The sequence below is a fragment of the Chenopodium quinoa genome, unplaced genomic scaffold (genome assembly GCF_001683475.1).
Source record: "Chenopodium quinoa cultivar QQ74 unplaced genomic scaffold, ASM168347v1, whole genome shotgun sequence".
NCBI lineage: Eukaryota > Viridiplantae > Streptophyta > Magnoliopsida > Caryophyllales > Amaranthaceae > Chenopodium > Chenopodium quinoa.
The window spans coordinates 1,167,649-1,228,596 of NW_018745395.1; the positions used below are offsets into that span (position 1 = coordinate 1,167,649).

Sequence of the window (60,948 nt, forward strand, 5' to 3'; positions counted from 1 at the left end):
TCTTAAATATAAAATGGCTATACATCGTACCATGTCGTCGTCTGGAGTCCTCTAGAGAGTTCCTGATGCCGTTCTTCTGAGTTTCAATTGACTTGTTAAGTCTATCGAACAGTGTATCCAAAGCAGCGGTCGATGAATCAATCCATTCCTTGGTAGCTCTATGAGCGCTCTCAACTCTACATGTTGTAGTGTTCCCGAAATGAAGTACCTGGTTTGTCCAATATTTGACAAACTTTTCCCTGTGAGGGACCCATTGCTGCATCACATAGTCCACCAGTGTCGGACACCACTGGTACGAATCCCTGAAGTTAGCCAATGCTCGCTCATACGCTTCCTCTGTGGTAGCCTGTAGGATCTTCCGCCACTTACCATTCACCAATCTCTCTGCCATTTCCAAATTCTTGTTGAAAAGGTTGTAGGCTTTCACATTCACGCAGTTGTTGATGTGCCATGTGCACAATAAGTGGTTCGATTCTGGAAACAGCTCTGCTATGGGGGCAAAGAGACCTCCCTCACAGTCGCTGACGATGGCTGCTGGATGAACATTAGGCCCGATGTAGTTTCTCAGCTTCTCCAACACCCAATAATAACTTGGAGCCGTCTCATCCTTGATGATTGCATGACCAATCAGAAAGTTCTGGTTCGTTGGAGTCATCCCCATGATCTCAACCAGTGGGAACTTGTACTTGTTTGTCTTGTACGTTGAGTCGATCAAAATCACAAATGGCCAAGACTTGATCATATCAGCACAATCAGGATGCACAAGGAAAAGATGAGTCACCTCCGATGTATCTTCATCAGAATCAAACCAGAACAGGTAACCACGTGATTGTGCCTGGTGTAGCAGCTGTTGTATAGGGTTCCTTCCCTCTGACCGTTTAAACCTGAGTTGCTGTCTGACGTTGTAGATGTGTCTTCGGTTTGGATGTTCTTCTGGAAATTTCTCTAACACAGATGCTAATATTTTAGCAGGCTTGACTTGAGCATCACTCATTTCTTTCACAACTACTTTCGCAGCAGGACTTAAGCCGCTCAGCTGTCGATGACCCTCTTCATATACTATCATCTCATGGTTGTGATACCCCCATTTAGAGTAACCAATCACTTCCCAACCGTCACGACTCCGTAGTTGTCGAACCTTTACTCTGAACTCACACCCACAACCTTTCCGCTTTGTATCAAACCGAGTGGCTGTACGAAAATCTCTGTCTTCTCTTTTGCGATAACGGTCACATCTCAAAATGCGATCCATTCTACCATCCCGTTGAGATTTATGAGTTACTACTACCAAGCAAAATCCAGCTGCAATTGCAACCTGTTTTGCCCAATCAATCGCCTGTTGAGCTTCTTCGAATGGACCATCATGTCCAAATATCCCACTGTAATCATTTCCGTCTCCACCATAATCCTGCATCAATTATATATTACAATAAATACATTTAACGGATAATACATTTAATTTCTATATTTACACAGAATTAACACAAAAAAAAAGCATAATTATGTATAATCAAACTTAATTTTTATAAAAACCCAATTCGAATTTTCAAACTAAATTTAAAAATATACCATTTCGAATTTTCAAACTTAATTTTAAAAAAACCTATTTCGAATTTTCAAAATTAATTTTAAAAAAAACCATTTTGAATTTTTTTAAAAAATCATTTTCGATTTTTTTTTTTTAAAATAAATAAATAAAAAACAACAACAAAATCAAAAAAGAAAAAAAAAATTAATTTATAAGCGTGGCGTCTGCCAGGGCTGCCACATCCACTGGACTGGCGCCTGGCAGGGCCGCCTCAGCCAGTAGAGTGGCGCCTGGCCAGGACGCCAGTTTGGTGGTCTGGGCGTCTGGGCTGGACGCCACTCTGGTGGTCTGGGCGTCTGGGCTGGACGCCACTCTGGTGGTTCTGGCGTCTGGCTTGGACGTCCAGGCTACGGTTTGGGCGTCCATCCTAGGCGCCAGAGCCACTCCGACGGTAAACCGTGAATTTTAACGGTGACTTACCTCGTTTTCCGTCAACGACGACGTACCTCCGGCGTCCCCCGCATCTCCGGCCTGCCCTCCGGTCTCCCCCGGCGAGCCAGTACGGCTCCATATTTTTTAAACCGAGATTATTTCAATTTTAGAAAATGGGCATAATGGTCACACCAAGTCATATTTGTGGGCTTTATATGGTAATTTGCGGGCGATGTTTAGCGATTCACTAGAATATTACTGTCATGTATTAGAATATTATTGTCAGATATTAAAATATTATTGTATGTATAAAAATATTATTGTCAGGTATTAGAATGTTACTGTCATGTATTAGGTGTTGTGGGCCTCGCGATCGGGTTTAGTTAGCCCGCGCCTTTTTGTTGGACTTTTGTTATTGAGCCCGGTCTCACGTGAGTCCGGTCTCACACAATACCTTTTGTAACCAGAATTACTCCACTTCAATTTACTACGGAGTAATAGACTCAAATTCATATAACTAGACTCAGAAAAAAATAAGGGGTCGTTTGGTTCACCAAAGGGAAAGGGAATGACTAAGAGAAAGGGAAAGAGGGAGAATGGAAAGCAACTCCCTTATTTATTATAGGTTGTTTGTTCACAAAGGGGAAAGGAATGAAGATGGAACATCATATGGAAGTATCAACTCACTGCCAACAACCACTCCAACCCCTAGCGGCGCCGAGCTCCCCCACCCCCTTCGTCGGTCCCTACCCCTCCCTGCCGGCGACCTACTCCTCTTGTCCACCGTGCCACCGCCCTCCATCGTCCACCGCGCCGCCGCCCCTTTTCCTTCTAATTATTTATGTTGTCCCTCTTCTTTCTCTTTTTAAGTGATTTTTTATAGATCTAGTAGGTTGTTTGTTAATAGAGTGTCATATGTTGTTTTTTGGGTGTTAGGGTTTCTGGGTGGTTTTTGTAGTGGTTTTCATGGTGGGTGTAGTGATTTCGTGGGTAATGAGTGGTGAACGTGGGGGGTGAGGATTAATTTGAATGAAGTTGGGTAATTTGGGGAAGATGGGTTTTTTCGGGTGGATTTGGGTGGTTTCGGTGGAGAATGGTGGTTTTAGGTGGCTTCAATGGTGGCCGGATGGTGGAGACAAGGGCGTCGGCGATGTTATGGTGGTTAGGCGGTGGTTTAGGTGGTCAGTTGGTAGTTCTGGCTGCTGGGTAGTGGCTATACGGCGGTTCTGATGGTGTTAAGGTGGCTAGATGGTGGCTAGGCGGTGGTGTCGGTGGTCAGTTGGTGGTTCGGTGAGTGGATGGTGGCTAGGCGGTGGTTCTGGTGGTGCCAGGGTGGCTGGATGGTGGCTAGGTGGTGGTGTCGGTAGTCAGTTGGTGTTTTCAAGAGTGGTCAAGGTAGTTAGAAATTTGGTCAAGGTAGTTGGGTGAAGAGGAATTTGGGGGTTTGAGTGATTCCCTTGAGGGGGGTGGGGAATGAAGATAGAAGAAAATGGGGTAATGAGAGGGGTAAAGGGAATGATTGATTTTATCTATCAAACATTAACAAAGAGATTCGTGGTAGTTGATTCCCATTCCCTTTGTTAAATACCCCCAACTAAACGGCCCCTAAATTTAATTCTAAGTGAACTAATAACTTATCGAAACATAAATCGCCACAAACAAAATTTAAATATATTAATGTTTATTCCTCACTATCCAAAACAAATAAAATTTAAATATATTAAAGTCTATTTCTCACTATCCAAAAACAATACGGATAAGTTGACGACGTGGATTATAGTTAATGACTTTGATTTGGTGGGGATTATGAATTGAAGTTCAACTTGCAACCATTCATGTGTTGGCCTTCTTATCTAAGACAACAGAGAAAAGTGAATATTGTACACATATAGTTTTGCTTGTGTTTGTCCAATTTGATGGCTTGCCTTTGATGATTCCCTTGTTGTAAGATTATCTCTTATATTCTACTTCATACTCGGATCCATATATTATATCTAAATGTAGTAACATTTTATACATGTTAGCTTTATATATCGGTGTATTTATTATACACATGTCCCCTCAAATGTATACATTTGTAGGCAAATGTAACTTTCAAACATTCTATCATCTCGTTTTCAAGAAAATTTGTTCATTATTTGAAACACGAAAAATAAATAAGTAAAGGGAACATAAATTTGTTGATGTGTGTCTAATTCGAAGTACTCACGTCTTTATTTATGCAAGATTTTTTTTTTTTTTTTTGGACAACAGCATTAATGCAAGAATTAAAGGTTTGTAAAATGGATAAGATTAATCGAATTTGATTGGCTTAAAACTGAACATTCTCATCCATTGGCCAACCAAGAAAAACAACAGATGTCAAGCTCAAATAAATAGTAATGTGGAAAATAAAAAACGTAAAGGGGATATTTGATGAAATTTATACACTACAATAAAATCACTCGTTTTCAAAAAAGATTATATATGAATTCTTAAAATAGAAGTTTTAGCTTTTAATTATCCAAAAATTTGATGGGACAACTTTGTTAGCCTTAACTTGGCCCCTGATAGTTTGCTTGAGCTACTACTGAAAGAATTCATATATAAACTTATGAATAATTGGACAAGCAGTAGGACCACCAACTAATATTAGGAATAGATTCATAACAACTTGTGGATAGATTTTGGATTATATTCCTCCACTATTAAAAACCTTTTTTTTTTTTTGAGGATTATTTAAAACCTTTTTAATTAATTGATGTCATTAATTTTAAGGATTGTCTCTACTTTTAATTACATCTTGTTAGAGAAATTTTGCCGTACTAATTAAGCTAACTTGTAATGGGGATAGAGAATTAGGGACGTGGTTAACATTGTCTTTAAAATATTATTACTTTATTAGCCTTGCTATAAATTAATATGGATTTCTAGCTAAGGTATTTCTAAAATTTCACTTGCAAGTTTCTTAAAATAAATAGGAAAATTTGCAAATTGCAGCCATTTAAAGTTCGTATTTTGCAAATTGCAGCCATTTAATTTTTTTTTTTTGCAAATTGCAGCCCAAAAGTTCGTATAAATTGTAAATTGTAGCCCGATTTAATTTTTTTCATCGGTTTACATGTTGAAAAATCTTCAGTTAAGGTTTTAGGGGTCAATTTAGGTCTTAGGGGATCGAATTGAGCTCGGTATTAGCAAAAAGATAATGCAAGTATCTCGTTTTGCGTAACAAAACCATATCGATGAGTGGGAAACTGTAAATATGAGACACTTACGTTATTTTTTTGCTGATTCCGAGCTCAATTCGGGTCCCTAAGGGCTAAAATGACCCGTAAAACCTTAACCGAAGATTTTTCAACTTGTAAACCGATTAAAAAATTGAATCGGGCTGCAATTTACAATTTATACAAACTTTTGGGCTGCAATTTGCCAAAAAAATTTTAAAAGGTTGCAATTTGCAAAATACGAATTTTAAATGGCTGTAATTTGCAAATTTTCCAAATAAATAAATAAATAATTTCCTTACGTACTATGATTAAATATGTCTGTATGAATTGTATTGGCTCCTTCCCGCAAAATGTTACAAGGATTGATATACATTCATAAAATGCATGAGGTACATATAAATTAAACATAAAAAAAATGAAATTATTGTTCTTTTTCTTAATTTTTTACTTCATATATCGTAATTTTGACAGGACAAAAGTGCTAAGAACTTGCATTGGTGTTTCAAACTTGGCAAACAAATTGTGATCAAATTTAGAATTGAAGATGTTAAATGATTTTGATTTAGTATTTCACTTCAAATGTTGGATTAGGGTCAATTGAGTTCTTTGGAAGCATATGAAATTGGATTTGGCCCAATTCTGTACACAATTTAAATATAGCCCAATTCGATATTCTAAATAAAAACTGGTAAACATCTATAGCTTAATCTAATACTCCCAAGTCTCCAAGCATGAAAGCGTCACTTGACATCTTTATTAATTGACACATGAAAGAATTTTGTAAAAACACGATGATATGAAAGAGTGTATAAAAGAATGTTTCATGTGCAACAATGATGACGTACATGCTTTGCTTTAAGTAGGGATGCAATGGGCGGGTCGGATGCGGATGATGGTACCTCCATATCCATACCCGCCTAAAAATCTTATACCCATTCCCACCCCACCACGTGGCGGGCACAATATCCACATCCATATCCGCCCCACCAGGTACAAGATAGGATCCATCCCCGCTCGATCACTTGGATATTCATACCCATCTCATACCCATCCCAAAATTGTCCCAAACCCTTTGCCATGATGTTCTATTGTATCACATTAATGACAATTATATCAAATTAGGTTAAGAAAATTGAGACTTTCACTATTCAAGCTTATTGGGTCTTAGGGGGCATCAAGTTTCATAAATTCTCAACTCTTATAAAAGAAATATGGTACGTGTTTCGGGGTTTTCTGATGTCCTGCGGGAGAGTTACAATTCCGAGACTGGAACCGGACGCCTGTACCTGCAAAATAACGGAGACTCCTGAGAGCTCCGCCTCCAACGGTCAAGTTAGTACCTGATTAAGGAGTAATTAATACAGAAATTAAAGTAATAAGGTCTCTCTAGGTGAGAGTATTTAATGTAGGTAATCTGCTTTGCTAGCGAGATCAGCCGGTTATTAGTGTGTCCCGTAATGTATTCGGTCCCTTGATTAATGAGGATTAATCGAGTATTTATAGCCTTGGGAAGCGTGCAACTCTCTAGGTTTAAGGTAAACCTAGGCCGAACGGGCTTCTAGACTGAAATGGGCCTTGATGGCCGGTTGTCCCATTTGGCATGGGTGGACACGTGGCGTGTCTTAAGTGGTCCGTGGAGGACGCGTGGCGGAACCTGGTTGGTCCACTTGTCAAACGGCGCTTGGTGGATAAAAATCCCCTAATCATTTGCCCCTCACAGGTGGCACGCGACTGGTCACGTGTCGCCTGTGACAGGTGTCGCACGGTGACAGGCGACGGCCCGTTACAGGTGTCACCTTGCAGACGGCCGGGAGACTCTCCCGCCCAAATTTGAATTCGGAAGCGACCCTTCGCCTTCTCATTTTGCCTATAAAAGGAAGTGCTGACTTCGGTCATTTTCACATTTGAGAATTTTTGCGAGAACATTCGGACCCCTGAACTTGCTCTGACATTTTCGGACTTTTTCTGCCTACCGCCTGTTCTGACAAGCCGACTGACCCGAACTTTCAGGACTTCATCAACTGTCATCCGTTCAGGTAACTCAGTTCTCTTACTCTTAATTTTCTTTTTATTTTTTGAAATGGCACCATGGAAGCACACGACACGCCCTAAGTTAGTGATCAGCCGGTCACCGGGGACGGCTGAATCTAGGACTAGGAGTGCCGCCTGCCCTTTTCTGGACCCATCTTTGCCCTTTATACAAAGTCCGACTGAATCTGTGTCTATGCAGAACGTGATGGCCAGAACAAAAAAGACTGCTAGAATATCAAACTCAGACGGCTCCTCCCAAAGGGTACTCCTTAGCGAAACATCTGACCAGGCGCCAGATGTGGAACGAGGCGACTGTCAAGCTGACAGTTCTGAGAGAGGGACCAAGGTGTTCCCTTCTCATCTAACCGTGGACATGTCTAATTTACCTTCTGCTCCTTCTAAGGGAGAGGAGGCGGGCCCCTCTAGGAGAGGGGAGGAGTCGTCCTCTTCGGACTCGTCAGGGGACGAGTCCGATTCCAGCTCTTCTGACCATAGTTCTTCTGACCATAGTTCTTCTGACTCAGAAGAAAAACATAACCGCCTACAAGAGGCGAGAAGTTCCCATGCAGTGGAGAAGGGGGATAATTGGGCAGAGCCGTCCGCCTCTTACAGAGAGGAAAACACCCCCTACTACTGCAGGGTGCCCCGGGGCCGGATCGCAACCATGCGAGACAACGTGGCGAGCTTTATTGCTAACCACAAAATGAGCCCGGAGTATTTACTGTTTGTGCCGGATCCAGAAGATACTGTCGTCTGGCCGGCTGGTACCAGCTATGGTGACGGCTGTTTTGGCTGCTATGTGGCGGCCATCAAAGCTGGTCTGCGCTTCCCATTACATCCGGCTGTTCAGCGGATTTTAGATGGGTATGATCTGGGGTTATGGCAGTTAGCCCCCAACTCTTGGGTAAACGTACTCGGCTATGTGGCCGGGTGCGAACTGAACGGGGTGGAGCCAAGTTTTGAGGCTTTCGCCCACATGAACTATCTCAGCCGGACCCCTAAGTCGGGAGGTACCGGCTGGTATCAACTAACAAGCCACAGGGGTTACCTCATGACGAGAGGTAAGGCAAACAAATGGAAGGATTGGCGGAACACCTTCCTTATTATCGAGAGTTCAGACACGGAGCTGAACAAACGATTTAACAAGTGGAACAGGGATCCGCCTCTTCTTGCAGGCGGCCGCAGCATGCCGCCTGTTCCCCCAAAGGCTAAAAGAGAGATCCTAGACAAAGGACTCTTCAAAGTAGAGACTAGGGTGAACTCTACTTCAGGGGTACGAGAGCAAGTACCCCTACACTGCGTCCCGAGCTTCAAGTGGCTCTATGATGAGTACTTCTTGGCCGCCTGTGGCCTCGGCAGTCGGTGCTCTAGAGGTAGCCGGCCTGACGAATACTCTGTTTTTTCACGCCTTGTTTACTTGGGATTTTTACTAACTTTGCTGTTTATTTCTTTCAGCCGACGCCATGAGTAAAATAACAGCATCTAAGACTGCGGCGGCCATGCTGCGGGTCTCGCTAATGAAGCAGTCGTATGCCGACTCCCCCAGCAAGGAGGCACCCTTGGTAAGCTTTGAAAACTCTTCTCCTTTTAGTTGTATTATGCATATACTAACTCTTTTTGTTTTCAGTCTGGCACTCCAAGGGCTTCTTCCTCGCAACAGCCGGACCCCAAGGCCCGGAGAACGACTGTTGCAAGCTCTCCTGGGTCTTCCAGGAAAACAGTGGCGGCTGAGAAGCAGCCGGCCACTTCCTCAAAAACCCAGGCGGGGCCGCCTAGATGTATGGACACTTGCTTGTAAAAACTCACTCTTGCTTCCTTCTTGATTAGGTCTAACTTGTTTTTCCTTTTGCTTAATGCAGCCGGCCCCCAGGGACTTGACTTGGTTGAGGTAGCCAAGTCAATGGTTAAAGTAGTTCCTCCCTCTGACAGGGAGGCGGTCAAGGGTGCCGGCACCCTTGACCTCGATGGAATTTCGGGGATCCTAGCTGAGGTATACCCTTTTGAAGTTCCAGGACGCCTGTTAACCCTTATGATTGGAAACTGACGCCTGTTTTTCTTTGTACTTAGGCCCTGCTCCGAGTCAACAGCCTTCGCAAGCCGATTGATCGGAAAAACAAAGAGGTAAAGGCCGCAAAGGCTATGGCCGCCTCCAGCTGTGATAAAGCAATGTTTCAAATTGCCCAAAATGAAGTACTGACCATTGATCTTCTTTATTATCAGGCGCAGGCGACCGCCGCTGTTCGGGCTCAGCTAGAGGCGGCCCAAAAGAAGGTTGACGAGCTGGAGGGGACCGTCACCAAATTTAAAGCCGAGCTGAAACCCCTTCGCCAGAAAATGCACTCTTACGAAGCCATGGAGAAATCTTTGGCTAACGTAAAAGAACGCCTGGTGAACCAGGAGAAGAGTCTTACCCAAGAGCTCTCGGACAAGGCCGAGCAAGAAAAACAAGAGCTCGTCCGGGAGATGGTGGAAGACTCCGCCCAAATCCAACGCATGACCTGGGAACGACTGTTCCCCAGTGCCGACTTTGTCTCATGGGAAAGAACGTACCGCCAGTGTTCGGAAATATATAATCAACAGATCCTGGCGGCTGCTGAAGAAGAGGCGATGGACGTTGCGTTGGAGGAGGAAGAGCCTGTTGTGGCGCTTGTGCCACTTGGGGGAAAGGCATCAAAAGATGATGCAGCGAAGGCCGAGTCCAGCAAGAAGAGTGCTGACCAGGCGGCTGCTGCTGATACTGAACTGCCCCCTTCTTAAGCTTTAAGTATATTTTTTCTTTTCACGGCCTGCGTGCCGTTTGCTTTGTAATTACCCGGCCAGGGGGCCGGGGTTTTGAATATTCTGCTGGTCTTTTATGGCCGGCTCATTTTAATCAAATTTTTTGTTTTTGTTCAAATTTGTCTAAGTATTTGAAATTTGCTCACTAGACAGACTGTTGTGTATGGCCGAACGTTAAGACAGGTACAAATAGTAAGTATGCCGCCTATGCCCCTGGACGACTGGTTGTCTGTTTCCAGGATAGATGATCAGTCGGCCATTTAATCAATCGGTATTCGAACTCTTTATTCAATTTGACCAAGTAAATAGAATTACCAAGTAGCCAAGGAATTTAAGTAGGAAAACAAGCGGCGGGTACCGGTTGTTTCCCTTTATTGCCAATGTTGGCCTCTAATTTGTTATTTGTTAACCTAGCAAGAGTATTGGTTGAGAGCCTTTGTTTATTAAAAACAAGTGGACGACTCGTACCTTTTAGGCTCAGTACTAAGTTTGAGTGACTATTAAGTTAACATAGGAGTTACTTAGTCTTCGTCACAATCTTGATTGAGTAGTAAAGGTATCAGGCGGCGTAGGCCGGCTAGACCCCTTGATTTACCAATGTTTGTTGGCTATTTACTCAATAGGTTATCCAGTAGGAATAGGGGTTCGAGTGCCCTTGTTTGTATAAAACAGGCGGACGACTCAAACTTTTTAGGTTCCATACCAAATTTGAAGGAGTGACTATGAGTTAACTTTGGAGTTACTCAGTCGCCGTCACTTTTGTTTGAGAAGTAGAGGTACCAGGCGGCGTAGGCCGGCTAGACCCCTTGATTCGCCAATGTTTGTTGGCTATTAACTCAATAGGTACCCCCTGCATTTATCCCAAGTAATACAGGCGGTCATCTGACTCAGATGTCAACTGCTACCACTGGTTTGGTTAGTGATAGAGTTATCCTTGTCTCAAAAACGGCTACGTGGTTGCCCTTTGGGACAGTCGTATAGGTGCCGTGTAATTAGTTTATAGAACAATGTTCCACCCAAAAGGGAGCTGCTCTCTGCGACGAATTTCATCCGAATGGATGCCGCCGGACGCCTGCTATAATGTTGGGACAGGTCGGATTAGTTTTTAAAAGTTAGATCAGTTGACTAGGCGCCTGGTCTGATCATTCGGCCAGTGGCCTTGGTATGTTCTTGGTGAACGTATGTGCTAAGTAAAAGAAGGGTAGCCGCCTGTTAGTTACAGGATCGGCCAGGCCCTAAACTTTTTAGCTAAGTATTGTGAGTAAAATACTCGAGGGAGAGTAGCCGACTGTAATGGAACAGACGGCATGCCCCTGTAAAGATAAAGAGTGAAACTCAATGGAGAGTAGCCGACTGTAAAGGTACAGACGGCATGCCCCTCGTAATACAAAATTGAATAGTAGAGCTTCCGTCCACATATACCTTCCAGACTTGGTCTGGAACTTGAGAGTCAGGAGGACGAGTCATCTCTACAATAAAGTCAGCAAAGGCTTGCCCCTTCACTGCTTTTCTAGGCTCGAAAGTAACTTCGAGACTCTGCATTTCTATGGCCCATTTGATCATTCGTCCGGAGGACTCCATGGTGGTAAGGGGCCGTTTGATCGGTTGGTCGGTATACACGACGACTGCATGTGCCAGAAAGTAGGGCTTCAATTTTTTAACAGCCATGAAGAGTGCAAGACCAAATTTCTCCACTAGGGGATACCTCAACTCGGCATTTTTCAGTACGTGACTGACAAAGTAGACCGGAAGTTGACAGCCGTCCCTTTCAGCAAGGAGCACCGCGCTTAACGCATGATCAGAGACGGCCAGGTACATGTAGAGATTTTCTTTGGGCAAAGGGCTGACCAGCCTTGGCAAGGAATGCAAGTGAACCTTTAATTTCTGGAAGGCGGCCTCAGCATCCGGCCCCCATTCAAACCTTGCCTTTTTCTTAATTGCCTGGAAAAAGTATAGGCATTTGTCGCCTGATCGGCTTAGAAATCTTCCCAAGGCCGCCAGACAACCTGTTAACTTCTGAACCTCTCGGACGGTACGAGGCGACTGCATGTCAACGACCGCCTGTACCTTCTCAGGGTTCGCCTCTATTCCTCTCTGGTTGATAAGGAATCCGAGAAATTTCCCAGACTCAACTCCAAATACACATTTCTTGGGATTGAGCATGACATGGTGCCGCCTGAGTGTGGCGAAAGTTTCTCGGAGGTCCGTCAGATGATCTTTCTGAAGTTTAGTCTTAACAATCATATCATCAATGTATGCCTCGACGTTTCTCCCAATCTGATCAAAGAACACTGTGTTTATCATTCGTTGGAATGTAGCCGGGGCATTCTTAAGACCAAACGGCATGACCGTATAACAGTATAATCCCTGATCAGTGACGAAGGCCGTCTTCTCCTGATCTTTCTTCCACAAAGGAATTTGATGAAAACCAGAATAGGCGTCCATAAAACTCATCAAGGCATGGCCGGCTGTTGAGTCGACCAGGTTATCAATTTTTGGCAGAGGGTAACTGTCTTTGGGGCACGCCTTGTTCAAGTCTGTGTAGTCTACACACATTCGCCAGGTGCCATTCGGCTTTTTAACAAGTACCACATTTGCAACCCAATCTGGGAAGTAACATTGCCGAATGAACCCTGCATCAAGTAATTTTTTGACTTCGGCGGCGGCCGCCTGACCTCTTTCTTCACCATGGTTCCGCTTCTTTTGCCGTACCGGCTTATTTTTCGGATCCACAGCGAGTTTGTGTACTGCCAGATCAGGACTAATGCCTGGCATTTCATGGACTTCAAATGCAAAGATGTCCTTGTATTCTTTCAACAGGTTGTGAAAGTCATCACCAAGGTTTCTCAGAGCAGTCGTCCCAACTTTGACTGTTCGGTCAGGGCGGGAGTCGTCTAATATCAGGTCCGTATGCTCACCAGCCGGCTGAGGGCGGAACTCATCCGGCCGGTCCTCTGCCAATGATTGCTATTTTCTTGCCTTTCTGGCGGACTCTGTCTGGGACGCCTTTCTTTTTCTGTCGCCTGTTTCTTGAACAGGCGCACTTTCCTTGACATTGTCAAGGTCTGTTTTTTCTCCACTTGACCCAGTGGCCTTAGCAGTGGGTTTGACATCCGAGAGATAGCACTCTCGGGCCATCCTCTGATCTCCCCTTAGGGAGCCGACTGTTCCATTGTCCCTTTCAAACTTAAGCAGCATAAGTGACGGGATTATAACAGCCTTGGCACTATTCAGGGTTGGGCGACCCAGAATCATGTTGTAGGCAGAGAGTTCCTCTACAACTAGGAATCGGACTACCATGTGTCGTCCTTCCCCTTTTTCGCCCAGGCGGACGGGTAGATCAACTCGTCCCAGTGGGTGGACGACTCCTCCTCCAAACCCTATTAAAGGGTGGGAGGCCGGATGTATGCAGTCCGTCTGATATTTCAGTTTTGACAGACATTTGCTGCTGATGAGATCTGAAGAGCTCCCAGTATCTATGAGGATTCGACCAACTCTCTGGTTGGCCACTTTACATTCAATAACGAGAGGGTCGTCATGCGGCCCCCTTATTCCTCCTAGATCCTCTTCAGTGATGACAATCTCAGGAAATGTATATTTGGACGGTCGTTCTTGGTGAACGGAATTTACATCTAACCGCCTTATATTATCTTTGTTGCCCCTAATAGTGGGGCCGCCTCCTGAGAAGCCGCCTGCAATGGTGTAGACGACTGCATCATCTGTATCGGAACTGTCGGCCTGTTGATTCTTTTTGGCCGACTGCTTTTTTGAGGAAGTATTCCCCGTAGATTTCTTGACATAAGTGTCAAGATCACCTTGATCAGCCAAGCGGTCTAGGTACCGCATGAGACTAATGCAGTCGTTGGTGTGATGACCAATGTCATCATGATAAGCACAGATTTTGTCTTGGTTCCGGTTGCTCGCAGAACCCTTCATGGGGAGCGGTTTCTCAATTGAGAGCCGTCCCTTTATTTCTTTTAGGATAAACTGGTTATCCTTGTTAAACACATACTTTGGGGAGTATGGTTTGAATTCCTTTTTCTTCTTGGCCGGCTGTTTAGAGGAATCAGCCGCCCAGACCCCTTTTCTTTTTTCATCTTTGTTGGACGACTGTTTCTGTCGTCCTTCTCTATTGTCGAACCTCTTCCCGTCCGACTGTTTCATTGTACACAGATCAGTCGCCTGTATATAAGCTTCTGCTTCAATCAAGGCCTCTTGAAGAGTCGCCACCCTTTTTCGAACTAAATCAAATTTGAAGGTAGACCCGTCTTTGAGACCTCTAAAAAAGTCAGTATAAGCTACCTCATCCGGTAACCCTTGAATCTGTATTCTCATCAGGTTGAACCGCCTGATGTAGGAACGAAGCCCCTCCTTTTCACCCTGCTGAATTGTTCCCAAATCAAGGGTCGTTTTCTTCGCAGGGATGTTCATTGCAAAGTTGGAGGCAAATAAGTAAGCAAGCGTCCTGAAACTGTTTACACAACCAGTCGGCAGGTTGCCGAACCATTGCTGTGCAATTCCCTTGAGAGTTGCTGGGAAACACTTGCACCAAGTGGGATCATCCAACCCTTGAAGGTACATCAGGTTGGTGAATGCCATCAGATGGTCTTCCGGGTTAGTAGTGCCATCATAGGCGCCTACTAAAACATTTTTTACTTTGGCCGGCTGAGCGGCTTCAGTAATTTCCTTGGAGAAGGCCGACGGCTGTTCACCAAGTCTAAGCAGCCGTAGCTGCCAGTCCATAGGTTGGACGTTTTTTGCTGCAGGTCCACCAAATGGAGGTGGCTGCATAAAATATTGTTGTTGCGGCACAAATGGCAAATTTGGTACCGCCTGCGCACTATGAAAGCCAGACTGTCGGGAGGTGCCGCCTGACTGACTCTCATGGTACGACTGAGTTGGCCTCATCGAGGCATTTCGCAAACTGTCCTGAAAATTTGAAGTAGAAGCCGACTCTGATAATCGGTCACTCCTCTTCTGCTCTAGCAGGTGCCGAGCATCTGTGAACGTTTGCTTTGACCCGTCCGCCTGAATATGACGAACCGGTTTCCTATTTCCCGTAGGATAACGGAGTTTTGTGAAATCAAGAGCAGACGGCTCCCGCTTCTTAGATTTAGGATGGGGAGTCGCCTCTCGCCCTTGAACTGGCTTCCTCTTGAGTGAAGTGGAAGGTTTTTTGGCCGCCTGCTCTTTGACTGAAGCAGGCGGTTTTTTGTTGATCAACTCTTGGATCTCTCCCTTGAATCCCCTCATGAAGGTCATGAGTTCGTTCCTTGTGATGGGAGCAGACCCATCAGTCGGCTGTTGCCGAGCAAGCGGTGCGCCTGCTGGCTCGCTTCCTGTTTGAAGATACTCCCGTTCCCTTATTTCAGTATGACGGGTACGGCGGGCCCTTAGGGTCCCGTCTGGAGCTGTATGAGTTTCAACTTCAAATTCACTTTCGGTATCATGGTCCGACTGAACTTGAGGGTCGTCTAGGGGACGCCTCTCTTCTGGGGTCGGTACAGACTTGGATGCCATCTCTGAAGTACTCTCCCCACAGACGGCGCCAAATGTTTCGGGGTTTTCTGATGTCCTGCGGGAGAGTTACAATTCCGAGACTGGAACCGGACGCCTGTACCTGCAAAATAACGGAGACTCCTGAGAGCTCCGCCTCCAACGGTCAAGTTAGTACCTGATTAAGGAGTAATTAATACAGAAATTAAAGTAATAAGGTCTCTCTAGGTGAGAGTATTTAATGTAGGTAATCTGCTTTGCTAGCGAGATCAGCCGGTTATTAGTGTGTCCCGTAATGTATTCGGTCCCTTGATTAATGAGGATTAATCGAGTATTTATAGCCTTGGGAAGCGTGCAACTCTCTAGGTTTAAGGTAAACCTAGGGCCGAACGGGCTTCTAGACTGAAATGGGCCTTGATGGCCGGTTGTCCCATTTGGCATGGGTGGACACGTGGCGTGTCTTAAGTGGTCCGTGGAGGACGCGTGGCGGAACCTGGTTGGTCCACTTGTCAAACGGCGCTTGGTGGATAAAAATCCCCTAATCAGTACGGGTATAAGGTGGGTACGAGTCGGGGCGGATATGGGGCGGGTCTACTCTAAAATCCATACCCGTCCCATCACCCATGACGGGTACACATTTTATACCCATCCCCGCCCCATCACCCTCCAAACCTCCCTCCATCCCCGCCCCACTTGGGCGAGGATGGAGCGGGTCTCCCATTTAACCCGACCCACTGCCATCCCTAGCTTTAAGGTATTATTTTTATCATTTATGTGCCTGAGAGCCTGTTCACTTCAGTTTAATTTCAGTTCAGTTCAATTTAGCTCCAATCAGTTTGGTTCCCTTTAGTTCTTAATTTCCTTCTCACATAAAATTATCATTTTATTTCAGTAGATATAAATCTCTTTATATTGTCATATGATTCAGCACAAAATCTAGATTGACAATTGTGATACTTTTAAATGCTACTCCCTCCGTTTTTAAATACTTGCTCCATTTCTCCATACGCGGATTTTTAGGAGAAATTTGATAAAGTAATAAAATATGGAGGTAGTAGGGTTGATGGAAGAATAAAAAATTGTAAAAACCCAAAAGTAGTGGAGAGAATTGAAGAAGAGAGAATATGGAATTAATATGTTGGGTCCACTTGGTGAGAGAAATTAATTAAATATTGTAAATACTTTTCAAATAAGGAAATGGAACTAGTATTTAAAAACAGAGGGAGTACTTCATATTTCAACTGGTATCTTACAAAGAGCCATGTTTATGGTTTTAATTGATTTTTATAGAGATTTTGTGATTACAAAATATTGTTACAGAATTGAAGTACATCATAACCACCAGGTTGATAGACTATTTATCTTCCTGAGTTTATTTCTTGTCTTTTTCAATTTGTTTTTTGGTTGCATACATTGACTCACTGATACATAAACATATGACATGATAGTATGGGTGCTTCAATAGCATAATGAACGAATGTCATAAGATACGCCTCATCATCATCGTCGATAATTTGAACTCGCAGGCATTAGCTAGATATCAATGATTAGGAAATAAAAATGTCCAGATAGCGTACAATGATAGCAGCAACAGCAATCCTAAAGAATAGGGCAGAATGGCCTCCTTGATCGACCAGCTGAAAGCAGGTAGATATAGTAGCACAATTCAGTACATCACAAACAAGCGCGATTCTCTGAATTCTTACAGCAGGGAATATGTAATGAAGCCAGAAGTACAACAATTGGCAGAAAATATCTTATAATGTCTAAAAATTAAGCATGATTTTGTGTTAAGCTCATAACATATATACACCGTACTAACATAGTAACATGTATGTTTGAAGGATTTAAATTTATCTCTATAAGTTCTAAATGGTCAGAGCCTGTGGCTGCTGTTAGTTGCTGGCCTGGCGCGGCTGCTATCTCTTTCATTGCAGAAGAAAGTGTAGAGAATCGCGCTTGTTAGCTTAAATTAGGATTGAGGATATGTCACTAAGGGTATGACAAGCATCAGGAGTAAGGTGCATGTCAACAAAATTGCTGTATTTTCAAGTAAACCCAATGTCAACATTTATATGTATAACAGTAACAAAAAAGAACAATAATAAATCATTATGTAACATGAATTAATTATTTTCTTTAATGCCATGCTAGTACTATGCTAGCATAGAGATGCACAAGTTTATTTGCAAGCTAGTGTATGTAGACTTTATTTTCACAATAACCAAATTAAAGGTATCATAAATTATCGCGAAAATAGACATTAAATGACTTTATTTTGGTTAATCTGTTTTGCCATTGTTCAGCTTTGCTTGCATAATAATCAGCTAGTTATTCAAAGATTAAGGTTCTGACCTCTGGTTGGCAACCTAGGATTACGATCATCATGAGGGCTAATCCTTGAATATCGAGAACGAAAGGGCCAAATCGAGCTCAACCGGTTCCAATTCAAGCATCTACGAGGCCTACTAATATCAATACTTGAACTTTCTGATTCAAGTCCTCCTCCTGCATCTTCACATTGAGGCAATGTCGGTAGCTCGGTTCGACAAACAGGACAGGAGTTGTGCAGCCTTAACCAAGGTACAATGCAGTCAGAATGGTAAACATGTTTGCATGGTAACTCTTTTACTTCAGTCCCTATTTCAAACTCCTCTTTACAAACAGGACACTCTGACCCACCTTCTTTCACATGCTCTGCAGTCAGCTTCACCATTGGGACCGCCTCGATCGCGTTATCCGGTGCTGGTGGTGGTCCCTGGAGGTCGTTCTCTGTCAGTTCTTCAATCAGCTGTTGTAAGCCTGGTCCAAGGAAGTAGTTTCCCGGATCAGACTCAATAAAGGGGGGTAAGGTCTCGGGCCTGGAAACCGGGCCTGTTGACCCGGGTGGCAGGCCCGTGGGCCTAACAATGACCCACCTTGGCCTGGGACGTAACCCCGGCTGAATATCCCAGTCATCCCTACGGTTCGAAGGCCGTGGGACTTGAACCCATCTAGGCCGTTCAGAAGTAGGCCCTTCAAGTACTACATCCCTACTAGACTGTCGTCGTGGGACGGCCCATGGGTTATTGGGCTCACGGTTTCGTAACCTCAGTGGCGGGTCTAGCATAAGGGCCAAGGCTTCAAGGAGACGGGCTTGAGGGGACGGGTCGTCATATGTAAAATTAAAAACTAGTCTTGGCCTAGGGATTTCCATCTCACACACAAACTGACCAAAACATCGCGGACAAACAATTTCCGACGGGTTGTCCGAGGAGATCCGGACAATCCGTCTACATTGGTAGCACCAATAAGAATTAAAATTTTGAGTCGAGTCAGGTCGAGTTGAAAGAGGACTCAAAGACATTTGCTTTAAAAAAAAAATGTGATACGTGATTAAGTTGGTAAGTGTAACATTTGGGGTATCACAAATTTAGATTATATATGTGATTGTACATTAGACAGGAAAATAGGGAAGGAATTGTTTAGGGGTATGTAGAAAGAGATTCTTTATCTTTGTGTTTTGTTTCTGTTTTTGTGAGTTTGATTGTTAAAGAAATTAGTTGAGTGAGAGCTGTGCAAAACTTTGTTACTTGCCCGGGAAGAAACGTTACTATATTTGATTCTCTTTTCTTTGAGAACAATTCTCATCTTAAACGACGTTGTATGAGGAAGGGGGTGTTAAAAGATTTTAAATTTTGAAAAGGCTTTAAAACCTCCATTAGAATTTAGAAGTTTATTTTAAAAAGGCAAAATTAGCAAGAGCATAAAAAATGTGCCATTATTATCAAGTGATACAATGCAAAATACTCCCTCTGGTTTTTTTTTTTTTTTTTTATTTATATTTTTTTTATGCATCAATTAGGCCAGTATATTTGCCGAGACGTTACTTTGACCATTAATATCTTTAATTGTGTATAGTAAAAATTATAACAAAATTATATTACGAACCTAGACATTATGAAAAATCCAATGATATATTATATAAGGGTAATGTTATACATAGTCCTTAGGGTTATAATATAAGCATTAAAAACACTCGTGAAAATTGTATAAAATTAGGAATTCATGACAAAAACACGCGTAGATCAGTGTAATTAGTGTGAATTGTAATGATTTTCTAAATTTAAATAGTTTTAAGAGTATATTTAATGTTTATATGTAGCCCTAAGGGCTATATAGAGCATTTTCCATTATATAATAACATTTATTTATTTATTTATTAGAGGTGAAAAACTTAAGTCAACCATGATACTCGACTGGCACATAGTTTTAGGCAATTTAATTGACTTAAATAAAATAAGAGGTAAGTGGGGTAGTTGAAGTAATAAAAAATTGTAAAAGAAAGATAGTAGGGTTAATAGTTTATTTAAAAGTAATGAATGTGAGAGGAGAGATATAATATAAAAAATATTAGTGGGTTTGGGTGAGGACCATAAAAGGAGAGAGATATAATATTTTAATATAGCTTTTTGCCAAAAAAGAAAGTGTAACACTTATTAATACACAGCCGAATTTGGTAAGTGTAATACTTAAAAAAATACGGAGGGAGTATGTGAATAGTGCAATTGTCAAAGTGATATTAAAAAAAAATAATAAAAAACCGGCTGGAGTACCATTTTTAAGGATTCAGTTTAATTTGTTAATGCAAGATTTGATTTATTTTAGAGTTTTCATATGACTTTTTAATAAACCAATTTTTAAAACATTATATATATATATATATATATATATATATATATATATATATATATATATATATATATATATATATATATATATATATACTAAAGTAACAACCGTTGATGTCACCACTGCCTACGTGTCACTTTCTTATTTTATTTTTTCCCTCCAAAATACATGGATGATGTCATATTTTTTCCTTTACAAGCTACTCTATTTAACATTGCTTTGAAAATTAAATTCCATTTTAATTTTTAAATTTTTTGTTTTCTATAGATATTATGTTATTTAGTTATTTATGATTTGTTAATAATAGTTAATAATATAATTTAATTGAAATTTCCTAATTAAATATGAAAATTATGCACTTTTGGGAATCGTATATTCATATTTAATCAAAAATTAATTAGGAAAACGGAGGAAGTAGTTATTTTATTTCAATATGTGTTAAAAGTTTATAATTAAATTCTTATTATAAACCGTGCATCGCACGGGATTAACCTAGTTATTAAAATAAAAGCACAACTTATGGAGGATGGGTGGGATTTGTTACTCCCTCCGAGTTTTAATAAGTGTTACATTTTGATCGATACATAGTTTTAGGCAATTTAAGTTACTTAAATAAAATAAGAGATAAGTGGGTAGTTGAAGTATTAAAAAATTGTAAAAGAAAGATAGTGAGGTTAATAATTTATTAAAAAGTATTTCCTAAAAAAAAATAGTTTATTAAAAAGTAAAGCATGTACGTGAGAAGAAAGATATAATAAAAAATTTAGTAGTGGGTTTGGGTGGGGATCATGAGAGAAGAGAGATATAATATTTAAATGTAATTTTTTGCCAAAAAAAGAAAGTGTAACACTTACTAAAACACGGCCGAATTTGGTAAGTGTAACACTTATTAAAACACGGCCGGATTTGGTAAGTGTAACACTTATCAAAACACAGATGGAGTATATTTTAAGAAAGAAAACTAAAATTAATTGTCTTATGCACTACGCTGGTGTAGTAAATGTTAAGCAGTCGCCTTTTAGGTTAGCACGACCGTGAAATTTGTGAGCACTCACAAATCCAATGGACTCGAAATATTGCCCAAAAAACAGAAGTAATCTTTTAAAGAAAAAGGAGTAGTATTTGTATTTTATGTTTTATTACTTATTTTATAGTAATCTAGAAGATGTGTATGACAAATTTAGGTTGTAATTCAACTTCACCTGAAAGGTCATTAATAAGCAAGTTGATGACATTAGATGCCTTTTATATACAGTTGATGACACTGAGGTGTCTTTCGGTTTGTGTCAATAGTTTTAGGCAAAGGCTACGCATAAACTAGGTTATGTGGGCCAAGTGTAAACTATTGATGTGACAGCTTGTTATAGGTGTTTACTTTGGAGTCTAATAAAACTATTTTAAAACATTTCATTCAAATTTCAAATAAAATTTCAAAATTAATTTTAAATTAGATTTTCATTTTCAAGGCACAATTAATGTACCCAAATTCCCAACCTTTCTCTTCTATTTTTTGCCGACAGAATTTTTTTGGGGTTGATTTTTCTCTCTTCTAAAGTTCTTCATGTTCATGAATTTATTTTAATTTTTTTTTAAAGATTTTTGCTATAATTTAATAAAACTTTGTTTATGTATCTAATTATTGAATAATTCTCCTCTAATTTTTTCTGGATGAAATTATTTATGGTCTGATTTTTTCTCACTTCTCTCCTTTTTAATGTTTTTTCATGTTCTTGAATTATTTTTTTTCTTTAGATTTTTTTCTATAATTAGTCTTTTATACTACATAAAATGTTTCATGAATCAAACATTGTTTATCTATCTAATTAGCGAAAAATTCTACTCTCATTTTTTCGGCTGAAATTTTTGTGGTCTGATTTTTTCTCTCTTTAATTATTCTTCATGTTCTTTGTTTTTTGTAAAAATGAGTTCATCTTTTACTTAAAAATTTGTTTATTTACAAAATTGATATGAATGTAAAATGTTTCGTTGTACAATTTTTTTTTAAAATATTTGTTCTTTATCCTTGTTTCAGATTTATTTTGTAGTATTTTTTTTTTATTTGTATGAATCTTATAATCAAAACTCGAAAAAAAAAGAATTTTGTTAGTTTTTCAGATTACTCATATATTAGCTTCATTTTATTGAGTTTTTAGATTGTTAAATTGGTTTGAAGACAAGTTTTCATCCTATTTCAATGGAATTGTATTGTATTATGTGAATGGAAATATCGTTATTTCCAATGTTCTTAAGTTTTCCCAGATTTTAACAATAAAGTATAAAATTTCTTCAAGTTAGATTATTATTGATTAGTAACAGAAGATGGACACTGGATTATTCACAATGACAACATATTAAACTCCTTGAATTATGTCGATAACAAATTAATAGGAAATTAATATTTACTTCTAGAATCAATCATCAAGCTTTCCCATCCATGAAATGTTTGGAGTCAATTAATTGATAATTAAAATAATTGTGAGTAAAAGAAAGGGGAAAAAGGGCTAAGTCCCAAAAAATAAAATAAAAAGGGGTATAATGATTGTAAGTTTGTAATTTATTTAGTAACAACATTCATTTAAATAGTATTCAAGAATTATATTACAATAACAACTATTATCTAAATTGTATTCAAAACTATTATCCTGCAAATATCCTGCAAACAATTATATTACATACAAATATAAAGTATCAAGATGTTAACATGGTGAATATCCTGCAATTTTGATTATGGATATGTTTTAAAACTTTTACTTATTTTGTACCTAAAAATCTTAAGTTTAGAAAATTTCCTTACAATTAGTAAACAAAATTTTGAAAATTTTAATTTTCATTATTAAATTGTCTTAAAACTTTATTTATTTTGCATTTTTAAATATATATATATATTTTTGATAAAATGATATATTTACCATTAACCGTCAACTATTATTTAATTTGTATTCTAAATTTATTTTATTTTAACCTTCCACCATTTTATATTAACCCTTCACTAGTTATTTTAGCCCAACTCAAGTGTTATCATTAGTATTAGGTGTTTCAAGCAAACATTAAGTATTTCAATAATTATAACCTAATTTGTAAATGATTATTTTTTTTTTTTTGCATAATCTCACTTTTTGGTAAAACAATTGATCGGTGTAATATTATAATTGTTATGCCATTTAATAATCAATTATTGTTTATTATTAATATTAAGGTTCGTAATTTTACTTTTTAGTAAAACAATTGATCGAGATTTAGTAGTTGTATTATTAAAAAGGAGCATTATTTCATTAAAAAGAGTATTATTTCACTTTTAAAAATAACCATTGATCCAGAGTTAGTATGTGGGTACACTACAAGTTTAATAATTTTTGTGTCTTTTGGAGTAATCGACTATCTTATATTAACTATTAAGGAATAAGATCATATTAGTATTGCAAAAATAATGGATGAATGGTTTATTATTGATTATAGTTACTAATCTTTTTATTACACGATAAGAAAAAGGATGATAAAATGAAGATTAGTTATAGATCTTCTTACATAGTAAAAAAAAAAAGTTTGATATTATAAATACGTAATTGGAAACTTTTAAATTGTTTCATATAACCCTACATTTATTAATAACCGATAACTACTTTTTTGTATTCCAAACGTCAATTAACCCAGGCCATACTATTTGATTTTAACACTTCACTATTTCATTTAATCCCTCCAATTTAAATAGTATATTTATTAGCTGTTGATAATTAAGTTTTGAATTACAAATGTTATTGATTTTAACACTATATATTTTTTTTATTACGTGATTTAAATCGTCCAATGCAAGTTTTGTTGTTAGTTTTTCATGGTTAAAGCAAGAAATACTGTTTCTAGAGTTACTCCTTAATTTGTAAGTATTTGGATTTGACATGTCATTTTTATACTCTGCTGTTTTAGTTTAAAGTTATATCCATTTTTCATAACAAAACGATGTTTACTAATATTAGGAGTAAAAAATAAAGGTAGAATACAAAACTATAATAAGGTTAAAATTGTCCAACTATTTAACTTTTTCGAAAAAATATCGATATGGATTTGTTTAGAAAGAGCATTAAAAAAGAATTTCATTGATGTTTTTATAATAATTTTTTGATTTGTAGTTTAAGAAACATTACAAATTGTTATATTATTCAATTTTTTTTTAAATAAATCTCTCTCATCATTAATTACTCTAAACTAGGATATTATTATTTCTAGTAACAAATTCTATTTATTAGTATCATACTCCGTAATATAATTGTTTAGTACTACAATATTGAAATTATTATGCACTAAATGTAGTTTATTGGCGCTTAACTTTTTTCTCCCGTCCAACCTTGCATTTAGGGGCCCAAACCCAAATAATTTCCCCTCCTAATTTTCCCAATAGGTCCAAGATGCACACTTGTGCACCTATTTTAGATGCAACACCAGCCCACAAGCCCAATTTCAAACGCGCCCTATTAAAAAAGCCCCAAACCAAAATGAGCCCACCCAAAAACTGAACATATTTTTATAATACAGCCCACTTAACTATCACTTTCAACGACTATTATTTTTTAAATATATATATATTTTTTTAAAAAAGCATTACTCTTAAGTTTAAATTTCTGAAATTTATTACTCCTCTCTTTGATTTTCTCTCTCTAACAATCAAACACAATTCACTCTTTCTCTTCAAAAACAACCATGAATATTTGAGATGAGATGAAAATTTAAACGAATTCTCCCCCAAAAGGCAATTTTATGTAAATTTCACTTAATTTTGTTTGAATATTGTTCGATACTCTATTGTTCGAAATCTTTTATTGGAATTGTCAAAAAATATTAGTGAAATCAAACCGATACCTTATGTTCACATTTTGAAATGCATATGTTCATATTTTGAATACTTATGTTCACTTTCTGAAATGCATATGTTCATATTTTTTTATGCATATGTTCACTTTCTTAAATGCTTATGTTCATATATTGAATCCTTTTGTAAACTTTCAGAAATGCATATATTCACTTTCTAAATCCATATGTTCATATTTTTTTTTATGTTTACGTTCATCTTCTAAAATGCTTAATTATGTTCATACGTATTAAAAAATGAACCAATGCATATGTTCATATTTTGAATGCGTATGTCCATTTTCTAAAAAGCATATGTTCATATTTTTAATACTTATAATGCATATATTTTATAATCATATTTTTTTTCTTCAATTTTTTATGTTCATAGTTAAATGCCTCATATTCATAATTATATTTTATATGTTTATAATGTAAATATTCAAAGTAAATATTTGTTGTTCATGAAATATTCTCATTAAGTCTGTTTGTGCATATGTTCAGTTTCTTAAATGCATATGTTCATATTTTTTACGCATATGTTCAACTTTTAAATGCTTATATTCACTTTAAGGAAACCAATGCTTACGTTCATTTATTGAATTGTTATGTAACTTTATGAAATGCATATGTTCATATTTTTTATGCCTATGTTCACATTCTGAAAAGCTAATGTTCACATTTAAGGAAACCTGTGCATATGTTCACATTTTGCATGATTATGTTCATTGCTAAAAAAAATGCTGAAAATCAGATGAAATTCATACACAAATGAAATTGATTGAAGCTAAAAAAATTCAATTCATATGAATTCAAAAAATAGATAAACTTAATCAATTGAAATTAAGCACACATTCACCACATAATAAATTCAATTGAAAAATTGAATCAAAAAATTGAAACAAAAGAGAAAAAAAACAGAGGAGAGAGAAATTAAAGAAGGAAGGAGAAAAAAAAACAGAAGAAAAGAAAATCATAATGAAATTTTTGGTCGAAAATTTTGATGAGAATTAGGAAAGAAAAGAAAAGAGAAGAGAGAGAATTGGTAAGAAGGAAACCAAAAATTGTTGATCGAAAAGAGGAGAAAAAATTGGGAAGAAGGAAATGTGTTGGCGCGAAGAATGTTGATAGAGTTCAGATGTAACACCCCCAAATCTCCCTCTACGAAAATACTAGTATAATACGTATAATTATACCGTAGAGATAGACTTAGGCGTATTACCGCCGCTTGAAAACGCAAGGCTACTCAACTTACTAAAAATAAACCAATACTTAGCAGCGGAAACTTCAATACTCTTCTTTATTAATAATAACCATAATAGTAACCAATGTTATGAGTACTCCAAAATAGATACAAGACCAAATTCCTAATTTAGTGAAAACCAATCCCGGGACTCCAATGCATCATTTATTGGCTCCAACCTGAAAATAAGCAACACTGCTTACCATTACGGTAAACAGGGCGAACCAAAACAAATAAGAAGTACGAGTTAGCAAAATATGCTAAGTACGATAAGTGCAAGATAATTAAACTCAATTTATTCACAAACATGCTTTAAAACCAATTTCCAATAATTCCTAACTCATGGTTTAAAACCAATTCTCAATAATTCCAATATCAATAATCAATAAAACCAAATCCAATTATTTTAAAACCAATTCCTCATATTAAAACCAATTCCTCTCCCAAGTGTGCACACCCCCTAAGCTAGTCTCCTTATGTTACAAGGCTATTCTTGAGGAAAGACCCGGTCATGCAAAGTCCAAGGCCTTATCAATAAACCAAATCCGCATAGTGGAATTACCAACATGCTTATAAAGCATAAATAATAATAAATCCATGATTCAATAAATCCTCTTTAAATCCAATAATTCAACCTTTAATGAAAACAATCCAAACTCCTTTTCCATAAATCCAAATTGCTTTCAAAATCAATCCTTTTTAAACATGAATAATAAATTAATTAATCAAAACATGTTATAAAAATCAATACTCCAATTTAATTATTAAAACCAATCTTTTAAACATACTTTTATTTCATAAACCATAATTCAATTCAATTTAATTCAAACAACATAAATCATTCAAACATGTTTCATTCAAATTGATCACTTCCAAGGTATCTAGCCACCTAACGTACCTTGATCTTCACTTAGCCAACAACACTTCAAAAGAACTCTCAAGTAGCTTGATCAAAAACACCCTACAAATAAATATAACCTTAATCAATATAAGGTTAACAAATAATCACAAATAATTAAATTAAACCCTCTCAACTAAATGTACATGAACCTCTTAAATTAATTCAACATGAACATTATTAAAATCTGATTTTATATAATTAAAACTACTCATAATAATTTTATATTAATCTCCCATAATAATAATAATTGAATAAAAGAAAAGGAGAAGAAAAGAATTGGATTTGCGTAGGAAATAAAAGGCAGAACTTTCAGATGCTATAACGCCTTCGATATAGCTGTGAATTGGGTGATTCTTGAGCCTAACCTCAAGGATTTTTCGAGATGAACAACCTTTTGTGAAACGTCACTACCCCAAAAACTGACCAGAAGTGCCCGAAAATTGTTTTCAAAGATGAACGGGATGATTTGTGTAAAATTGAGGAGAAAAAAAGAAGAGAATTGGTGTGAAAAATGTGAGAGGTATGAAGGGGTATTTATAGGCTAGCTCATGCAATAATTATGGTAGGAAAATGTAGGAAGAATTATGGTAAGTAGGGTTTAAGGGATTACTTGGAGAAGTGAGTAAAGATTTAAGGACAGTTTTGATATTTGAATGCATTGTGTATAATTGAACATGGAAGGTATGTATGTCATGGAAAATATTGAGGAAATTGGGATTTCTTGGGGAATAATTAAGAAGAATGAATGGCAAGAAAATATAATAATTGGATATCAAAAAGATGGAGAATTAGAATTATGGAAAATAAGAGATTTAAGGGAGATAATTAAAAATACGAATTACCAAAATATTTTCCCAAAATCTTTATGGGATGGCCGAAATTATTGAGCTTTCCTAAGCTCATATTTTCGGCCTTCCTATTTAGTATTTAGGAATATATTTTGATAGTTTAAAGGAATTAAAAATAATTGTGTAAATAATATTTATTGTAATAAATAATTAAATAATAAAATACCAAATATTCACCAAATAATTTAAATAATAAAATCAGATTTTATACATAAGAAAATCTGAAATTATTAGCTAAATAAATGGGATTTTCAGACTTATTATAATAATAATAAAATATAGCTTTTGCCTTAATTAAAATATCTGAAATATAAATAATCAAGTTTTTAAAATAGGATAAATGTATAATAAATCTTATCCAAAATAATGATTAGTTTTCAAAATACTTTTGGCGCCAAAATTCAAATATTATTTTGGCTCCAAGATTTAAATAGTAATTTGAATTACTAAAATACCCTTTATAGAAAATAATAATTAATTAGGAAAATGTGTATGAAAATACGGGGTATTACATCAGAAGAACAAGGCTGCGTTTTGCTACGTTGCATTTAGTGAAACATGCGTTTTGGGTTGTTGCATCTACCTCTACATGCACAAGCATATAGCTAAGTATATGCGTAATTTTCCCTCATTTTTTTTTGCTAGCAATGCCATGTCAATTTCTCATTGGAAGTTTATGTTTACCCCACATAAACCAAGTTAATGTGTAGCATCTCTCAATCTCTCATAGTTTTAATTGGATTATACAGTACTTCATAACAATGCTCAATGAGTGCAGTTTTGTCTTATTAAAGTTATTATAATTTTCACTTACAAATAAGGAAACAATAACAATTAGTGGTATTCTTCAAAATTTATTTTTTTGATGTACTCTTACAATTCTTTTTAAGATTCATTGTTTCTAATTTTAGTAAGTGTGTATGACTCAAAACATTAACACGTCATTGCATACAACTAATATAAGCATTGTGTTAACCTTGGAGAAGAATCCGCAAATAAATTTAACATTCTGGTCACACCAACTATTGTTTACTAAATTCCGCCACAACACATCATCAAAATTTTTTTTGTTCTTTATCCATTTTCTTATAGTACTGAAATTTCATACGGAACATTTCTTACATCACATACACCAAAAATGAACACAAATCATTATCGATTCATTACAATATTGTGCATACCCAAAAAAGATAGTTGTCTCACACAAACACAATTACACATCCGTAAAAGGAGAAAGTACCGAAACTCTTTCGTCAAAACCGCCAAACACAAATCTCTATAACTCAAAATATTCTCTCTTACACAAAAACTAAAAAAAATAAAATAAAAATAAAATGAAGGAGTTTCAAATTCTAGCTCTTTTCTTAGCTGTGTTCACATTTGTAAGCTCAAGCTTTGGTGATGTTGCTACAACTAGTAATTACGCCAACATTGGTATTAATGGTGTTAATTACGGGATTAGCATCCTTAATCGTACCACTTTTCCTCCAGCTTTTCTATTTGGCTCAGCTTCTTCTGCTTACCAGGTTATTGATTACCCCACTTTTTTTTTTTTTTTTTGCCAATATCTTGTTTTATTTTCAATATAATGTTGTTAATTAATGTTTAAAATTGTTTAAGTATGTGTTATTATAATAGGTTCTTCATTTTCATACTTGGAAATGAAAATTAAAGATATAATTTTTTTTTTAAAACATTTTGAAATGGGGTTTTAATTAATTTTTTTTATTGGTTTAAATGATTTATGTTTCTATTTGTAAAAATGTAAATTTATGATTTAGTGTGTTTTTTGTGCAGTATGAAGGAGCAGCTAAAGAAGATGGAAAAGGGCCTAGTACATGGGATACATTTACCCACAAATTTCCTGGTTGGTTTTTTCTTTTTTTCAATTTTTTTTTTAAATCAATTATTTTTTATGTTCTTGGATGGTAACCAAAATTTTAATTATTTGTGTATATCATATATGTATGATAAATACGAGGACTTATAAAGAAGAATGATGTAGACGAGATTCGATTCGACTCTATTCAAGTAATGTATAATGTACATTGAAGGTTTGTTTAAGGTTATTATTGGTGATAATGTATGCAGGAAAGATAGCTGACGGAAAGAATGGGGATGTGGCAGTTGATTCATACCATCGCTATAAGGTTTGGATCCTTTGCTTGCAAACAACTCGTATGATCACAATTTTAATGTGGTTATTTAATTTTTTTTTAAATTTTTAATTTTTTTTTTTTCATATTTTTTTTTTGGTTGAAATGCAGAATTCATGTGTATTAGTATGACTACCATACCCCTCAAAAAAAAAAAAAAAAGTATGACTACCATACATAGATTCCCCGGAAAAAAATAAATAAAAGATTGAATTTGAAAAAAAATGAACTTTTCCCCATTCATTGTAGTTAATTTTGGCATGTACACAGAATATTAGGTTCTTTGTAAAACTTAATTTTCTCTACCTTTGTTTCAAAAAAAAAAAAGAGTAATGGTTATGGTTTGAATTTTAACATCACTCAAACTCTGCTTTGACCATCATTTTTATGATTTATATATAAAAAAAAAAAAATCACGTGGGATCTTGTTGTATTCATCAATTATGTTTTCAAAATATATATTGGCAAACGTAAAAAGTTAAATTGTAGTCGTTATTTTGTAATGGTGGGAGTAGTTACAATTCGTAGAATCAATAGATGCACTAGTTTATCTCAAATTGGAATGGATGGCTGGATTCTTGTCCAACCTTCTCGTCCTCTCTTTAGACTCCAAGAAAGCAACGTTGTTTGAAATTTTTTATCTTAATTGTCATTTTGTAGGAAGATGTGAAGATCTTAAAGGAAATGGGACTAGATGCTTACAGGTTTTCAATTTCGTGGCCCAGATTATTGCCTTGTATGTCATCTCTCTGCTAGATTATACATTTAGAAAGCATTAACTTGTACATTTGAGTGGAGTTTAAGCTGTCATTGTTGTAAATGGCTGCAAATTAGGGATGGACGATACCCAAACTGTTGTTTTGAAACAATCTAGCTATGTTAGTATCAAAACATTCAGTCTGTATAAAAGGTAAAGGCAAGCTTTTGATGGACTTTATCTGCACTTGTTTGTTACATTTCTGCCACCATATTGTGTCGTTTATAAAAATATAAGCCCCAAGAACTTGGTCTCCATACTGTACTTTTCTTGATAAAGTTATAGAACACTTATTGATGATTACTTAAGCTCTAGATCCAACTATGGCTGAATCCTTGTAAAATTCAAGTCGAATTATTTGGTCCAAAGATCTATGACTTGTGTCTTAAAACTTTTGGTTTTTGATAAATCCTTGTAAGAATAAGTGAAATTTTAGCTACTTTTCTCTTTAAATTCTCAAACTGACATTGATTCTCTTTGGATACTTGGATAATTTTCAGATGGAAAAGTAAGCAAGGGTGTGAACAAGAAAGGAATAGCCTATTACCACAACCTTATCGATGAACTTTTGGCGAATGGTTAATATTTTGTCACACTCTTTGTTACTCCTTTGTATGTTATATTATATGCGACATTGTGATTATTTTGTTGCTACATCATGGCAGGCATACAACCATTCATCACCCTTTTCCATTGGGATCTTCCTCAGTCATTGCAAGACGAATATGGTGGTTTTATTAGCCCTCAAATAGTGTAAGTTATTAACTTTGTAGAAATCTTACAAATTTTGTCATAGTGGTTAACACTGGTTCATTACTAGAATTGATCTTCTCATAGCATAATGTAAATATGCTTAATTGTAAGACATACACATACTTCATTTTTTAGTACTTATTTTAGCCCTTTTCAGTTATTTTTGAGTAGTTGGTAATTTGGAATCATATCAGTAGAAAGTGAAGGTTGGCTTTGTTTTAATCCAATGTTCAACTCAATGAGAGTTGAGTATGTAGTAATAGATGTTGGAAAAATTAAATTGTAGTTGGTTAAGATTAGGGCCTACTCTCTTACGTTGAAATTTAGCTCAGTTCAGTTCAGTTCAACTCCTAATTTCCTTCTCTTATAAAATATTCAGTTCAGCTCAGTTCAGTTCAACTGAGTTCAGTCAATGAGAACAGACCCTTAGTCTTGAATGGAGAGAAAATTAAGTTAATTAACTATATAAATGAATTGTTAATCCTTGTATAGAATGCTAAAACGTATAATAAAAAAGAACAAAGGTATACATATAATATTGTGGAAATTTTGATAATCGAAATACGTTTAATCAATCTCAAAGTTGTCTACCAGTTTTAAGACATTATTACCTTGATCCCTTTGACTTGGGGCATTTCATCAGCTTATTGCATCTAATAGTTTTCTTTTTATGTATATTTGATGTGTTACATATTGTTTTACTGGACAGGGGTGATTTTCAGAACTATGCAGACCTCTGTTTTAGAGAGTATGGTAACAAGGTGAAGCATTGGATTACACTCAATGAGCCATTGTCCTATAGTACAGGCATTTACTCAACTGGGGTCTTTTCGTCCAAGCAGTGTTCTACATTAAACCCCCTGAAGTGCAATATTGATTTAGCCACTGACCCTTACAAAGTTGCGCATTACCAGATTCTTGCTCATGGTGCAGCTGTTCAAATTTATAGACAGAAATATCAGGTCTTACTTCATATATCCTGAACTTTTCCAATGGGTATAAGTGTTGGTATTTGAACTTTTAACATTTTAAAAATACTAAAAAACTGATGTGCATTCTATTATATACTATATGCATTGCTTCCCTTTTGCTTAAAAGTGGATATAGTTTTTATTCTTTCCGATCTTTGTTTGAGGGGTAGGTTGATTTCAGAGCATGTTGGTAAGGTTATTATTTTGGTAAGAAACAGATTCAATTAAACCATTACAATTACGGCATTACCAAGTGTTTGGTTAGAAGGTTTGGGTAAGAAGGTTTCAGTAAAACCTAGGGGTAATGGTTTCCATCTGTTTGATTTGTTACCTCTCTAAAACCTAAGGTAACAATAACACTTACCCTCCTCAAACAAAAAAAGAGTAGTCAAGTTTGAGCAATTCATTTCCATAGTTTAACCAAACAAATGAAAATTTTAATGGTTCCTTTCCCCCGTCTTATTTGTTTCCTTTCCATTCTGTTTCCAATGCTTGTACCAAACTCCCTTACAAATTGTATTGTCAGAGGTTTGAGTTTCTTTGGGTTGTAAGAGATAAACTTGTTTTATGATTCCACAATTTTTTTTGTTTATTGTCCTTTGATTATGGGTCTGTGAGTCTGTCTCTTAGTTTGCCACAGCCCTTGTTGGCAAAACTTGGGTAATCCTTTGCTTTACTTACCACTCAAATCACAAGTGAAAATAGCGAATTCACGACACCTTTTAATTTGAATTTGGTAGGATATATACAAGATAATCTTATCCTAAACTTCAGCTGAATTTTTTATTACTCATCTTATGTTTGGTTCTATTAGCTGCCTGATCAATAAGTAACATAGGAAAAAAGACGTGATGTAAGTTAATATGCTAAGATTATTGATGTATATGATCAGATGCAGATAAAGTGCATGTATTGTAGGATTTCTGAGCTAAGATTAGTATATATGATCAGACGCAGAAAAAGTGCATGTATTGTAGGATTTCTGAGCTATATATAACTTCTTTTGCATACCACAGGCATCCCAAAAAGGTGTAATAGGCGTTGCTTTGAATTCAAATTGGTTCATCCCCTTTTCTCAAGCTAAGCAAGACCGAAGTGCGGCACTTAGAGCTGTTGACTTTATGTTTGGATGGTGAGTATGTAAGTTAGTGAAGAATGGATTACTAATCTAGTTTCTACTTGATTTAAGATATTTTTTCTGAAATTGTTGATTACAAGCTGGAGGTTTCTTGAGTTTTTATTATGGACTCCAAAGAGTCCAAACTCAATGTATTGCTTTTAATCCTATGAATGTTCCATCTTTGATAGGTACATGGACCCTATGACATATGGTGACTACCCACATACGATGCGCTCTCTTGTTGGCGGTCGATTGCCTAAGTTTTCAAGGGAGCAGTCTAGCCAGATAAAGGGTTCATTTGATTTCATTGGATTAAATTATTACACTAGCAGCTACACAGCATATGCTCCTAGTTTCAGGAATGGAAAACCTAACTTTAATACTGATTCTCTCATCAATATAACATGTAAGTCCATCAAACTGTTTCCTATTTGAGATTTTGCATAAGACCACTAAGTGTAACTCACTTATGTTTTAAACTTCTTTCTACAGCGGAACGTAACGGAATACCAATTGGTCCAAGGGTATGTGCATGACTATCAAAAAATATCAGGAAGCCTTCTGCAATATGCAGAGATTTCTTATGATCAAGTTTTTTGTGCTGCCTTTTTTATCTCAATTTTTTCTCAAAATTCTTTTGCAGGCTGCTTCAGATTGGCTATATATTTATCCAAGAGGAATTTTTGATCTTCTACTCCATATAAAGAAAAGATATAGAAATCCAATCATTTACATCACAGAAAATGGTGAGTCATATTTTGTTTGGTGTTTTCTAACTCAGTCTATTTTTCAAGTGAATTTGGTTTAAGGAATCAGCAAGGGGATGATTTATTGCTAGATATAGGCAATAATATTTTTCAATTAGCCAAATTGACATTTTTCTCTTACTGATTGTTCCTAATAAACTTTTTTACATTTTTGCGATGGCCTTGTTTCTGCATAAACCAACATTAATATGAAAATATATGTGATTTGTAGGCTGTGATGAGTCAAATGATGCCAGATTGTCTCTTAAGGAAGCTTTGAGTGACGGCATGAGGATACACTACTACCATGATCATCTAGCCTTTGCACAACTTGCTACTAGGTAAGTTAATGCTTCTTCGGAAGTTTCTTATCTCTTCGTATTCTTACAAGGTCTACTTTTCAATATTTTAAGGTTCCCCCACCCCCTCCCCTTTCAGCTTCAGTTTTGTTTGCATGAGAAAGGCTTTACTTATAACTCTCCTTCGATGGTTATCCACTAGTAGAAATGATGAACCAACTGTATGTGCTCACACATGCATGATTTTTATGATCTCTTTTCTGTACAATCTATGAAATTTATTGACATAATCCCATGTTTATAGTGCCCGCAATTATGTCAAAGTATTGTAGTACTTGCATATCTTGCAACGCTATTGAGGAAAAAAAAAAAAAAAAATATTCCGAGTAAAGCAATACATTAAACTCCTACTGCAGTTACACTTGACCTCTTTATCTATTTAATAAGTTATACTTAAGTCTAGCATTCCACTTTTACAAATTTATTTAATTATCCTTGCCCATCATTAATATTCCTCTGTTAAGTATCAGCTGTCGCAATTTGAGCTGAAACATAACAACGGCTTGATAAACAATGGCATGGAAGTTTCAGCTGTCACAATTTGAAAAAGCTAAAAGGGTAGTATTAAATCAGAGAAAAAATTGACTATAACATGAAGGTGAAATTGATGAGTTTGCTTCCAAATGTAGAAAGTATCAAATATCATTGGACATCCTGTGCAAAACAAACAAAAATCCCATCATGAACAAAAATTTGCAGTTTCTAAAATTTGGATAATAACCCCCCCCCCCCCTTCTCCTTCAAATTCTTTTCCTTCATCATTTGAAGGAAAATCCTGAATTTGTTTGTTAATCAAAGCATTAGTTCCTTGTATAACAACTAATTGTGGGTGTAAATTCCAAACTTTGGCAGGTTTGCTGTTAGATTGAAAGGATACTTTGCTTGGTCATTGTTGGACAACTTTGAGTGGGGCTCTGGTTATACTGTTCGTTTTGGCATAAACTATGTCGACTACAACAATGGACTGAAACGATACCCCAAGCATTCCGCTATATGGTTCAAGAATTTCCTTCGCAAATAAAACACGTCCTGTACCTTCTAAAACTTTTACATTTTAGTTTCTTCTTGTTCCTTTGGCTACATAACTTGTTCAGATGTTCTTTGCAAGGACTTTGTTGCAATGTATTGCTCATTTCTGACTATTAGTCTTTATTTCATCAATGATAAAATATTGATCCATCTTAGAGAACACAATGTTTAAAAGAACAACATTGTGCTAGCCTAAACTCTGAATAGTATGGTTGGCAGCTGCAACATAATTGCAACTCGATTTGCTTCACGAAAAATATATTGCATTCTATGAATGCTAGACGTGTCGCAAGACTCCATCAGGCATCTGATGTGCTTAACATCAATATTGTCTCTGAAGTTCATATTTCATTTTCATCTCCATGTGTTATTATGGTCCAGCCATTGATTTATTGATACTATCCTTATTTGGAGGGAGGGGCTAGAAGGTGGTAATCATAGTGTCTATTAATGACAACAAAAGCTTAGTCAGGGATCTCAAATTCAGTCTCTATTTTTTGGTTAAAATTATGAAATATCATGCTTTTAGCACTAATTCTGTAGCTGAGTAATTCCTGCTATTTTCAGTCCTTTATTCAATTATGAATTTCTTTCCGTATATGCATAGTTGCATACTACTGTTTTCATGATTTCCAATATTGAGCTCCCCATGACTTAGGGATAGCTTAAGTGGTTAGAGCTACTCTCTTGGTTTTAATATATATATATATATATATATATATATATATATATATATATATATATATATATATATATATATATATATATATATATGGTCAAATGAGAAGTTCCTTAAAATGAGAAGGATTTTTTGTGTGTATTTTTTGAACTAAATGTGGCAAAAAAAAAAAAAAAAAAAAAATACTCAAATTTGATGTGCATAATTTTCGTTTTTTTAGAAAATTAAAAAATTTTAATCAGTTTGAAACACAATTATGCACATTCATTATTAATAAAATGAATATTTAGTATGAAATATATGCACATTTGTTCCTTCTCATCCTTCTTATTCTGAGATCTTTCTCATTGGATCAATGAGAAGTTTCTTAAAATGAGAAGGATGAAATATGCAAAAAAAAATTCACTAAATGTGCATATTTTTTTTTTTATAGTAAACTAGTGTGTAGCCCGGGCGTTGCACCGGTTGTTACTTTAATTAGACCTTGTGATTATCAATTATATACATTTATTAGACTTTGTGATTATCAATTATATACATAACTTATGATTGACTTAAATGGTTAAGTAACTCTCTTTCTTAGAAAAGGTTGGGTGTTTGAATTCCCTTATCATCTTTTTTTTTTACATTTAGTTTATGCACATATAATCCTTCTCATTATAATAAACTTTTCATTTAACCCTAAATCTATATATGATGTGTAAATGTAACGTTTTAATTAAGACAAATTATGTATTAATATAGTGATTTAAATTCAGGCACCAAACTTGTTAAAATAGGTTACTCTTGTCATTCTGACACAACACTTGTTTGTTTTTTATTGGTTTACATTACAATATTATATAATGTCTTTATCTAAAATTAATTGTTATGTTGATAGTGTGATCTAAACTAAGATGTGACAGCTAAATTAGAACAATGGTAATACAGAGTTATATGTACACATTATTAACGTCACAAATTAACAATTAATTTATTTGGAATTTGGTCCTCTCATATTTTAAGTAATCAAAGAGCAACAAGAAATAAATTTGGCCCCTTAATATATCTTTTAATAACGTTAATAACAATATACCCTTTAAATAACGTCACAAATATGATGTACGGAGTACGGACTACTATAGAATACGTTAATATTTCCTCTGTTCTTTTTTACTTGACCTATTTTTTTTATCACGCTTGTCAATGTAAAACTTTAACGATCAATAACTTAAATTCCCCATAAGTAAAAATTATATAAGTTATATATAATGATATTACTTATTGAGAAGAATCCAAAAACATTTTACATGAATATATTTTTCCTTACATATTATTCACAAAAGACGGTCAAAGGAGGGGTGGTGAATATTGTAAAAGTCAAAGCGGGTCAAATAATAAAAACGGAGGAAGTAGTGCATATGAAAATTTATTCTTTACATTAACAATTAATTTGGTCCATCAAAATATGATAGCTGGCATTAATTAATTTTATATACTGTCTTTGTTCAAAATTAGTGTGATTTATATTAAGATCATAGAATGTGACAATTAATATATAACGTACGAGTAGTATATACACTAAAAAAGGTCAATATAATTTATTCTTTACATTAACAATTAAATTGGTACATCAAAATATGAAAGCTCGCATTAATTAATTTTATATACTGTCTTTATTCAAAATTAGTGTGATTTATATTAGGCAAAAGCTAATGAGCGCCCCCGGGGCGTTAGATAAGAGAATTAAAGTGCAAATATTAGAATAAAATTAACATTAATTACACCGAACGACGCGTGATTTTGTCATGAATTCCTAACTTAATACCATTTCAACCAATATAATTTATCCTTATCTAACGCTTCGGGGCGTTCGTTAGCAATATCCTTTATATTAAGATCATAAAATGTGACAACTAAATTCATATATACAACGTTAATAACGTAGCATATAACTATATACACTAAAAGGTCAATATAGTACCCTTTTACGTTTTTTTTTTCCGAAACGCGTAAAATACATCAATAGTTTACTTCAAAATGCCAATTATTAGCCTGTCATTCATAATGTACGAAAGGTTACAACTTACAATGTACAACAGTAAATGGGGACTTCTCATATGTTCTTTAGCAATTAAAAGGGGATCATTTCAAGAGATTTTCAACAGAATTACTGAGATACTTACGTTATTGGAAAAAAGTTTGTTATAAATAATGTGGTATATGCATTTTCAATAATGCAAGTAACAAATGTTTTTTTGTAACATTAGTTTGATAATGTTCAACTTTTACTGCATGCACATAACTGTATAAGAAGGCAACATTAACAAGGGAATAAAAACTTAGGCATTAATTCAAGTGTATAATCATGAGAGTAGATGTTCAAACACATGTTTTCCTTGTCCAACTACTGGTACTCGTCCTTTTTATGCTTGGACACTCCAATGGTGCCCCTGAAATCGATGTCATTCGAGCCGATTATGGGATTGGTGCACTCAATCGGAGCAGTTTTCCTGCAGGTTTTGTTTTCGGGAGTGCTTCATCGTCGTATCAGGTGAGTTAGAGCTACATCTCTTTCTCTATAAACAGTATGAATGTCATGAAAACTTATTACATTGTGGAAAATGTTGAAAGATAAACAATAATTGTGTTTGAGACCTGTTTTTCTTTAACAGTATGAAGGTGCAGCTCATTTAGATGGTAAAGGCCTGAGTATATGGGATACTTTCACTCATAAATTTCCAGGTTTTATGTTGTGTCCCTTTTTAGCATTCGATTGCTTTTGTTCTACATCGATCCAATCTTTATACTACCTCTGTTACAGGTTATATGCAACGATTAGACATTTCCCCTCTCTGTTTTATGTCAAATCGTTGCACATAACCTGTAACGGAGGTAGTACATGTTTTGTTTAGTTATTAGCATAGTTGAATTGTTGTCCTGGTCTTTATTTGTTAACTAGAAGACAAAAGAAGAATGCTTTGTGTAAAATCCTATGTAATCTAAAATGTTGTTGATTAATGTATGTTCCTTGTGTAGATAAGATCAAAGATCGAAGTAACGGTGATGTGGCTATAGACTCATACCATCGCTATAAGGTAGCTTCGAGTGTTGCTCAACTTAGATAATGAAGCAAATGGCTATTAATAAATGTGTTAACATCATGAAGCAAATGGCTATTTTGTAGGAGGATGTAAAAATCCTGAAGCAAATGGGATTAGATGCCTATAGATTTTCAATTTCTTGGTCACGGATATTACCTTGTACGTAATGTATCACACCCTTTTCTTGATTTGATTTCCAAATCATGTATATCATACAATCCTACAGATTTTTCATTCTGAACTGCATAATCTGATGACTGAACAGATGGAAAATCACGCAGAGGCGTGAACCAGAAAGGATTAGCATACTATCACAACCTTATTGATGAGCTAATAGCGAATGGTGAAAGAATTCATACCTCAATCTTTTTTCAAAGCTTTCTCAATTTTCTCGTGCTGTAATTAGTAAGCTGATCTTTTTTGCAATGCTGCTGATTATATTTTTTGTATTGGTAGGTATAAAGCCCTATGTGACTCTCTTCCATTGGGATCTCCCACAAGCATTGGAAGACGAGTATGGTGGTTTCCTCAGTCCTTATATCGTGTAAGTTATTTTCTGAGTGGCCAGGCATGATTGATTTCTACCTTTGGACAACTTACAGACAAAAAGGATCGGATTTTATATACCTATGCCCAAGCCATATATGTTCAGCTTTTCCCATACATTAGCTAAGAAATTCAACATTTAAAGAACGAAAATTTCAATCCTTGTCACAATCTTGCAGGGATGATTTTAGGGATTATGCAAATGTTTGCTTCAGGGAATTTGGTAACAAAGTGAAGCATTGGATTACATTAAATGAACCTTGGACCTATAGTAATGGTGGGTATGCGTATGGGATTTTGGCTCCTGGACGATGTTCAAAATGGCAACAGCTTAACTGTACTGGTGGAGATTCATCTACTGAACCGTACTTGGTTACTCATCACCAACTTCTTGCTCATGCAGCAGCAGTGGATTTGTATAGGCGTAAATATCAGGTTTATAAATTTTTACTGCTCTATACTTGCTTGAATTATATAAGCCAACTTTACATTAAATATGTCCTGTAAGTCATAACTTTTTTAGTTGTGCAATTTCATAAATGACTTGATTGATCAGTAGCACTTTTTATTTTGCATTTCAGCTTATTGGACTTGTATAACTATCTAACTGTCCTTGCATTTTTAAATCGCTTCAAAATAATGTATCTTAGCATGATCAACAACATTTTGTCACATGATCAAAGAAAAATTCTCTGACCTGTTATCTGATTACCCTGTTATGATCATAGGTTTCTCAAAAGGGTGTAATCGGTATTACTCTAGTGGCAACTTGGTTTGTTCCACTGTTTGAAGTACAACGCCATCAGTTTGCAGCAATGAGATCACTCGACTTCATGTTTGGATGGTGAGCTGTGTGTCGATTAAAACTTGGATCCTTCGCTGAATCTACATTCTCTAGCACCCATTTCAATTTTGATCTTGTTCTATTATATATCATACCAGGACATTTTAAATCTATCTTTGTTCGAGCATAGAAATGGGATCTCATATTGGAAAGGTTGCATACAGGTTTATGGATCCAATCACGAAAGGTGAATATCCACATACCATGCAGTCCCTTGTAAAAGTCCGGTTGCCTAAATTTTCTGCCGAGCAGTCTAGGATGGTGAATGGATCCTTTGATTTTCTGGGTTTGAATTATTACACTGCTAATTATGCAGCTTATTCTCCTGACCTGAAGCAGGCAAAACCCTCTTACATTACTGATCCTATTGTCAGACAAACAGGTATGTTTATAGTCTTACAGAATGTTCTGATGTAACTCCTACATAAATCAAGAAAAACTCGTTACATTTTTCAGCAATTGCTAAGTAATCACGAAGCTTTTCCTGGTTTTTACTTTTTACTACGAGTAATATGGGTTGTTTTCTTGCAGTGAAGCGAAATGGAATTCTAATTGGTCCAAAGGTATACGAGTGATTCCTCAGTAACTCGAAATTTCTTATTTATGAATTATACATGTCTTTCGCTTAAATCTAAAGTATCATACCTGATCCCAGTTCTTGGTCCGGGATGCCCCCCAAAAGGGTTGTTTCCTTGACTTAAAGGGTAGTACTCCGTAACATTGTTCATTTTGCCCTTCTCATTCTGCAGGCTGGTTCAGATTGGCTGTATGTTTATCCACGAGGAATTCGAGATCTTTTGCTGTATGTGAAGAGAAAATATAACAACCCTTTGGTTTATATAACAGAGAATGGTGGGTTGAGCACTATTATATTGCACCCTTTTTTTTCTCTATAACTCAAGTGTGAGGCAGAAATTTAAATGATCATACTCAAAACTGTCAGCCTCCTCTTTTTGCAGGTGTTGACGAGGCTAACAATAACAGTTTGTCACTTGAGGAAGCACTTAGTGATAAAATGAGGGTGCAATACCACCATGATCATCTTGCTTTCTTAAATCTTGCAATTAAGTAAGTGATTTGAATTATTTCTTGATAGAGGGACATAGATGATTTCATTCTACAGCGAACATGTTTAATTTTCTGATAAATGATACTTGTAGAATCGTTCACTCTTCATCCAACTCTTTAGAGTTCACGAAATCACGAGTTTAACTAGATTCAATCTCAATCTATCCATTTTTTGAGGGGTGTTATGTTCGGTCTAGACTGAGGCCAACTTTTTTCCAGCTCAAAGTGTGGTTTTCCTATGTTCAGCTCTAGGCTTAACTCATAAAAGAACAAAGGAATCCCTTAGGCCTTACATAGGTACCAATGCAATTATTATCATTACTGATAGTTCCCTCAAAGATAATAATTGCATTGGCACCTACTTGTTCTTATAGAATCTAGTGATTGATTGCAGTGATTTTGGATTGTAGGGAAGGTGTTAATGTGAAGGGCTATTTTGCTTGGTCATTGTTGGACAACTTTGAATGGTACTCCGGTTCTACTGTCCGATTTGGGATCAACTATGTGGACTACAAAGACGGGCTAAAATGATACCCTAAACTTTCTGCTCTCTGGTTCAATAAGTTCCTGCAAAAGAGGATACATTAAGGCCATTCAAGCAAAAAGAAAGTTGAATAAACTGTGAAGTCATACTCCTGAATGTCCTAATGGCTGCCCGGCAGGTTATCTTAGTGTCTATTATAATCTCTCTGTTCGGAACTGATTGTCATTTTGATGGTATAATTTTAAAAAATTGTAAAATAAAATCCTGACCGAGATTATAAATTCAAACAATTGTGTGGTTCAATTAAACAAAAGTTTAGTGGGTGATGACTGATTATTGCTTGCTTCATCATTGTAATTATTTAGTTGTGATTTAAAATCTTTCAATTATTGTTTCCAAAGCGTTTTATCTAAAGCTCTTTCTACAACTAGGATAACAGTGAAGCCAATGCGAACCCTAAAAATTATCTATGTCCAAAATTTCACCTAACAGAACCATCTCCATATAAACACATGTAATGGTGCTCAATTGTTTGAGCCGAGGACGCCTGTCATGGACTACTATCACTGCAGCATGGTGACTAATAACCATAGATGTACAACCCTCCTATAGCTGTATGGGCTGCATACAACATACTGCATTTAAGTCACGATAGAAGACATTCATATGTAATCACAACATAATTCATCTGTCAAGAGTTTTCTTGTAGATTTCTGTAACCAATTTGTTTTTTATTGCAAGTTTCTTGAAACCTAACCTTCTCAAACAACACATGCAAGTGTCAACTGAAACCTTAAAGGCATTTGGTGAATTTTCATTCCTTCAAACACCGACAAGTTTATCTGCTTAATGTCAAATTAGGGTTTTAGGGTACGATGAAGGAACCAATCTATAAGACAGGTATAAAGGGAAATGTTGACAGGTTGGTCATGTAATTTAACTCTCTTTCCTTAAGTTAAACTTCAGGATTTCAAAAAATAATAAGGGAATCTGATGAATGTCAGTCACCAAACAACACATGCAAGTGTCAATTGAAACCTTAAAGGCATTTGGTGAATTTTCATTCCTTCAAGCGCCGACAAGTTTATCTGCTTAATGTCAAATTAGGGTTTTAGGGTACGATGAAGGAACCAATCTATAAGACGGGCATAAAGGGAAATGTTGACAGGTTGGTCATGTAATTTAACTCTCTTTCCTTAAGTTAAACTTCAAGATTTCAAAAAAATAATAAGGGAATCTGATGAATGTCAGTCACCAAACAACACATGCAAGTGTCAATTGAAACTTTAAAGGCATTTGGTGAATTTTCATTCCTTCAAACGCCGACAAGTTTATGTGCTTAATGTCAAATTAGGGTTTTAGGGTACGATGAAGGAACCAATCTATAAGACAGGTATAAAGGGAAATGTTGACAGGTTGGTCATGTAATTTAACTCTCTTTCCTTAAGTTAAACTTCAGGATTTCAAAAAATAATAAGGGAATCTGATGAATGTCAGTCACCAAACATGGAGGGAACAACATATGAAGAAAACTTCATAATCATCAAACTCAGCACAAGCCCTATAGCCGAGCTGTACACAGCTTTCATGATATTGAATGTTCTTTCCATGAGCTTCATCAGTTGAGTATTTTTCCATCTTACAAATGACCAGATTTTCAGTGTAAAAATACGCTAGATCTAAAGCGCAGTCAATTCCTTCTCAAAAGTGTAGGCATGATTTCATGTATATTTACCCCTAAGAGAGCCCTCAAAACACTAAATGGAGCACCCAAAAAAACTGGCTCACATCTCTGAGATACTATCTCCTGAAGTTAGACATGTTGCAGGATCCAAAAAATCAGGTTCAAAGAATAAATGTGACGGTCTCTCAAGGAGGAGGCTAAAGGGAAGGGTTTGATTTTCCTCGTATAAACTGCTTGAGCATGGCCTTTTCTTCATCTATTTGCTTCTTTTCATCTCTATTCCTGGGTTTGACCTTTCTTTTCTCATCCAGTATCCACTTGAAGATCTCTCGTTGCTGATCCTCAGTAATTGGCTCATGCACCTTCACAAGCTCTGCAATCGGGGTAACAGGTGGATATTCTGGCTCCACACTTTCATCAGTAGAAAGTACATCCACTGCAGCTGGTGTTGCTGGTACAATTGGCTGCCCATAAAAATTAACTGCCGGTTCACTTGTCTGTGCAGGAAGTGCAAGCTCTGCAGTTGGGGTTGCTGTTGCATATTCTGGCTTCTCCACAGAAGTGACTGTTGGTGCACTTGTAGCAGGAGGCGGAGCTTCTTCATGCTTTTCACTTTTCGAACTTCCATCTTTCTTTTTTGACATTCCAAAGATATAAGCTGCACCGTTGGGTTTGTCTTATAAGTGACAATTGATCAAACTCATAGTTCAAAGCATAACTTGATGAATTCACTTCACAAATGAATTCTTTCATAATTGCACCAAACATAACATGCACCAAAAAAGAAGGGGAGCAAGGGCAATGAGGGCTGGAAATAGGCAAAAATAATATTTCCAGGAATTGGAATCAGATAGGAATTGTCTGATCTATGATGTTAATTTATTAAAGTGCAAACTGCTTTTTGGACAAGGACTAAGCAATAGTGGCAGTCTAAACTGCTTGTTTTGAATGCCATTTATCTCAATATCCACAAGCCAGGTACGAGTACTTTGGTCCAGAATCTCCAGATAAAAGAATGACCAAATCAAATCAGTTTAAACTACTGTATTCATCAATAAAGATCTTAGAAATGGGCAAAGGTATTGGATCAAAGAAGAAACATCTTGAATGGACAGGTAAGACTATCTTCTCAACATCTATACTTGTAGATGCTGTAAAAAAACATTGGTGACACAACTGCTCCTATAAGTTATGTGAAGCAGAAATCGTTGATGACACTTACAACGGTTACAAGTCATATATTAAATCAAAATCAAGTCATAGAGGATCATCAAACTACTATATAGCCAGGCAAGTTCATCAGTGGACAGCTAGAACAAGATAAAGCTGTCACAACACAATATTACAAGCATTATAAAAAGCTAACCATGTTAGGTAGCTCTTTAAAGACTTCAACCAAATTTTACTCTCACAATTTGTAAGGACTTATAACCCTGCTTGCAAGCTCTTTAACCAGCATGAAAATCAAAAGCAGTTAAGGCTTATGTGATCAACTCACGAGCAACAAATTAACAAGCAACAAAAGTTGAGCAATCAAATTTTCATCTTTCCCTATCCCTCAGCCTTATGTAGAAGTTGAAAATGCAAGATTCTTGACTTCAACAACATTGGTCATCAATCTATAATACTCGTCAATTGAAGTAGTAACAAAAATGCTAATTAATGTTGAGTAATGACTCAGCTCAGGTTTTCACATTCCCCTGCACATTATCCACAAATGCATGCCTAGTAATAATCGACTACCTCAATCTTGCATCCTTTTCATCTCTACCATACATAAAACAGAATTATCCTTATAGAACTCAGCAATAACATAACACCAGTGTTTACATAAAAGTTTCTGCCGATAAAATCAACTCTCCAGCCTTCACCATTAGATTATGAAGTCAATACACTCATCGATGCAAATCGTATTAATTCTAGCTATAACTACCCAGCCGCTGAATCAAAGAACATTAGAATTCTCGCTATTAAACATTCATGTTAAAGATTCACACCCCATCTGGTTCAAAAGTAATCTTGAAGACAAAATGAGATTAACCCATTCCTCAGATTCATAAACATTCTAAACTATTTAACTTCAAATTCAACCCATACCCTAAATTTCCTATTCCCCCCTCTTTTACAGTTCTTCAGTTCATCAATGTAGCAAATTAAACCCTTCTAATACAAACCCACTATAAAAATCTCATTCCCATGTTTCCCTAAACCCAAGAAAATCACACTAAACACCAGAAAACCCTAATAAAACTACGTATAAATTATAAACAGAATCCTCTTTCTGATTCCATTACCCATTTCGAAGTATCTCGGGCACTAAAAATACAATTATCCAAATTGGGGCAAGAAAAATGCGATTAAAATTGCAATAATCAGAAGAAATAACAAGAAATTAAGCAATGGAATTGAAAAAATGTAGTACAAAATCAGCAAATTAGAGCAGAGTTGAGATTAATAGCAAAAAAAAAATGCAATAAAGGGAAGAGAAAGAAAGAAAGTGACCTCCAAAACCTAAGTTGACAACCATTAAAACTCTCCAAACAAATTTGTAGCGCTGCATTCGAGAATCCATGGATGGGAAGAACTGACGCTTTGCTTTCTCCTCCATTGGCGTTTTTTCGGTCGGCATTTTTGCTTTGAGGTTGGAACGGTTTTCTGAAGAAAAGAAGGTGTAGCTGACTAGCTGTAGTAGAAAACTCGTTGAAAGAGGCACGGCGTACCAATTATTCTTACCGGAGCTGTTAATAACTGAAATGACCTTTCTAACCCCATATAAACGGAACTTGTTAATAACTTAATATGACATACTAATTCCGTTACATATTATTTGTAACGATTAGACAAATGGAGGTAGTATTAACAAGTATTTTCTCAAGTAACATGTCATACTAGATGAAGAGAAAATACGTAGTATATCAACATTTCCCCGTCGTTAGTAAGGGTATATGTGTAAAGTAGCCTCTAGACCTTTAACAAGCAACAAACTGACGTTAACTCCTCCATTGCAAGCAGTCCGGTTACGCCAACACATTCCGTATTGTAGAGGTCCCGTTAAGTCCTCCATTGCAAGCAGTCCTGTTAACTCCTCCATTGCAAGCAGTCCCGTTAAGCAGCCCCAAAACCTCTCCTCATTAGCCTCAGCAGAACGATTCTCATAACCTCTAGTTAATAAAGCATCAATTGTGGTAGAGTAACCTAAATTCGACTTCTGATGTTAACAAATTACGGTTTTGTGGACTGATTGGGCGTTGCGGCGAGGGTGAATTGTTAAGCTAAGGGTTTTACTTTTTTTGAAGCTGATAATAATGTAATCTGTTGCTGGTGATATTGCATATGCGATCGTTTGTAGTTAAAGAATTTGTTGATTGTTTGTGGTAATTGGATGTTTATTTATATTAGTTTTGTTTATGTAGTTGGTACCGGACATTGAGTTAATTGAATTGGATGTTTGATTGGATGTTCGATGCTGCAACTATTCAAATCCACCAGAGCTTTCGAAGTCACTCCAGTTTGCTAAAGCCCTAAAACAATAGCTGAGAGAGGAAGAAGAAACACTTTTACAGAACGGGGTTCGATTTTGTATTACAATCCGAAATTTCAGGCCTAACGGAATTGAAAACACACTTTAACTTACGTTATCTGCCATCTCAGCACATACATAGAGGAATAATAAAATAATAGCTGCAACCTATCAAAATTGCAACTTTGCCACTATATTGACATATTTTGTTAATATGCTATATTAATTGGGCAGCCTCCTAGATGAACTCCGTGCGATTTGTTTATATGGTGTTGAAAAGGCCATTTTAATAATTAAAGTAAGGGTAAAATGTCGTAAAAATTTGGGGGTATTCATAATATGATACTAACATTTGACTAACATCCGTCAAACCTTACATTTCTACACATAGGAAAACTTGTTGTTTTGTTTGTTTCTTCGTTCGAGAACTTCATCTCTTCCTAGTTGTAACGCTCAGCGCTTCGAATTCTATTTAGATTTACAGCTACAATTTGGTGTTGGTGGCAGCGAATTGGAGTTGGTGGTTGTGAATCAGCAAGCTATAGCTACGGTGTCCAAGGTTTGAGCAGGTGGCGGCGGCAACCGAGCAATGTATGGCTATGGTTTCTAAAGGATCACGCTAGCAAAGAAGCTCCAAATCAGTGGAGTGGCGAATTCAGACATCACAACCCTCAGTATGTTGTACGCTTTCTCTATCGCTCGGCGCTCCAATTTAGTGGAATTCTAATACATCATCTAAGAGAAGAGGAGGGAGTTCGTGATTTTTATAAAGTGGGATTTTAGAACGGGGATAGAAACAGGGTCTCAAACCATTGTTAAACGTTTGAAAACTCCAGTTTAATTGCCACATCACCATAACAATATAATAATATTAAAATATTTCACTCTAATGCTCATAAGTGCGAAAATGCCACTATATTTAGGGGTGTCCATAATTTGGATTAAAAACGAAATCCAATATTATCTAAACTAAATTATCAATTCGGATCGAATCTAAACTTTAAATCGGATCGTATCGGATTGAGATTTTTTAAAAATTCAAATTTTCGAAGTGGATCAGATTGATCCTAATTGGATCCAATCCAATCCGGAAACCGAATTGTAAAATTAAGCTTGTATATATATGGATTTCTTTGTTTTTTGAAGTTTAGCTCAAATACATACTATTGCATAAAATTAATTAGGGAGACTTTGTATTAAATAAATAACTAGTGTGTGGCCCGAGCAATGCTCCGACTTATTTTTTTTAACACTTGTAATTGAATAGATAGGTTCATTCTTTATTATTTATTTATTCATTATTTGTTTATAATTTATAATAGTTTCTCATTAAATCTTTGAATAAATTATTGGAAAAATGGAAACTAATAATCCCACCTTTGGGTAATCTGCTCAAAACAATCACACCTTTTCGAAATCCCAAAACAATCCCACCTTTAACCCCCATTTGCTCAAAATGATCCCTTTTACCCATAACTTGTTTAACAAGTTGGTTTTTTTTTTTTTTTAATTTCTTTAATCTCTCTTCCCTAACATCTTCAATGGCAACTCCACCATTATCACCACCCCTAACCTCTTCAATGGAAACTCCACCATTATCACCACCTATAATCAGACCAGCACTTAATCAACACCACCACACCACTACCTGACCCAACCTTGCTTGGTCCAGCAGAACCTCTCACCACCGCACCACACCACCCAACCTCGCTGCTTGGTCCAACAGACCCCATCACTGTACCAAGCCACCCAACATCGCCGTCTAGTCCAGCAAACCACCCACCACCTCACCGCACCACCCAACCTTGCCGCTTGGTCCAACATACCCCACCACCGTACCAAGCCACCCAAGATCGCCGCCTAGTCCAGCAAACCACCCACCACTGCACCACACCACCCAACCTCGCAGCCCAGTCGGCTAGTCCAACAGACCACCGACCATCGCACCACACCACCCAACCTCGCCCATACCCCCTACCCAACCGTTAAACCCGACCATGAAAGGAATGGTGTCTTTCGAACAAGTGTATTATTCTGATGGCGGGTTCAGAATTATTAGAAAGCTAATATATTCAGTAAGGTCAAGTGATCGGAATGCCTGGGTGGAGGTCGCTTCCGATCAGTAATATTAATATAATTAATATTACAACTTAATCTTGACTGAACCCTTCGGGTCACAACCAAGCAAAATATACGAACCGACTCGACGAATTAATTCGGAAGAAATTAATTCGTCGCCCGAGTGTTAAATATTTAGACGTCGGAAATTCGAGCTTAGAGCGTCGAAACCGAGCGTCGGAAATCGAGTCAAAAATAATAAAAAGACGAGACGAAAAATTAGTAATAAATCAACAATGACCAAAATACCCCTAGCATCGGAATCCTGAGTGCTAGGGGATTAGCCGAGCTAGCAGCCCGCACCATGTGCGAGACATGCTAGCAAGGCGTGGCTAGCAGCCCGCACCATGTGCGAGGCATGCTAGCACAGCACGGCCATCAGCCCGGAAGCAGTGCGTGGCGTGCTGGCGTGCGGTGCTGCTAGCAGCCCGCACATGTGCGTGGCTAGCTAGCAGCGCCCTCGGCATCAGCATCCCGCACTAATGTGCGTGGGCGTGCTGGGCCGAGCTGGCAGCAGCTAGCAGCCCGCACGGTGCGAGGCTAGCTGGGCCGTGGGCCTAGGTCGGGTAGAAAGGGGAAGCTAGTAAGTATGCTTGCTTTTTGGTGTGGACAAGGGTCACAAGGAGAGGAAGAAGTGGGGAGCAAGTATGGTCCCCTCCTCTCCAAGTGGTCCATACTCCTCTTTACATATGACTAGGACACTTGTTGATTTATTATTTGCTTATATATTTAATTTAATTTAGCTTTAATTTAATTTGTGGAATTTCATGAATCCCACATTGATGGGATAGAAATTCCCACTCATACTTTCCTTTATAAATACCAACCTTGGGATTTGGAGTAAAGTGCTTGAGTGGGAGTTAGAAAGAGCATTCCATATTTTTGGAAAAACTCTTAAACTCCATTAACACTTGGGTTTTGGTCGGACCTTGCTAACTCCAAGATAGCGGACCTAAAAAGTCGTGTTCGTCCTTTGTGGGTGGATACCGTTGGAGGCACGACATTTACGATGCTCATGGCTTTCAAGTAAGAGCCCGTTTTGTGAGGGCGAAGCTCGTTTCAAGGGTATGATTCGTTCTTCCTTTTCTCGTGTTTATTTATGCTTTATGGTTTTATTAATTACGAGTGGTTCCTTTGGTCGGGGTCGTTTCCGCGGTGAGTCGGACTCACCAAACCCCAACAGCGGTATCGGAGCCCCGCTCGTTTATTTTTATAATCATGTTTTTCAAGGTTTATTTTGGCTTATTTTTCTGGTTTAAGTTGCTGATTAGATTAGAAGCTCGGTTTTATTTATTTTAATCCCATTTTCAATGTCGAATTTGGCCCAGAACCTAGATTTTCGCCCAAAAATAGTGAATTTCTGGTGGAAAAGGTGTTCTGGAAAGGTTTTTACCCCTTGGGGCTGTGATTTTAGCCAAATTCTGACCAGAAATACCTTTTTCGAGGGATTTTTAGTTTTTGACGAAAATTTTTAAGTCTTTTCTAACCTTGAAATTAATGGCATAACTTGTTGATTATGTGGTTGATTATTTGCATTATTTTCTGCATTTTAAAGTCCCCTTAAAGCACACTTACTTGGTAGTATTTGATGCTTAAAGGTTGATTTATTTTCACATAATTGCAAACTAATTGCTTTTTAGTGTGAACATTTTTGTTTTGAGGCTTCCTAAGTGTTAAAGATCAATCTTTATTTGTGATAAGTGATTGAAACTTTAAAAACCACTAAATTCCATGTTATTTTGTGTTAAACTTTGTTGTTTTAATCATTTTGAGTTGATTGGAAACATAAAGTTTCAATTTTTGTGATAGAAATTTGGTTATCTTCATGTTGGAAGATATAATTTTCAAGGATTCACAAAATTTAGATGTTGGAATTTTCATTTGAACATTAAATTTCATATTTTTCCAACTTCCCCTTACTTTGTCAAATTCTCAAGTTTAATTTAAATTGATTAAATTAAAAGTGAGAAATTGCCTCAACTTTGTTATTGCACCAAGCTAAACCAATTTAATTAAGAATGGTTCTTGGAATTATTTTGGTTATTTGCACTTTGAAATTTTATTAAGTTGGACTTGTTTAAAAAAAATTTCATTTTTGCTCATTAAGTTAGTTCTAAAATTAATTTAGAATTAATTAATTATGTCTCGCGAAATGGGATCAAATCCCGAGGCCATGGCACCCAAAACGAGGCAAAGAACCACACTTGGCTAGCCAGGCTGCATAGCAGCCCGCATGTGGATGCCAAGGTGGCTGCCCCGCCTTGCGTGCGGCCATATGCGCGGCAGCAGCACACGGCCACAGCAGCCACGCAGCAGCAGCCATGGCTGTGTGTGCGCGTGCGTGCGGCAGTGGCAGCAGCTCAAGGCTGCTTGCCGCGGGCCGTGTGTTCGGAGCTTTTGTGTGTGTAAATGCTTGGTGCGGTGAGGCGAATGGTCGTAGTGTGCTTGGTTTGCACGAGCCGCAATTATTCGAGTTTCTTTGGCAAAACGCTTAAAGCGAAAGCCATTTGAAATGCGGTTGGCTTAATATTTGCTTACTTTGCCGTTTTATTTATTTTAATTAATTTTGTTTATTTTAATTAAAATTTTGGGAGGCTAGGCCTCGGTTTTGAGCGGCATTGACAAAATTTTATTTTGACAAGTTTGGGTGCTACCGACTTAATCAATTGGATTAATTAAGGGAAATGCGGAATTTAGTGGGAGCTTCAATTATTAATGGCGTCAAATACATAATCGGTTAAACAACTTTGACTAGTTTTAATTAGGCGTGTTAATCGGATTAACCACCTAGATTAGTTACTAGTGCGCGCGTTGTTTAAATGTTTTTTACTTGTTTGATATTGTAAATTGCATGGGCCATTCACAAATAGTGAATGGATGAATGGAATGTATATTCTCTCTCATAGGTTTCATGAAATGGCAACTAGTGGGACCCGATTAGGATAGAAAATACGGACTACGTGCCGTTATGTATTTTTGTAAATCTAAATACGGTCTACGCACCGTTAAGTATTTTTGGACCTTAATATTTAGATTATTCCTAGTCGTAGACACTAGTATTTGCATAGTTTGGTTAAGTCTTGAAGACGGCGTATCTTGGAAGACAAAGCCTTGAATTGCAAATGAAGACCTTTTGAAGACTTGAAGAATTCAAGGGGTCATGCTAGTTGCCAATATGCATCTATAATTTCGCTTTATATTTTATGCTTATATATACATGTGAATTATTTGTTAGATGCATGTTTAGGTTTTCTTTATGTTGCGATGATTAGTTAAGTTCACTTAAATCAACCAACATAGAAATCCTAGGTCCCTAATAATATTGAGTCAAACTTGCCTTTTCAAAACAACACTTACCAACCGAACGAGGGTGATGGTAGGCTACGCCAAAGCAAGGTGCCATCACTTCTCCAAGGCTCATAAGGCACACCGGGTGTGCACGTTGGTTTTGGTTGAACTCATCGGTATGAGTGAGGAGTCCTCACATACCGTGGCAAAAGAGATACATCGTGAAAGATGCATTAGATGCGACGATTATCTAACCAAGAGTGGCTTAGAGCCATTTGCAAGGCAATGCTTACCTTAGAAGATTGAGTGTTAAGACAAGCCAAAGCATGCTTAACCACTCTTTGTTTCTTCGGATCTTGGAATCGCCTTATTTTTGCCAAATAGGGACAATTTTTATGCGTAAATAAGACGTTTAATAAGATTGAAGTTTGCATGAATGCTATTAAATTTCAAACTTATTATGTTCTTGATAAATGGTTATACTTTGCACTTATATTTATAGTATTCTAAATCAAATAATATTGTTTTCCATGATTGGTAAAGGAAATCCTTGAGAATAGTTCTCAAAGACAGGAAATGCATTTCTAAAATACAATTCTCATAAATGACTTTTATAACCAAGTCCGAAAGAACGGTTGGACATCATGTATTCAAAATACTAGGTAGTTTTGATAAAACATGAGGTATTGAGTTGCAAACTCAAGATTGTCAATGTTTGACAACCAATGTATCTTTTCGCATCATTCATAATTGAGTAGGACTCATTGATGTAGTAATTTGAGTAAGAATTAATGGAAAAGATGGAACTTTGTTTTACGGCGCACTAGGTGCTTGATTATGCCTAACAAAGTATAAGAGTCAAAGTACTTAAAGAAATAATTCTTAAAGTAAGATTATGAGATATTGTATGATAAGAAATATAGGAAAGAAGGAACAAAGAAAAGGAATTAGATTCCATTTCAACTCATGAGTTCATGTTATTGTAGTTAACTGAGTAATTCGTTATCTTCACAAGTATCGGATACTGCTTGAGTGTTCCACTATGATAGTGACCTCAAACTATTGAAGTTAAGCTAAGTTATCGACTTACAAGCTTAGAATGAAGCAAGAAGAGCTACATCAGTCGTAAGGTCGTATGTTTTGTTTAAAGACCTTTTAAGCCAAAGGCTGGAACAAATAATGGTTATTATGTTCCATAATCAGCAATTGATCCGTTTACACACGGAAAGACTCACATTCAAAGTAATGAGCAATAGTTGCGAGATTTATTTGAATGGCATGGTTATCCAAGCGTTGAGTCAAGAATGCTTGATTATAAACAAACATTTCCCTAACATGATTAACTCACTAAGTTCAAGTCATGGGCTTGATTTGCGTTCCAAACATCTTTAGCAATGTCATATCAACAAGAACGTACTCAAGATTCTATTAGATAGGCTCTTGATAGTTGCTCGATTTGGAATCATTCTAAGACAAGCAAGTCTTAGTTGTTGAAACCGACAAAGCAGAGAGCTATTGTTCTTGGTATAGACAATTGACTCCGAAGGCTAAAGAGGAATCAATTACTTCAACGTTTCACAAAGAATTTGAAAGGATATGGCTATATTCATCAAATGTGAACAAACTTGACCTGAGTAGCTCAAGAGTCCAGTGAAGTACTGAATCGACTTGGCAAGATATCAAAACTTCTAGATTAGATCGAGCAATGTTTGCTTGAACCAAGCGTGACCATCTCAAAGTTATGAATGGAAATTTTCATAAAGAACTCCACAAAGAACATAGTGTGTCCTCACGGAGACCTTGATGTCATTGGAAAATGACTCAAATGATGATGTTCACAACCCTTCCTATAAAGTTCTTAAAGATTTGCACAAATGACTAATGTTACACTAAACAATATGTCGAAGCTAAGAAAGGACGCCATATTCAGTTATGGATAGAAATAACTTCTAAAAGTCTTTTCAAGTATATGTCTAAGGCTCTTAGTCTCAGTGGGAGCTAAGTGGCTCAGTGGGAGCTAACTGTTTTTTTCACAACGAACTTTTACCCAAAGACAATATACATGTCTCTTTGTAAGCATTCAAGTGAGACTACGGGCATTACCTCCACATCCTAATTGAGAACATAATGTTTGTTGCTCTAAGTGGTGTCTTTCTGGAAAGTAACACGTTTCCAAAACGACAAGTGGGAGGAAAATGAACTCGATGACCATCGAGCTTAGCAACAAACTAGAACTGAGAATCTCGGAAGACCTTAAAGGACTTCATGAGAATTCTTGATCAAGAATACTCAAAAGGACTTTACAAGTGCCTTAAAAGAGAATTCATTACTCACAAAACATTAAAAATGTTGGAGTAAGATCAACATGATAAAAGGGCTTTGAAAGCGCCTTAAAACTCAGTGTTTGATGCAATTACCCCGTATAGGTATAGAATTCACCAAAGGCTTGGATTGAATCCTATAAATTTTCTATTAAGTTAGAAATAAACCTAAGACTTACAAGCAAAGGAATAATGTCTTGTAAGATAGCTACGACAAATCCAAATTCCGATTGATGGGTAGAGGCCATTAAAATCCGAAATAGACTCCATGTTTGAAAATCATGTTCGAAACTTGATTAATTTGCATGAAGGATGAAAGATCCATCAATTGCAAATAAGTTTTCAAGGAGAAAACTAACAAATGTGGAAATGTATTTTCATACATAGCTAGATTGGTTGAAAAGGATATAATTAATTTCAAGGAGTTGATTTTAATAAAAACCTATTCACCAATCGGAATGCTTAAGTCTTTTCGTGATTGATCTAGCAAAATTGCACATATGAAATATGGCAAAATAGATACCAAAACCGCCTTCCCAAAATAGGATCTTGGAAGTGACTACGGAATAGTCTAAGGGTTTTGAAAATCTAAATAATGCTAGATCTGAAAGCAAGCACATGGAATCCGTCATGGGATTAAAGGAAGCATTGCATGAAGGAATTGGAACGTGTTTTCTCATAAAGTTAATAAGAGGATGGACTTATGGAGAAACATAGAGATTCTGATGAACAAGAAGTTTAGTGGGAGCAAAAGTAAAGGTCCAACGAGAAGTTTACGAACTCTATTGTGAAACAACTATCAAATGCTAAATGCTTAGATTTGAAAGTATTTTCGACAATGGACCAAGCTAAAGACGATACTTAGTACATGTTGGGAATTAAGTTCTATCACTACTACAAAAAATCCCTATCGAGTCGCCTCTAAACCATCTTACGCATCGCTTCAAGGGCGACACTACAGGCACCGACACAATAGGGTACCCCCTTACTTGTCGCCTATAACGTGATGCGTTAGGTTGGTTTGTGAGTTGCCTTTTTCATCACATGTGACGCATTAGGTTGGTTTATGAATCGCCTTTTTAATTACAGGTGACTTGTTAGGTTGGTTTATGAGTTGCCTTTTTCATTACAAGTGATGCATTAGGTAGTTTTATAAGTCACCTTTTTCATTACAGGTGACACATTAGGTAGATTTATGAGTATCTTTTTCATTATAGGCGACACATTAGGTATTTTTATGAGTCCCCTTCTTGTAAAGAGGCGACGCGTAAAGTAACTTTACGAAAATTGTAATTATTCAATGGCGATGCACAAAATACTGTTTTTTTCCTCATTAAATTCACACTTAGCTTGCTACTGTATATAATTAAAACCTATGTAGGACTTGAACCTACATCTATGTGCAATAGCACATTGCTCTACCATTTGAGCTAATAGGCTTTCAAAAACTTAAATGGTAAAACTTCTAGGAATCTGCCATAAAAATATGAACATTCACCTATATACAGAATCTGATCACTTAACTATCAAAGCTTTCAATCTCAATGAGAATCTGAGTCTTTAAGTCTCCTACTTGCTTCATGCTCACCTTGTGATTTGCCCTGTCATAAAATAAACTTAAAAAAAAATTACACTTCTCAGCAATAGAAAAATTAATGACTCATTATGAACTAAATTAATTCATCTTCAATATTATTATTAAATATGTGGTTACGTAAACCCCAAGAATGTCATACATTGAGGTAAATATTTGCTTATGCAGCCAAGTCCATATAGAAGCAATAAAAACAATAAAATCCTTCTTCCTCCAAAGCTTAACATAAAATTCAGAAATTCTTCATACTTTCCTTCTTGTAAATTAAACAAGTATCACAAAGATAAGGAAAGACATTATAATTACTACAAGTGATCATCAAGTGATCAAGTGAAATCTTAAACAACAACCTCCACCTATCTTATAATTATTGCATTTCAATTCTCTGAAAACCAATTTCCCAACAACCAATTTCAATTCAAGGACTCATAGGAGATGCTATAGTAGTGTCACATTCAATTCTCTAGAAGCCAATTTCCCAACAACCAACTAGAAGAACAATAACTTTTTACAAGAAAAAATAGGCATTATTCCAATGTTATTGTCAAAACAAACAGACACACACACACATACAAAAGCATACCAAAGAACGTCCATTAAAGAGGCTTTATTCCAATGCGAAATCTACAATGTTCCCTTTCTAAAAGACCAAAATTATAAGACAATGGCACACTACTATACTACTATTCAAGCAACTTCACAACTCATGTGAAACATGATAAATTCAAACTCCCTAAACTAAATTTTAATACAATTGTACATTTTGTGCAATTGCCCTACCTTTAGGAATGAAAATTAGCTCCCTATAATACCCAAACAATAAGCCCTTCACCAAGAGGCCAAATCACATTCTCTACATTAGCTCCCTGTATATATTCTGGCAACATTACAATAAAGGGATACGATAGAAAAACAAGCTAATAATGAATAAACTACAAAACTAGGCAGCTTGATATGCTCCCCACCTCTCATAACCCCTCATGCCACCAAATATGAAAAATTAAATACATTTCAATGCACCAACCCATTTATACTTAAGTGCACCAGTCATGGACAATCATCAACAACATAATGCGAGATTTCTCGGCATTTCTAACCATAAAAGACTGCTAAGAAATGCTATACAAGCATAAAAAAACAACAATCTTACTGTCACTTTGCCATTAAATATTACAATCTTATAAAAATCAATCAATTTCAATCACATAAAACAATATATAGTGTCAAATACACAAAGACGGCGAAAAATGTATACCTTACATTTAGCCACCAAATCCATTATTCAGCTGCAAGATCAACCACGACATATCTACCTCAACTGCCACAACTAACGATTGTAACACATACTCAAGTAACCTAAATTTTCACCAAAATCACAAAACTAATTAAAAATTCATAAATTTTTGTTCATCATACACCATTAACGAAACCAAAATTCAAAAATCAAACAAACCGATCAAACAAAAACTCATCTAATACAAAAAATCACAATACAATCAGCAAATTCAACTAAAAAATCGAAAAAAATCACAAAAAATAAAAAACTAAAAAAACCTAGAAATTGACAAATTAATACCAAAAAAAGGGGAAAATCACCAGAAATGGAAGAAAGTCGTCGTCGTAGTCGAAAAGGAGAAAGAAAGTGAAGATGAAATGATGAATTAGTGAGAGAAAACACGAAAGTTGTAAGGGATTTTGTCTCTCCTCCTTTGTTGATCCTTTTGAGGTGAGAAAGAGGAATGAGAGATTGAAGAAGAGAAATAAATCCGTGGCTGACAATGGAGACAAGTAGAAGGTGGTAGTCATTGTCGGTGAGAGGCGATGAGAGGAAGGAACAAAAACACCAAGGGAATGAATGAGGGAGGCGAGGATGAAACAAAAAAAGACAAGGGAATGAATGAATGAATAAATGAATGAGGATTCTAGGGTTTTTGTTTTAAGCTGCTTTCTTAACTTGGCAAAGGACCAAAGGTGTCGCCTATAATAATGTAGAATTAGAGGCGACTTGTAAAGTAATACTTTATGAGTCACACATGATGAAAGATGGGATGTGTATAGTATACGTATCGCTTGTTATAGAGTAGGTGTTGCATATGCCTTTTAATTTTATTTTAGGTGTTTTTTATCAAGCTTTATGTGTCACATGCTTTGTAAGAGGCGACTCTAAAACTTTACACATCACTTGTTAATTTGAGGCGACTCCAAAAGGGAAACTTCGTAGGGTGTTTTTGTAGTAGTGTATGGTATAGACTTTAATTAAATGTTTAAATGAGTAACGGAATTTACCATGTTAAACATGAAGGACTTTGAAAGGCTTTCGACCCATAAATGTATGAAGCTAAGTAAATGTTTGAACTAAGTATAAGCTAGGCTAAATATTAAGTCAACCAAGAAAGACTCTAGTAAGAGACTTTCAACCATATCACATAGCGAACATTTTGGCAAGACTCAGTGTAACTAAATGAGCTAAATGTCACATGGATTGAGAATCATTCTAGAATTAAATCCATCATGTAAAGCTATGATATGGAATCGTCAGACGACTTACTTAGAGCATGTGAAGTACGTATATAATACCAGTCGACATTAATCTAAGTATTAGATCATTAGATTATAGTCAAGAACATCCATAGCACTTAAATAAGTAGTTGGATGAGTTCTTGACGCATGGAAACAAACACAACTTGATTTTTGAAGTTGCAAGCACAAACCTTAACAAGGATTAGATCCTTAGCAAGGAAGCCATTTATAAGCACGAGGCAAGAAGTGTCGTGGCTTGAGAATGGTAACATGGATATGCATCCATGTATAATGTGCGGAAATTTAAGATAAATTTCCATGATCGTAAGTGATTTGAGTATTCCAAATCATTGTGAGTCGTTTGGAGTGAAATCCATGCAAGGCATCATCGGAGAGTCTACTAAAACATATGTTGAGAATATTGTTTCCTTAAAGGCAATAATAAGATAGAAGTTAAATGGAAAAGTTCGTTGTTGAACATTGATGATTGTAGGTTGTCAAGTAGAAGGTCTCAAATCATGAAAATGAGTGGGAGCCATTGCTTGGACAATAAATCCTGAATCACATGTAATCCATTAACACTCTCAAAATTTTATCATCTTATTATGGAAATGGTGGATAATGAAGATGCTAGGGTTTGCAAAGTAATTATAACTAAACCTATGCAATAAGTGAATGACAACATTCATAATTGCATGAAAGAAATCAAGCATATCAAATATGAGTGTGATTTCTATGAATTGTGTTATTTCGGATGATATACTACAAGACGGGGGGTGAATTGTAGTATGTTCCTAGTGCCTACTTTTCGCGGAATATAAAACTGATTGCTGTTAGGAACTTAGACAATGCAAAGCGGATTTTACGAGGAAACCATCCAGGGCCCAACTGGAAGTAAAATCTCGACCCTCCAAGGGATTTCAAGCCAAACCAATCCACTATAATAGGGCAAACACCAAGTTACAAACCTATTAAGTGACAGACCTTTACTCACAAGTTCCTGACTAAACTTGCTACACGATAAGACCCTATCTTACCCAATCTAAGTCCCAAACTTAGATTCACTCAGCACTCCCAAAGTGCCTACACTCGGCCTCTCACCAGAAGCTTATTCGGCTTCACCCTAGAAGCTCACACATTGCACTCTTACAATACAATATTATAAAAACGAGAATCCTCACGAACTCTCACACCCCAATACATAAAACACTCAAAACCCTTTTTCCCAATTACAAGATCTCAAAGAATAACTCTAAATACATACTAATGAATAAAGAGATAAAACTAATATGCTGGACACTTCAAGATCTGTCTGGAACTTACTTGACGAACTGT

At 36.4% G+C, this 60,948-nt stretch overlaps 4 protein-coding genes and 1 long non-coding RNA gene across 6 annotated transcripts; 2 read left to right on the forward strand and 3 right to left on the reverse strand.

Annotated features, from left to right (window-relative positions):
• Positions 1 to 16,623: 16,623 nt before the first annotated feature.
• LOC110712966 (E3 ubiquitin-protein ligase RZF1-like) lies at positions 16,624 to 20,074 on the reverse strand. Its single transcript, XM_021891425.1, has 2 exons — positions 17,827 to 20,074; positions 16,624 to 17,108 (listed from the first exon to the last, which is right to left on the reverse strand). The coding sequence occupies exons 1-2, from the start codon at positions 18,815 to 18,817 to the stop codon at positions 17,071 to 17,073; spliced, it is 1,029 nt and encodes a 342-aa protein (XP_021747117.1). The 5' UTR covers positions 18,818 to 20,074; the 3' UTR covers positions 16,624 to 17,070.
• Positions 20,075 to 28,885: 8,811 nt separating this feature from the next.
• On the forward strand, positions 28,886 to 36,008 carry LOC110712935 (beta-glucosidase 24-like). The gene is made up of 13 exons (XM_021891401.1): positions 28,886 to 29,499; positions 29,771 to 29,840; positions 30,065 to 30,123; positions 30,790 to 30,865; positions 31,387 to 31,464; positions 31,552 to 31,639; positions 32,349 to 32,601; positions 33,627 to 33,742; positions 33,919 to 34,136; positions 34,223 to 34,254; positions 34,374 to 34,476; positions 34,709 to 34,817; positions 35,688 to 36,008. The coding sequence occupies exons 1-13, from the start codon at positions 29,308 to 29,310 to the stop codon at positions 35,854 to 35,856; spliced, it is 1,563 nt and encodes a 520-aa protein (XP_021747093.1). The 5' UTR covers positions 28,886 to 29,307; the 3' UTR covers positions 35,857 to 36,008.
• Positions 36,009 to 38,689: 2,681 nt separating this feature from the next.
• On the forward strand, positions 38,690 to 42,897 carry LOC110712919 (beta-glucosidase 12-like). Its single transcript, XM_021891383.1, has 13 exons — positions 38,690 to 39,076; positions 39,198 to 39,267; positions 39,562 to 39,620; positions 39,710 to 39,785; positions 39,892 to 39,969; positions 40,083 to 40,170; positions 40,352 to 40,607; positions 40,901 to 41,016; positions 41,181 to 41,398; positions 41,548 to 41,579; positions 41,766 to 41,868; positions 41,976 to 42,084; positions 42,495 to 42,897. Exons 1-13 carry the CDS (start codon positions 38,891 to 38,893, stop codon positions 42,613 to 42,615), a joined length of 1,512 nt encoding a protein of 503 aa, XP_021747075.1. The 5' UTR covers positions 38,690 to 38,890; the 3' UTR covers positions 42,616 to 42,897.
• Positions 42,898 to 43,993: 1,096 nt separating this feature from the next.
• Positions 43,994 to 47,105, reverse strand: LOC110712920. Its single transcript, XM_021891385.1, has 2 exons — positions 46,755 to 47,105; positions 43,994 to 44,910 (listed from the first exon to the last, which is right to left on the reverse strand). Exons 1-2 carry the CDS (start codon positions 46,879 to 46,881, stop codon positions 44,450 to 44,452), a joined length of 588 nt encoding a protein of 195 aa, XP_021747077.1. The 5' UTR covers positions 46,882 to 47,105; the 3' UTR covers positions 43,994 to 44,449.
• Positions 47,106 to 56,800: 9,695 nt separating this feature from the next.
• Positions 56,801 to 59,230, reverse strand: LOC110712960. Of its 2 annotated transcripts, none has more exons than XR_002509741.1 (3): positions 58,690 to 59,230; positions 58,349 to 58,449; positions 56,801 to 57,115 (listed from the first exon to the last, which is right to left on the reverse strand). It is a non-coding gene; the product is annotated as an uncharacterized LOC110712960 (long non-coding RNA). The 2 variants fall into 2 exon arrangements; XR_002509740.1 differs by having other exon boundaries at positions 56,801 to 57,100; positions 58,690 to 59,219.
• Between the last annotated feature and the right edge of the window lie 1,718 nt (positions 59,231 to 60,948).

Coding starts and splice junctions, on each gene's coding strand:
- LOC110712966 (XM_021891425.1), bottom strand. CDS start 18,817: ATGTCTTTGAGTCCTCTTTCAACTCGACCTGACTCGACTCAAAATTTT. Junction 17,109..17,826: donor TCCTAGGTTGCCAACCAGAG/GTCAGAACCTTA, acceptor ACCTGCTTTCAG/CTGGTCGATCAAGGAGGCCA.
- LOC110712935 (XM_021891401.1), top strand. CDS start 29,308: ATGAAGGAGTTTCAAATTCTAGCTCTTTTCTTAGCTGTGTTCACATTT. Junction 31,465..31,551: donor CGATGAACTTTTGGCGAATG/GTTAATATTTTG, acceptor ACATCATGGCAG/GCATACAACCATTCATCACC. Junction 33,743..33,918: donor GTTGACTTTATGTTTGGATG/GTGAGTATGTAA, acceptor CATCTTTGATAG/GTACATGGACCCTATGACAT.
- LOC110712919 (XM_021891383.1), top strand. CDS start 38,891: ATGAGAGTAGATGTTCAAACACATGTTTTCCTTGTCCAACTACTGGTA. Junction 39,621..39,709: donor ACTCATACCATCGCTATAAG/GTAGCTTCGAGT, acceptor GCTATTTTGTAG/GAGGATGTAAAAATCCTGAA. Junction 39,786..39,891: donor TTGGTCACGGATATTACCTT/GTACGTAATGTA, acceptor ATGACTGAACAG/ATGGAAAATCACGCAGAGGC.
- LOC110712920 (XM_021891385.1), bottom strand. CDS start 46,881: ATGCCGACCGAAAAAACGCCAATGGAGGAGAAAGCAAAGCGTCAGTTC. Junction 44,911..46,754: donor TGTCAACTTAGGTTTTGGAG/GTCACTTTCTTT, acceptor CCAACGGTGCAG/CTTATATCTTTGGAATGTCA.